Source organism: Eucalyptus grandis, chromosome 11 (genome assembly GCF_016545825.1).
Source record: "Eucalyptus grandis isolate ANBG69807.140 chromosome 11, ASM1654582v1, whole genome shotgun sequence".
In the NCBI taxonomy this organism is placed as follows: Eukaryota; Viridiplantae; Streptophyta; class Magnoliopsida; order Myrtales; family Myrtaceae; genus Eucalyptus; species Eucalyptus grandis.
The window spans coordinates 16,618,508-16,681,515 of NC_052622.1; the positions used below are offsets into that span (position 1 = coordinate 16,618,508).

Below are 63,008 nucleotides of genomic sequence, written 5' to 3' on the forward strand. Positions count from 1 at the left end.
CTTATATACTTGTGGAGTTAAATACTAATTTCTGCATGGTTTAGACATGAGTATATGCGTGCTTAAATGAACTCGTTTAATACTTGGATTAAGTTGTGTTATCATCCAAACCCTTTAAGAATATTCGCCCCTAGGAACAATATCTTTTAACAAGTGCTATGTTCATGAGTGCATGAGTCTACTTGTCAAGACCACTTAGGACACTCATTAAGAAAACATAACAATAAATATTTCGATTTTCAAACCGTTGATTGCAATTACATATATCACCAAAAGAAGAAAGAGGTTGGTGTCTCTGGGAATGTCACAATATTTTCTAATTTGACTACGAGATAAGAGAAGAATCCTCCTGGCTAGTTCTTGAGAAGCGGGAAGCATAGCTTGTGTTCCCCTTTCTCTAGGCAGACTCATGACAATGCTAGGGGGGGTACTTTATGCATTTATCTCATGATTAGTGGGGGTTTTGTTAAAGCAGCAGTGGTCCAAATTGCAAGATAAAGAAATTCAAGCATGTCGCAATTATTGGAGGCGGGGTGGGGGATGTTTGGTTAATTTAACAAAACCCCTTTCCTTAAGGACATCGATGCGATCCGTGCAAGGATTGGGCATGTTTCACATCTCCACTTCCTTCCAACTCTTAATATATTCTATCAAAGTAGCATTCCCTTGAATCATACCCAAAATTAATCATATCCTAAACAAGAGATGACGATGGGCTTATTGGGGTCACTTAGTCTTACCTATGAGAGAGGCCAGAATAGAATCACGTCTCTATCTCGTCTCTATCTCTCGCATTCTCATGTATAATATAATTATCTAACGCATTAATTTATGGTGTGTCGACCCACCAACGATGATCCAAACCCGTATGCTCCCATCATAACTCTCTCTCTCTCTCTCTTTCTCTACGTTGAGTGGATGCCTGTCGAGTACATTCAAAACCTCCGTTAGGGTTACGTAAGTGTTGAAGGTTGGACTTGAGCATCTTGTAGTGGAAAAGGCTGAAAAAATGAGCAAAACCCGCTAGAGGAGACTACCGCCCGGCCTAAATGGAACAGAGAAAATGAAGTTTGAACGATATATAGAGTTCAAATGGGCTGGTAGCGAGTCAAATTCGATGGTGACCTCTCCCCTACATCCCACCATCACAATCGCTTGTTTAGGGTGGTTTCTACTCGTTTTTCCTGATGAAAATTTGTCAAAAAACCTAATTGTAGGGTTTGCAATGACGCGTTTAAAATTACATACCGGAAGTTATGGACGATGATCGGCCCTTCATTGACGGGTGATGGCCTGAGTTATACCTAACGCATGACGTTTACAGAAAGCGGTGTTATTTTAGAAGGAGATCGCATTCTGTTATTAGATAATCTCTGTTAGGGTAACACCTCCAGTCCGCCACAAGTTTCTGTTTTCCCATAGTATGGACGGACGGATTAAAGTCAACGTTGCGCATTGACAATCCCATCGCAACCACCAATCGTTTACTAATTGCGAAATCAGCTAAAGGAAGAAAAAGGGGAGAGATAAAAGAGAATATAGAGGAGCTTTACAAGTACAAGTAGGGGGGAAAGGTCAAAATGTTGAAATTTTCTACCACCGAAACTGTAAAAAGGCTATATTCTATTATATTCCCGCACTTACCCTCACGAGGCCAGGATCAAAGTCAAATAGGGAAACGCCGACGCAGCCCAACAGTTTAAAGATGGTCGACGTCAGGCCAAGCCAAGCCAACCAAAAGCACTCCCTTTTTCTATACTAATTCAATGGGTAGGCCAAATGAGAATATAGTTGCAGTTTTTCAATGCATCGACTTTCATTAGGGTCGGGGTCGCAATCCAACCCTCGAGGTCTAGAGTCTCAATACCGGAGTCTCGGGTCGTTATGAGAGGGATGGTCATGATAGTGGTGGAGGTAGGTACAAAGTTGGATTTTCGAAAATAGATCTCGATTCTTAAAAGATCTTTCTTTGAAATTTTTAAATATTAATTATTTTTGCTAGCTATGAGAGAGCATCATGCCATTTACTCGTTTTCTAAATCAATGTCGAGAAGGGAAAAACGAGAATTGTTATAGATTTCCAATAGACTGATGCGTTGTAAGTTATATCTAATGAACACACTCTAAGCACATTAAAAAGAATTATATGAAAAAGAGTAAATGGAATGTCAAGATTTGTGTATAATGTGAATAGAGTAAATGATATGACTGAGTATACATATAAACAATTATACAAGTCACATTCTACATTTAACCAAATAGGTGATGTTCCACACTCGACGCACATGCCTTAAGATTTAGTATATGCATTTAGTACCTTAATTTTATAAATGAATTTTGATGCGTTGAAAGAAAATAAAGTTGAAAACTTTAAAAAGTAGATGTCACAAAGAGTCTTTAAACTTGAATTCAAAGTGCAATGTGATCCTCAAATTCAAAATTTATTCAATGTGACCCAAAAATTTAGCATATTATGTAATGTGATTCATGAATTTTTAATCTATACAATATCGTCTTTAAATTTTTTGTATATATTCAATTTAGTCACTAAACCGTGTAAAAATGTTTAATATTATTCCTGAACTTGAATGACTAAAAAAATGATATTGAACATTATTTTATAATCTAAAAGACTAAATTGAATATGTACAAAAACTCAAAATCGTATTGAATAAATTAAAAATTCAAAAATAATGTATTATATATGGACTAAAATTCAAAAATCACATTTAATAAATTTAAAATTTAAAAAAGATCCCATTTTATATCATAGCAAAATTGAGAGATCATTCGCGTCGTGTATCACAACTTGAAAAAAGGGCGATAAGTGCGCCATCCATCCATAAACCAAACCAAACCAAACCAAACCAAAACAAAACAAAACAAAACAAGGAGAGGAAAAAGAAGGCATCTGAGGATCAAGAACGTCCCAATCGGAGGATGCTCTCTCTCTCCTCCCACCACAAAAATCCTCTTACCGTGCTTCCCACGTGTCCTCCCATCATTCGATCTCCCCGCACGAAGTCCCCCTCCCTCCCCCTCTCTCTCTCTCTCTCCTTTTCAGGCACGATAACAATAAGGACAATGCTTAAAATAATATCTATGATCATGTCATCTCGAATTTCTTTTTTGTTTTTTTTTCTTCCTGTCGAAAAAATGGGGCTCGTTGGACCAGAAGATAGCATGGAATGGAGGGGGGGGAGTCGAGTCGTTGGAATATCTTCATCGGGACGACAAAGGGTCTCATTGGCTCCCCCACAGCAGGCGCAGCGATAGGCGCGTAACGCTAAGCTTCTTAGCTTCTAGCTTCCTTCTTTCCTTACCTTCTTTCTTCTTTGGCTTTTGGGTTTCTCGTTAAGTGATAATTAGTGCGAAAAGAAAAGGAAAGGAGGCGGCTTTGAGCTCGGGAGGGGAGGGGGAGGAAGTGGAGGGTGATGTCAATGTATGTCTAGTAATGGGCTCTTGACCAAGAACTTTCTCGGGAAACTTGATGGGACTTTTCTTGCTTTGCTTTTGCGCGCTGCCTTTATCAGTTCTTTAGGGTTTTGTTCCTTTGATGAGCCCGCCCGCAGGTCGAGGCGTGGAGGTCAAGCGAAAATCTACTCTCAAGTTTCAAGCTTTCGCGGGGGGGAGAAAAAGCCTATCTTCTCGGGGGAAATACCGAGAACGCTTCTTTTTTTTCTCCCTCTTGCTCTCTCTCTCTCTCTCTCTCTCTCTCTCTCTCTCTTATCCGGTGACAATCTGATACCGTGTTTTCTAGGATTTTCTTGGTCTCTGTGGGCGTTCTGTCCTGGATGGTCGTTTTCGTTGGAGCGGTACTCCCAAGTGGAAGGAGTTGGAGTGTGGCTTTTCTATGGTGTAAAGCCTCTGTGCTGTCTGGGGAGAGAGAGATAAATAGTTGAGAGTTTTGCCGACGGGTGGAAGTTCTTGAAAAAGATGGTCGCTGGGTAAACGGGAAAAAAAGAAAGAATTGATTGGGGGAAGGAAGGTTCGAGATTTTGAAATGAGGAACTCGGGTATCGTTTGAGTAGTTTCAAGAGTTGCAACATGAGTTGCAGCTCCAATTGCAGGGAGAGGCAAGAGGGTCGATGCGAAGAGCCAATTCTGAGGAGGTCTGTCGATGGAGAACCCAAGTCCCTCTCGGAGAATGGGTCTTTAACAGACGCTCAGTTGTCTATACACGAGAATTTGTTGGTCAACCCGAAGTTATTGTTCATCGGGTCAAAAATTGGTGAAGGAGCTCATGGGAGAGTTTTTGAAGGAAGGTCAGTGATTTTTATCTTCTCTATTGGAAGAAAAAAGGTATAATGTGGTCAGGTTGTGAATTTTGGGTGTCTTGGAGCAACTGTGAACTAGCTTTTAGTGTATATACAGGACTGGACAGCTGCTTTCCTTACTTGTCCTTTTCTACCGTAATGTAATCACTTTTGTCTGATGTCTATGAACGCATCTTATTGTAATATTCCACGGATGTGTTTGTTTTCTCACTAGGCATTGATATGCTACGGCAACCCTGCATTTGACCTGGTGCATCTATCCAAACTTTTGCAAATTCTTTGGGGTTGTAATTTACATGTTAAAGTAGAAGCTAAGATTGCTTATGCTCACCTAATCTTGCTGTATAACAGCTGCTAACAATCTATAGTTATGGAAAGGCCAAAGAACAGTTCTCTGTTGGTTGTATGCCTCAGTTTCCTTTCATCTTTTATTTGATGAGTTTGTCTTGCTGTGTAAGTTTCAGCTGCTTTCATGGCGGTGATTGCCTTTTGTAATGTAATTGATGCACAATGATCATGCACTCTCATATTAAACCGAGTGGGTTGGAGTAGTTTGTTATAGTTAGTGTCCTAGTTGAATAGGTATAGCCTAATGTCCTTCCAGGTATGGAGATCAAATTGTTGCTATAAAGGTCCTTAACGGTGGGAAGACACCAGAAGAAGGAGCTGCACTTGAAAATCGTTTTGCTCGGGAAGTCAATATGATGTCGCGAGTCAAGCATGAGAATCTAGTAAAGGTCAGTATTCTCTAGCTCCAGTGTTCTTTTGGCACTTTCAAGGGTGTCCTTAAATTGATCTTGTACTATTTTATCCAATCAAATTTTGCTTGACGATCAATGTGCTCTGTCTTTGGTTTTGTAGTTTATAGGTGCTTGTAAAGATCCTTTCATGGTAATCGTTACGGAGCTATTACCGGGGATGTCTCTGAGGAAATATCTTTTCAGCATACGGCCAAATGTATTAGACCTTAATGTTGCAATAAACTATGCTCTAGATATTGCTCGTGCCATGGAATGTCTGCATGCAAATGGTATTATTCATAGAGATCTAAAACCAGGTAAGAATTTTACTAGTGGCAGACAGCTCCGTATTGGTCTTGAATGAGCTTCTATACCCTGAATGTGAAGCAATCATCTGTTGAAGTGGCCGGATTATTTCTGTAGATTGTTCTCATTTTTTAAGGCTGAATATTCAGGTCATGCAGTCATCCGTCCTGTCTTGCATCTGATTAAAACTTCTGAGAAAGTCATTTCTACGACATTTCGCCTATGAACGTGGCCACCCTCCAATTAAGCCTGGTGTTAAGAATTGCCAGTGAAATTCGTGCAGAGAAGAGATGTAGTCATTTTTTCACCACACACCAATACTTTAGTTCTATTACATCAGATTTGTGTATAACTGTGGTTTTTGTGTCTAGATGTATGTCATGGGTACAAAAGTGAGGAGCAAAATTACAATCAGTTTTAGACTCAGCTTTTTTTTTGGTCAAAAGACTCACAGTTTAGTGACTGGATTTTTTGTGATGCATGTGCATGCCACTATTACTATTTTGATGACATTAACATCTGCCAATGACTCAAAATACTAACTTGATGCAGACAATCTGCTGCTTACCGCTAATCATAGATCAGTAAAGCTTGCGGATTTTGGTCTAGCAAGGGAAGAATCTGTGACTGAGATGATGACTGCTGAAACAGGGACCTACCGCTGGATGGCTCCTGAGGTTTGTCTTTTCTCAGAAACATAGTCAAATCTCCTTTCTGAGTTTGATATATAAATCTTTATGATGTTATGGATTCGAAACAATAGTTCAGTTGTATTTGGATGATATGTTCCAGACAATGTAACTATCTCAATGGCCTTAAAGCTCTGTCATGGTTCATTGATGTTCTGTGAGCCACTTCACTGATTAATTTGCAATCTTCATTCTTTGAACTAATACTCAGACTCGACCTCCCAGCAAGAAATCAAAGTTATAGCTGAATAAGTGAAGTAAAAGGATGTCTTTACTGAGATTGGTCATCGCTTTGGTTTGGTGCTTTTGGTTTACTCTATTTGAGACCCTGATGGCACATTGATATTATTTGTACCAAATTTGTTACCTTATGTTTATTCTTGGAGAAAACATTCATATCATGATCAATGCACGAAACAGTTAGCCTGCCTTTCGTGCTGTTTGAGTGCAGAACCATAAGGACAGAGTAGGCAGAGGTAGAGACAATAGGGTTCTTTAAAATGCTTTCTAGAATGTTGATTGACAGCATGCTGAATGAAGTAGACAGGCCATGGTAGAGAGCTTTGGTGTGATCATGTACAATGATGATTTTTCCCAGGGTCATCTTTTCTAACTTTTCTGAGATACCGTTTTCATACTGATTGATTGGGGCTCTTTGGCTGTTAATTTGTGATCAAGAATAGTAGGAAAGAAATAAAAATTCCAGTCCTTTTAGGAGCACTTTGGGCCTTAAGAAATGGCATCAGGGAGGGAGGGAGGGAGGGAGGGGTATTGATAGTTTTTAGATCTTTGAAGGTCTGACACTTGAGCATATGTTTATTGTCTAAACACATAGAAAGGCATATAATGTATTCTCAGACTCTTGAATAGCAAATCTGCAGATTTTTACTCAGAATGTAATGGTAAAAAAAAAATGGCAGAAACAAGAAGTCTTTTCCAATTTGTACATTGATCAGAATCTCTCTTAGTTTTGTAATCGGCTTCTCACCTCTTTGAATTAGAGATTATGCAATTACATTCCTCATGATGAAAGTTCCGATGTTGCATCGCTGGATCACTCAACTTTACTGTTTGATTCCTTCCTCTCCATCAGACTCTCTGTTAGATGAATACCTGTTTGGAGGATTTACCGTCAATAGCTGACTCCTTATGTTGAATCGAGTGTCTTTGCAGTTGTATAGCACTGTGACTTTGCGGCAGGGGGAGAAGAAGCATTACAACAATAAAGTTGATGTCTATAGCTTTGGAATTGTTCTATGGGAACTATTAACCAACCGAATGCCATTTGAAGGCATGTCCAATCTGCAAGCTGCTTATGCAGCCGCTTTTAAGGTTAGCTTAGCAGAGCACTTGTTTCATTTTTTCTCTGCCAATTTCTGGATTTCCTTCATCGGTACTTTACAAATCTGCATGTAAGTACTTGTTAAGCCTCTAGAAAGCTTTGGGCTTTGTTGAGGATTTTTTTGAGAGGCGTGCCACTTTTTGAGGGTATACTTTTTGTGAGGGTAATCCAATGATTTGCCTATTGGAAAGAACCAGGTCAAGTTCATTGAGTAACTGAAGTAACCGGGCTTTGAAATATTTGCCAAATTTTGCTCCCAAATGGTGAAATGTAAAATCTGACGGCTCTAGACTCTAGTCCATCAGGTTTTTTTTCCTTTATTGGCTGGGGAAGCAACTTTAGTTCTTGTTATCGATGTGTCAATCCATCCTTCGCTATCTGGTGGCATGCATGAGTCTGAGAAGGTTATTAGTAGTATCTTATGTCTTGCCTGGCATGATACGGTTCGATGCTGATTAAAGCAAATTCACGTTATTTCCTATTCTATCGCGCGTCATTTTCTTTACTTCTTTGTGCTGCGTCTGGCAGAGCTTTGGACTTTCTTTGACCGTGATGTTTTTCATATGAGTTGCAGCAAGAGAGGCCAGCTCTTCCAGAGGATATATCCCCTGATCTCGCCTTCATCATACAGTCATGCTGGGTCGAGGACCCTAACATGAGGCCCAGCTTCAGCCAGATCATTCGCATGCTCAATACTTTTCTCTTCACTCTTTTGCCACCTACACAATCCTCACAAGAACCAGATTCCAACGAGGCTGCTGCAACAACTAGTAATGGCACCATGGCACTGTCCACTGCTCGAAATAAAGGGAAGCTTGCTTTTATTCGCCAACTTTTTGCTTCTAAAAGAACTAGGAACTCGCAATGACCCTGTGGAATCTTGGGAAAGCTTCGAGTTCCAATTTTTGGAGGGTCATGGCCTTTTAGTAGTTGGTGCAGCTTTTGTGTAGAGTATTTTGAGTAGCTGAATAGTGACGAGTAGCAGCAGAGGGATGGGAGGGATGGAAAAAGAAATATATATTCAATACAAGTAGGACTGCTATTTCTTGCTCTGATATCATAAAGGAAGGAAATAGAATAGCAAGAATTCTCATCATAATGCCACTTATCCTTTCATCTAATCAAATGCCGCGACTATTCTTATCAAACGGCGGATGGGGAATGGTCATTTTGTGAATGCAAGTCATGTAGGGTTTGGTTGAGGCCTAGAGATGTGGCCAGCATTGAGCATGCTGAAGTGGGCTGGCTGATCTGTCTATATCATTCCTTCCTTTTGCTTAGATCTTATCAGCAAAATAAAGAGCATGTTTGTGTAGCCTGACTTCATTTGCTGCAAAAAAAAGGAGAAGAGAAACGACTGGTTCTTGATTCTACTCTAATGCTACTGAGGTCTATGATCCGGCAGTGTGCTAGTGTGGGCAAATGTGGGTTCCATGATTGGGAAAAGTGACTTCATAAATGGACTCTTGTAGCTATGGATCTTTAGCCAAGAGCTTGCTCAAAAGGGGGAACTGGGCAAAATCTAAATCCCATGGCATGTGAGGGCACATGGTGGTCTCTTTAGTCTTTACAATGCAGTAGAGACTTTGAGAATTAGGGCTTTTGCATCGATTCGATTCGACGATTGTGCCTGAATGTATTATTAGTCGGCTTCACTAAATTGGAATCGGGGTGCAGTCGAAAGCTGGGGTTGATTTGTCTCACTTTTCACGTAGTCCTTAAAATTAGTAAAGTTTGACTTGTGGATGGAATTACGTAAATTTCCTTTATTATTCACTTACTAATTGAAAGACATTTTAAAATTTAGGGGGAAGGTCAATAAGTACGTATTTTGCTTTCGAAAAAACCCAACATGATAATTTTCCATCCACCAGAAAGAAAGTCTGTAGATATTCGGACGGTCCAGCCTCAAACAAAATGTCCTCGTGCTCGATGACCGATTTTCAGATCGTTTCGACATGGCCGGTGAATTACTAATGTCGATTAATTTGCATTTGGCCCTATGCTCTGTTTACTTCTTGTTTTCAACTTACGGGGGTTTTCTGTAAATATTAGTGATGGTCCGAATACCAATGGGCTTTAAATTGTCTTAAACATCAAAAAACCATTTTCTAAAAAAGCAAAAATTCCTAAACTTCAGCTAATATAAAATCCCGAACAATTATTTAATACATTTATCTTCTATCAATGAGTATCATTATAGAATCGTTATATATCTGCTTATATGGACATCAGAAAACAAATTATTTTTATATGGCTTCATATAATAAAATCTGATGAATAATAAATATATCATATAGGTATAAATTAAAAATTCAAGATAAATATATTGCACTGAATATAATTTGCAATTTTTTATCTCATAAAAAAAAAAAGTGGGCGCACAGTCGGTGACTTGTGGCATTTTTCCTCTTTTTTTTTTTTTTTTTTAATACTCGGTCGTCTTCAATTAAATTCCGACCGTTCAAGAACATCGTACGGACCGAGGAAGCGTGATGCGCCACGTGGCACGAGATGTCTTGTCGCGGCTATCATGTAGCCGGGGCCCAAACGAGGGAGAGAGAAACGGTCAGAAAAGGCGGAGAATTTAATAAGGAGACATCGACAAATGCGGGTACGGGGCCTATTCTGACAGGCCCACCCATTTGTGGACACGTGTCTCTCGTAACCTTTTGCAAAGCGTCCGTCACGGTGCATTTATTGTGTCTTGGCTCTTCTCTGAACCGTTTGTGCCCTCTCTCTCTCTCTCTCTTCCGATGGGGGCCCCACCTCTTTTACCCCTTTCATTTTCACGATTTGTAAGTAGTAAAAGATTATTTACAAAAATCATCTTCTGGTTTTACTCTCATTTTAAAATTGCATTTCTTTTTTTTTTTCTTCTTCGGTATGAACATTTCTTTTTAACCACCGGCCGTGGTGGTTCAACTGGGTAGGCTTTGCAAAAAAGATGAGGAATTCGAAACCTTTGCAAAGTAAAAGTTCTGGCGGAGTTACTTAGTGATTTAAGTGTGCTGCCGGGGGTGGTGAATCCTCCCGCTTACATAACACTTTGGGGTTTATGTTTCGGTTATCGGCTGAGGGGGTTCCTCCAGCACAAAAAAAAAAAATTCTTTTAATATTCATAAAAAAAACATTTATTTTAATTGATAGTATATTTGTGAAAAATTTAACACCAAAAAAAATTATAAACTGAAATATTTATAATAAATTTATCCAAAAACTTCAAACCAATCTTCTCGTAACAAATTTATTTCAAAATAATATAAATTTTTGCATGAACTTTTTTTGGTAAATTTATCAAATATCAATTTGGGATTTTGGTTGGTCCAAAAATAAGCTTAGAATAAGTTTTTCATAGCTATAACAGTTTGAAATCTTTCATTCTAATAACTCTAATTAATATTCAAGAGAAACAGCGTATGTACCTAAAATCGACGACAAAATTTTTGATAAATCTATATTTAATGAAAATAATGGTGGTAAATTTCGTCATTTGTAATTCCAATATTAAAAGGGCCCTATCGAAATTAGTGTCTTAGATTTGATAAGACATATATCTAATTTGTAGCGCATTTTCATTTTTTCAACTGTTTTGGGGACTGACAAGCGCCCTACGCCAATCCTATCAGCGCATCAATGAGGAGGCGGGTTACGTACAGAATTCAGTTTTCCACCGACAAAATAAGTGGCCCCGAAAAAGATGGTTATTTACACCAGAAGTCTCAAATTAATGGGGTCTATTCCTAAATTAATTTTTATATCATAAAAAATTATAAATCAATATACCCATGTTGCATTTATCTTTATTTTGCATGAAGAATTAACTGAATTTGTAATGGATCTACTAATTTGAAATTTTTGTGACATAAAAATTAATTTTAAAAGTGAATGTAATAAGAATATCAATTTGAAATTTTTTACAGTGTCAACTGAAAAAGTACACTTTATTATCGGTACATATATGTCAGATTGCCTTTACTGGCTTGTTGAGCCAAGTTTTGCAAATGAGAGAAATGTTCGGATTGATTCACATAACTTTGGCATGCAACAAAAATACACTAGAAAAGAAAAAATAAGGGCATTTGCTAGCGAGTTTGTCGCCGACAGTTCTAGAGTTTTATTGAGTTCGATATTTTTGTGCTCTCAAGATAAGCGAGAATATTTGACATGACGAAATATCTCGAGAAAAAACCGATTTATAGAGGATTCATCTATTCTCAAATTATTCAAATAAGATTGATGTGGGCTGATAAAGTTGGTGTTAGCTACAAAATGTAGGGTTTTCGTCACGTGGAAATTTGGTGGGATGATTGCTGAATACCTATAGCATTTACTGCAATTAACATGGGCCAGTGCAGGTACCATAAGTCAATCGCTTAATCAACGTGCTTCAAGGATCGTGTTAGATTCTATTAATTTCTCTGACCCTTCAATTGACCAAATCTTTCCAACAAAGGAAAAAATTGACCTATTCCATCCATCCATAATCATAACCGAGACACAAATTGAATAGAGGGACAAAATCATTGATAGATTCTTTTCCATAGGGTCGGTAATAGGAAAAAAATATCTGATAAATTTGTCTCATCCACATAGGATTGTAGATCAGTCCACTTATCGTTTAACATGTACAAATATAGCCAACTCATCAATTTTGGCAGCTGAAAGATACGAAAAGAACGCTGAGCATATTAAAATTTGATTCATAGAAACTAAAAATACAAGATTAATCATGTGACATATTATAAGTTGATAGATACTTAAATGAAGCATCCATATGTACATAAACATCATCTTGAGGTAATCGACTATCATTAATGGTCTAGGTTATATATAGGATCCATTGTAGTTCATAATCTCTTTTAGCAATTCTACTTATGTGGATTAGTTATTGAAGCTGGTGTATTAACTAATGCGGCAATACACGAGGAGTTAACTGATTAAATGTTTCACCTCAATAACATGTGACATCAAAAGACAAGATGCATAACTGAGTATGAGTATGACATGGGAGAACTGTTTATCAAGACATTTCATGATTAAGAGTTTTGTTGGGCTATAATGGAACATCTATCATTTCTCAAAAATTTATAGGCATTAAGGACAGCCGCGCTCTCTTATACAATTGAAAGATAATAATTCAGTACTCCGTATGTAATCCATAATCGAATCATAGGGTGCAATATCCCCTTCATGTTAACCTAAATTGATTGATCTTATGGCTGAGATGCAATGAGGACAATATTCTCCGACCGTCTATTCAACATTGGTACGATGATGGGTCTCAGGCCACCAAACTTTGCCACTTGATGCTAGCGATGCACATTGCATCTACATGAAAATATGCAAATCTTTCAACCCCATGAAACCCTAGTTTTTGCAAATCTTTCAACCCCATGAAACCCTAGTTTTTTACCATGATTCTTCACCGCTTCTTGATGTATTTTCTTGCCACACACCAACAGTCAAACTAGATGAGTAAATGGCCCTGTACATCAACCCAACCACCAAAATTTACCACCCTCTTTCTCATGCAAAGACACGTGGCTCTCATTTCCTCTCTCCTCGCTTCAAATTTTTTCTATATAAACCCTCCAACTTCACATTCTCGTCTCACTCATCATCCGATTCCCTAAACCCTAACCATCTCTCTTCCTCTCGCTCTCCGTTCAACAACTCCTCCAAGAATGGCTGATCTCTCCAAGGTCTCTTGCTTCCTCCTCATCGCCTGCCTCGTGGCGGCTTCGTCACCGGCGGCTCGCGCGGCCATCACGTGCTCCCAGATCTCCTCCAGCATGGGCCCCTGCATCGGCTACCTGAGGGGCTCTGGCCCCCTGTCCAGCGCCTGCTGCTCCGGCGTGAAGTCCCTCAACACCGCGGCCCGGACCACCGCGGACCGCCAGGCCGCGTGCCGGTGCCTGCAGTCGGCTGCCGGCAGCATCCAGGGGATCGACTTCAACCTCGCCGCCGGCCTCCCCGGAAAGTGCGGCGTCAGCGTGCCTTACAAGATCAGCCCCACCACCGACTGCAAATCGTAAGTTCTCCGCCATTCTTCTTTTTCTCTTTCCCTCTCGCTGTTCCTCGATCATCTCTACGTTACGATGCATTCTTGCGTGAACTGAGCTTCACACAGACTGCGTACGAAACAAAAGCTCCTCTCACTTAACGTTGCTTTCTTTCTCTGTTGGTTTGTAATGCAGCGTGAAGTGAGGTCCACGAGCTCGGACGTCGCTGATGATAGCGTGGTAACGTTGAAGATGATGATAATAAGAAGGGACGTGGACTAGTCGATGTATGCATGCATGCTTTGTTGTTGTGTGATGGCCGGTCTCGTGTTGGTTTTCTGTCTACGTCCTTGTCGTTACATTATGTGCTTCGGCCAGTGAAATTATCTCTACTTGGTGTTTTTTTCTCTCCTTAATTTCCTCTGAACCGCCCCTCCAACATTGCAAAGTAACGCTCGACAACCCTAATGATCCAAGAGACAAGAGACAAAACTTTCTACCGAATCCCTAATCAGCACCTTTCACCAGAACAGTAATAATAATAGAAACATATATCGCCAAATTTGTCATATCTAGTTCCGAAAATGATAAGCGAGTGTTACCAGGCGATCCTTTCGACCTCCATTTAATTTCTTCGCTGTCGAAACCCTACAGTCTCCACAACTACATAGATCGCTTGAATATCGTCGAAATGCCGTCCTTTTGGAAAAGTACACAGGCTTTATAGCGTTGTCTCGAAGTGTACTCATTGCGACTGACATTTTCGGTACATTGAATTGGGGTTAAAAAGCGGAAGTACCTTAACTCCTCGCAAGCTTAACGTTTAACTTCTATTTATCCTTTTGCTTACTGTGTAAGAGTTCATTTCGTCATCCCTCTTAACATGTTCTTTGAACTACCCAAATGATCAAATCCAATGCGTACAAAAAGGCTAAGGAATATCTTTGATTTGTTTCACATACGTTCAAAGATCATCTACTAATCAGTTCGATTTATTGACAGACATTGCACCAAACTTAGCTCTAACGCAATTCCTTAAAAACACTCGAGGGAGTTTGCTCTATGATTCAAAATTTAGTTTTGTACGTGAAGTTAATTCATTTTCACGAATTACCGTTTCAAAAAACTCAACTTTTATATTGTCAAAGCCTACTTGGTGCCTCTTTCATATTTTTCATGCACACAGAAGATAACGTGCTCTCTCCATGTTATTACTGCAAAAAGACTTTTAACGCAAAAGCAAATTAAAATTATTAGGTACGAAAGGATATTAAAATAAACTGGAAATCAACCTCATCTTCTCCACCATATGGGTTAATTTTGATGCATATCCTGTCACCTTACCAATTATTTAAGGAGTTGATTTATATATATCGAGAATGAGTTTGAATATAAGGAGAAAATATTATTGAAATATAATTTTTGAGATCTCAATTGTAAGTGTTCCCTTTGTACAAATCCTCCGGATTAAGAAGAAGATGATAGGAGAAAGAAACGGTCAAAAGATAAAAACTTTATCAGAGGTACCTTTTTATGAGAAGTACCTTGATGGAGACTCCACTGTCGGACCTCTTGGTCACATCCTCCTCCCAACTATTGTAGCATTGTAGCAGGAGCAAAAAAAGCCAAAAAATGAGTGGAAATGTCAATCTGTCAAATAGAAAACTCGATAATTGGCATTTGTCGACCAAATGGTATCCGTAAAATTCTAGTGTGTTGTTTCATGCTTGTATGAGGTGGTGTATGCAAACATTAAGGGGCAAAGCACACCCTCCCTATAAATAATGTTGTGTAATTTTCTATAAACCCCTAAAGACTCTCCCTTCTTTCTTTCTGTCTAGTATGATTCTTTAAAACTAGAAATATTATGTTCAATCCTAGGACCATGAGCTAAACTTGTCACAAATCTAGATTTTTTTATGATATGAGTCAAAGAATGATAATGAATTTGATGGCTGATAGGCAGTCCGTATTCTGAGGTTAGGGAAGGGCTGTGTGTCGGGATAGCGTACTTGCCACAAATGCTATTTTCATTAACACATGTGGTCTGCCTTGATCTTTTCCGATTGAATTTTCTAACAAATAGGATAAAGAAAAGAAAATAAACGCAAGGGAACATGTGTATACTTTTTCCTATATAATTGACATAAAGAAACTAAAAATCTGCTTTAATCTGTCATATGAAAGTCCAACTAAAGAGTTGCAACTGTTTAGTAAGGTCTCAAGAGAATAATTATTTATCGATCGTACATGGGTCACAAAAAAAAAAAAACAACCTTTATGAATATGCATACCCTTTGGCAAACATACTAAAGCCGAATTCAATAAATGTCACCGTATTAATAACAAAACCATTTGATGTTGACGCCGTATTTTCACCCCATAATAAACCTAAACCACGTTGATAATATGACACATGATTTGCGTTCTGGCATCTTAATACTAAAACATAATCCACGATCATCTGGACCGAGATTTTCTTAGAAAGATTGAAGTAATTCTAAAAAAACTGCAGTGATTAACACTACAAAAATAAGTAAACTTTATTGTTTTTGGATATTTCAGATAATTCTATTGGAGGCACACTTATCATGTGTCTCAAATATGAAATTTTAGCTACTTATCACAAGATGCACAAATCACGAAATCAATGCTACTTCGAAACTCATTTTGTTAAATCTCCATCTTCGAAAATAAATGATTTTAAAAAAATTCCTAAAAGATAATGCTTACATCCCTTGAAATTATTAGTCAATAATAAATATTTTTATTATCGATAATAATTTATATCTAAAAATATGCATAAGCGGTGAAAATACTTTTTATTGTTCAAAATATCAGAAAACTGAGACCACAGTGATTTTCTGACATTTCGAAACGAGTGGGTCAAGGGTCTGTTTTTTGCAGCAAAATAAATGATTATTTTTTGAAAATTATTTTTAAAATTATTTATTTTTCACGAAAGAAAACCGACGGTAAAATTCTTTATGGAACACCCTCGCATTGCCATAAAATTGAGACCAAAATATCAGAAAAACTGAGACCACAGTGATTTTCTGACATTTCGACCGCCAAGGCGAGGCGACAGAGCCAAAAAGTAGAAAAAAAGAAAAAGGAAAATAAAAAGAAAAAAGGAAAAAGGAAAAAGGAAAAATAAGAAAGAAAATAAAGTGGGTGGAGGAGACGAAAATTCAACGAGCACATGGAGAAACCGCGACCCTACCTCACGCAAGCCCCAGCCATGTTCGATCCATCCATCGAAAGACATCATCCTTAGGGTTCTAATTCAAGTCACGCAACGGCCTGCTTTACTTCTGGTCGGCGCTGATTTCGCAAGACGAGTTGGGTTGAACGCCGTTTGTGTTCTTCACATGGAGCTCGTCTTTTTATGCAATCTCATCGAGTAGATACGCGGTGCCTAAGTTCGGTCGTTTTCTCCACCTGCTTTTCCCCATCTCCCGGTGGTCTTCTTCTAATGCCTTGTCAGGTCTGAGGCACTAGCGATTTCGCTTTAGGTTATAATGGAGAAAACCCTAGAAGTCACACGCGTTGTTAGGTTAGACAGCAATATATGCAGGAAGAAAACCCTAACTGGTGACTGACTTATTAGAAACCTGTTAAACAGTACCCTTGGTTTTGGGTTTTCCAAAGCAAACAAAAATTCAGTATAGTATTTTTTCTACTGAAAATTAAGATATCTAAGTTTATGAGCAATTGTGATTAATCCTACGTTGCGGAATTTGCATATTTTGAAATTTTTCTGGAATCAACGTTTAAGATGAGTGACATTGTGATAATTGGTGAAACTTTTTAATAAGTGATTACGAATGCTAAAAACCATTCTTAAATAGTTCTTTGAATTTTTCACCTTTTTTAAATTACATTGGAGGTGATCCCCCAAAGATTTTTCAATTTTGTCATTTTCTATCAAAGTAAAGGCACCGATAATCACTAAATTAGCTTCCTCGTGAAAATGACTCCATACCCAATGGAAGGTACAACGCCTAACTCCCAATTTAATTAACCAAATTGGCCATTCTCTATAAAAAAAAAAAAAAAAAACAAAGCATGGACTCATTTGCATGTACAAGATTATGTAGGACGCTTCTATCGGAGTAATTTGTCGTGAACTCTCGAACATGCTCAGGCCGCTGGGGAGGCTGAAGCATAGTAATGGCTATAGGGATGTGGATGCTTTTTCTTATCAATAGATCTGCAAATGGAAATCAAACTTAGCTCCAAGTAGCATATCTACAGGAATTTCTATCCAAGAAAAGTTGCATATACACAGAAAGAAACAACCACGTCCAGATCGGAGAGGTTCGAAGGTATTTATGAAGGCCCCCTTGCATCGAAGAAATGGCGAAAACTTCTTGGAAAAGAAAGAAAGGAAAGGCCTCGGGATGATGGCAAAACCAGCATTCAATTCTACATACCCAACCTCCAACTAATCTCCAATCTATCGCGACCCCGCCGGGGCCCCCACTTACACGTGTCGCGATCTCAGGCCCCCTCCCCCTCCTATATAATCTGGATAGTCCCTCATTGGCTCTCCACTACATATCCCCCACTGACCAGCACTCAGCACTCTTCTCCCGTCTTTGGCAAACTTATCTTGCTGTTTCTTGAGACATGGCGAGCTCCGGGCTTTCGAAGCTGGCGTGCGTGGCCCTCCTGTGCATGGTGGCGGCGGCCTCCGTGGCCGAGGCCGCCGTGACGTGCGGCCAGGTGTCGAGCGCCCTGGCCCCGTGCATCCCCTACGCCAGGAGCGGCAGGGGCCCCGTGCCGGCCGGGTGCTGCAACGGGATCAGGTCGCTGAACAACGCCGCCAGGACCACCCCGGACCGCCAGGCCGCCTGCAAGTGCCTTAAGTCTGCCTCCGGCAGCATCTCTGGCATCAACTTTGGGGTCGTGGCCGCCATCCCCGGCAAGTGCGGGGTCAACATCCCCTACAAGATCAGCCCCAGCACCAACTGCAACAGGTTAACTTACTCAACGAAGCATCCATAAGCTGTAGTATACTCATGATGAGTTCTTCGTAAACTGATGACCCTTTTCACTTTTTTACTCATGGACTGTTCGTTTTGCGTTGCAGCGTGAAGTGAAGATCGTGAAGGAAGGGATTCCGGGAAGCGAATGAATGGCTTAGAATGCGAAATAAAAGGGGGCGGGACGAGTCCGACATGAAGCTTCAGTACTTCATGTTTCTTTTTAAGGTCTTTTTTTTTTTTGTCTGTTATCGGGTCCTTTCTGTGCCGTAGACATTATCATGTCGCGGTACTTATGTTAAATAATTATTTGGCTTGAGCTTGAGGTGATCGAGTGTTGCCCTTTCCATTTCATCTCTCTTCTTTCTCCTCCTTGACTTTCAAAGCAGGAAAATCCACACGCGAAGGCAGGGTTGCGCTGCTGGACATTGAACATGGTCTATAACCTAGTACTATACCTATCTCTAGTATTCATGGATAATAAGTTAGTAAAATCTGCAATGGCTCTCGCGGACGTTACGCTACTTCACAAAAATAAACGTTCAGAATGAAGTAATTTGTTCGGCGCACGAATGCGCGCGCGACTCGAGCGAGTACTGCTTAAACTCAAACTCTGGGTTACCTTCCGACAGGCGAGTTTTCGGACGGTTCGTGCATTGCGGTTGGTTTCTTCTTCACCGCCTAGATCCACAAACAAGGCTCGCTCGTTTCGAGTCGGACAGTATTCCTCTGGCTCAAATTAAGATAAGAAAAAAGAGGCAAATCACACTCTGAACTTACATCCTTAGCACAATTCGTCCATGGATCCGAAGACATTATCATGTCGTTAAGGAAGGTTCGAGGGGCCCACCTAATGAAAGGGCTACTAGGCGTCTTGTCGATTCAATGTCTGACCGCGATGGATGTAAAATAAAGTTATTTTTCTAGAACAAATTCGGACCGTTGATGCGATTGACATTTCTTCCTTGGGTCCCCCCCTACATAGCTAGCGCTTCACCAGCTGTCATTAATGGGCGGATATGTGTCAGAGCTTCACGGAAAATCTAAGACGTAATTAGGCTAGTTGGAATGATTTCGCAGGTACTTACCCGCCTCGCCGTATATAGTTCGGCATTTAATAGGCCATGAAACTAGAACTACAGTGAAATTTAATAGTTTGATTAGCAAGATCATCAGTATGCGCTCAAGATACGATTGATTTACCGACTAAGATATGATTCGATTGATTCAATTGAACGGAGCGAGCAATTATGCGTGGAAAGTGGAGTAAAAACTCTGGCGATGGAATGTGGCGATGGGCTGATGCATCGTCCTTGTTAGCCAACAAGAAGGACAATAATTGAACTGTCTCATAAATATGACAATCGAGACAAGCCACGGCATGAAATTGGTCGACACTGGACCCGCAGGTTTAGACCTTTCTCTGTCTGGTGATCCCAGTCTCCGATCGGGAAAACTTACCACGAGGTCTCTGATAAGAATGGGGCTCGAGGAGAGGACATGGGGAATGTCATCTTGATTTTGCCCTGATTGAATCTTTCTATTAACACTATCCAATTTAATATTATCTGATAACACGTCACATCAATGCAGGGTCAATTAAGCGTGGCATAAGAAAAACTCAAATTTTTCAAATCAAAAGAAAAATTACAGAAAAAAAAATTGTAGACAACCTAATAAAATTAAGAAATTATATGCTAATACCTACGAAGTGGTCCAAAAAGTGACAACAAAATAACGACCATACAAGCGAAGCGATGGTGCGCAGCATCTGAAACAAACAACCCCCCAAAAGCATCCTGCCCGACCAAGACCTAAGGTAGCTCCCATTAAACCATGATTTATAGACAACCCAAGCCACGAAACCAGATGATGTATGCAGAAAAAGTATATAGATTAGGATCGCATATGAGGAGCTAAGCATGTCAACTTAAGCGTTATTTCGTTATAATCATGTTACCTTGCATTAGTTTCTTGTCGTGGAACAGCGACCTCATTTGAAAAAGAATCCTGCTGAAGTGCTTCCAAGAGAGACCATAGCAGACGTAAAACAGCTAATTGTTCCTTTTGTTCTGGGAGGTTAAAACAAGGCGATTACAATAATTAGTGATTCGGTGTCCTAAACATCATCTTAAATCTTCGGGTATTATACAGCTCATGCAAAAGACAAGCGCAATTTTTCCTGTCCAATTGACACAGCTCATCTTCAATACTTTTCCTATGTAATATGAGAAAGCACATAGCTTATGACCGAACCAAATACTCTGCAGTTGTCCTTTGTGCCTGCCGACTTGCTTGATGCTCCGATCGAAAACAAATCAGTGGGGAACTCTCTTTTGTTTCGATAGGTAAGGCCTGGCTACATACTTTTACCCATACAACGATTTATCTTCATACCCCTTCGGCCCTGCCCAAGCCCGGACGAAGGAAGAGGCAATCACTGGATCGACTGCCCCATCTCTACTTAGCTGAATTTTATGCCATGGATCCCAGCTATGCTTGCCAACAGCATACGCGATGCCTTAAAAAATCAGCATGCATAATCCATATTCTCTCCAATATTTTCTGCAAACAGCCACAGGTTTGCTTAGAGATGATTATAGAACAGAGCCAACAGAGATGCACGATAAAGAATAATGACATTACTAGGCGATTAGGTCATGTTAGTCTTTGATTCATGGAAGGAGAGAAGCAGAAACAGTTTTAAGAAGACCAAGGGCAAAACATTCAAGTACCTCCTTACAGTAGAGTCACGTTTCTTCTGTACCGTTAATTTCCTCATCCAAGAGCAATTTCTCAAGCTGAGCCACAAGATGATCTGAAGAGAAGCTTAGCATTTGATTTTGTCTTCTCAGGTCAGCCACTTCTTTCTTCAGATCATCATTTTCCTTTTCTAATGATGGACTCGAGAGTAGCTGGCATTTTAATTGATTGTTTTCCTTTATCAGTTCACCCATCTCCTTCTCCAATTCCACAATCTTCTCTTCCAATATCCGATTTTTCAACATCAAGTCATCTTCCTAACAAATCAAAGCAATTAAAGCCAACATAAAATGAATGTATTGACATATAAGAGAAGCAATTGAATAACCTACAGTGCCAGCCAATGATTTTCTAGGCGAGTCGTATGATGTCGATGGTGATTCAACATTCTCGTTGCACGCTTCTTGGTGAGATAGATAATCAGTGTTTGTCAGAGAGTTCACTTCATCTAGCGATGACCAAGGATTCGATGCATTAAACATCTCCGACCTTTGTACTCTATCAATCGTATCTACATTGGAGACAATTTTTGCTTTGACATCCTGTTCATCCATAATTTAGTTTCATGAGTTTCCACAAACGAGATATATTCACTTCAATTATAAGAACAAAGAGACAAGAAAATATAGTGGAAGGAATCATCACAATTAACACAACATGCAATATTACAAAATAAACCTTAAAGGAAATGGAAAAGCTAAAGCTCACAGGATCCATTGGAAGATTCGCTAAAAAATCATTTGGCCCAGATTGTGGACTTGTCTCTTGGGAGTCATCCTTTCGTGCAGGCAAAATCTCTTTGATTATTTCAGCTTCCAACTCAACCGCAGTAGGATGAAGCTCCCAGATTATCTAATGCATAATTGCCATTTAAAATTGGGAATTGATCAACACGGGTTATTCCATACAGCTACTTTTGAGGCCAATAAAGGTGGAAATAGCTGTAACTAGTAGAGCAGGTAACTTCAAGCATTAAAAATGAAAAAGAAAAAAAAAAAGGTAAAAGAAAGATAAACGATGGATTCACCTGATCATCTCTTAGTTTCTCAAATTCTGCAATTACCCATTCTCTTGGATGGGGTCTACTATTTTCCCATCGGCATGCACGGGGAAAAGTTAAGGAATCATTTTGCAGACTAGGCCGAGCCATGTCAATATGCTCATAAAACCAAATCTGCACAAATTCATAGAATTAGAGACGTCACTTGTGCAAAATCCCAAAAAGGGAGAAAGTCATGCACAACCCAAAAGATCTATTTTGGACACGTATGTCAAAATTTGAAAAGGAATAAACATTGCATCTAAAATTGAATAAACAACAAGAAGAACAAAGTTCCCCCAAGAGACGGGTCCTGTACGAATAACATGCTACTAGATATTTTTTTTAATTAACAAGATAAGCAAAATACCGAATGAGTTATAAATGATCATGAACTTGCATATTGGGTGAACTGGTGAACCGGTGGATCGGAAAGCTTAAAATGGCTTCAAAGATATCCAAAGAAAAATTACCTGAAGGAATAAAAGACAACCTCCAACATATTGCATACTTTTCTCCTTTCTTCTAGTCAGCCACATTATCAGATCCTCGAGCACAGCAGAACCCCAAGCATATTGATGTACATAATCCAAATTACTAAGGAAAGAAAGATAACGAGTATCAATCGTTCCATTCGTATTTGGAAAAAGAAAAGTCCCGAATGTAAAAAGTAAAAACGTCCTTATAAAGTCATCATCAGCTGCCCCACCAAGGGAATCAAGTCTACTCTCAATTGAAGCAACTGTGATTTTCCTCTTCCAGGAACAGCACCATAATGTTCTTCCAGATCCGAAAAGGCTCATCTTGCTGAAGTATCACTGGCTTTCCAATGACGCGAAGTCCCAAAACCAAAGCAACATCTATGGGAGTCATGGACATTTCCCCGTGAGCAAATACAAAGACACGCTTTTCGCAACTCCATTTCTCCATCAACTCAAACAATAATTTCTTGCTAAGAGTGTGATTCGGTATGAGCAATAGATTACCAAATCCCACACTCTTTATCGCGTCTCGTTGATCAGATGATAATTTCTCCACCCACTTCACAAAGGATGGTGAGGAAAACCTAGTACTGAAATTCCCAATCTGCATATTCCCGAAAACCATTGAGACATGCTTTATCCTTTTTTCCTTAACCAAATATCGAACAGTACTTATAAACATTGGTCAAAGCCGATCAGCACTAAACACCATATTCTCAACCAATAAATTCTTGCCAAGAGTCTTGACTAAAAAAAATTTCTTGCTAAGAGTGTGATTCGATATAAGCAACAAATTACCAAATCCCACATTTTTTTATTAAACCTTGTTGATCATACCATGATCTCTCCGCTCACTTCACAAAAAAAAAAAAAACAGTACTGAAATTCCTAATCTACAAATTCCCAAAAACCAATTGAGACATGCTTTATCGTTTTTTTCTTAACCGAATTTCAAACCGAACGTGTAAACATTGCTCAAAGCCAGTGAGCAGTAAACACCATATTCCCTGTCATAGCTATTGTTCAGAAAGAGAAACAATGGCAAGAAGCTCAGCCCTAAATTTTTATGAATCGAAATGGATTCTACCCAATTCAATTGCCGAGTTTGAAAGGAACGCGGATAATCAGACGGGGAAATCTTCAACCCACAGAAAAAAAAAAAAATCGCATCTTGAAACGTTAGATTGACACGATTCAAACATGGAGAAAACCGAAACAAAAGATCACTGCGAAACAGAGTATTCAGCCTCGAATCCAGAACACCGTCCAGTCCGGGAACCGAAAATGCCAGCGGAAAATGAAGAGGCGACGAGACGCGTTTACCGAATCGCGGACTTCGACGGCTGCTGCGGATGATTTCCTCCGCGACCTTCTCATCAGGGTAGGCAAGGGGGGGCTTCCGCAACGGGCAGAGGTTTGAATTCGCAGCCCTCGGCCTTCGAGACGGCCAGAGAGTGAGGCTTCCGAGAGAAGCTTCTCAAGGAAGAAGACGAGAAAGAGCGGGTCTGCAACGAGTTCGAATTCGCGTTCGCGACCCTCCTTTTGAAGAGAGAGAGAGAGAGAGAGAGGGTTACGGACGGTGAGGCTTGCGAGAGAAGCTTGCTGAGTACTGATCGCTGAAGAAGACGAGAAAGAGCGCGAAGTCGTTTCATTGGACGAAGGGACGCGAATCCGGTGCACCGCGCTGTGATGCCCGACCTCATGTGCGTCGAATACCAGCCCTTGATGCTTTCGTCGCGCTAGCCTAATCCAACGCATAGATGGATACCACGTGGATCCCCTTTTAATTTCTGCAAAAAGAAAAAAAAAATCGAGAAACTAATATGTTAATCGGTTGATGCCTGATGGACGTTTCTTTCTTGGCTTTTTAAGCTAAGATCGAGTGTGAACGAGGTCTTTTACTTCTGTCGATGTCTCCATTTGATTGCATCATCGATCAAATCATTAGCCATACCGGTCAAGATGGCTATGAAATCTGTAATTTGATGTGATGAATAATCACATCGATTACGCATTATAACTTTACAGCAGGATCAAGTATGATAGAAAATTATTATCCCGCTTTTTTTAAGCTTGCCAAAATAACTTATTTTAGCGTTTGGTAAAAGATTTTTATTTGAGAATAAAAAAAAAATTTGATTCTCGTCAGAGAATCGAAAAAAGAATCAAAATAATAAAAGTTTTCTCTTTCAAAAATTATTATCCTAAGCGCTCCGGGAGGCAAGCCCGACCCACGGCGAGGCTCGGCCTTTTTTTGCCTTGCCAAAATAACTTAGCTTTAGGAAGCATAGTTAATGCGTGGAAGGTGCTCTTTGGCATAAAGAAGAATGATACTTCTAAGGAACATCAATCTTTCTTTATTTTTCAAAATATCTCCAACTACTTATTTCACCAATGTCAAAAAAAAAAATTGTTTGTTTAACATAAACAACCTATGAGGGATAATGTTAATCTTTGACATCTTTTTTTTTATCTGTCTATGTATATTTATATCATTTCTCGATATTGTGCATCTCATCCATAACTATTTCTCTTATTTAATGATTCGATTAATTTGACATGAAGTATAATCTTTCAAATATTGAATTTATGCACGTGCGCAATTATCTGTCTGAAAATGATTTAGCACTCTATGGAGTATTTTGGATTTGACTATTTTGATTAGAGATAGGATGAAGAAGAAGCGTCCCGTATCGAGTTTTCCCTTTGACTTAACAGTGAGGATGCAATAACGAAGACATCAGCATGTTTTGTTTCATTTAGAACCAAACCCGTGCCATCGTGTGTACGGCGACTTCTTTGTTAGTCTTTTTTTTTTGCCCTTTACATCTATTGGCGAAACTGGATGGTGTAACCAGTTAGGTTTTAATATTAGCTTTCAAATAAATTTAACATTAATTTTTTCAATCTTGTCCGGCATTTTTAGTGCTATAGTAATTTAATTTCATGCGATTCAATGAATTACGTACATCCTTTCTCTAACCATCCAATCCATCGTCATACAACACTGTGTTACGAAATCCATCGTCATACAACACCGTGTCAAGACTTTGCCTCTTCTATGAAGAGAACTTAACTTGAGAGGAAGTCGTATTTCTTTTTTAAATATAAATCGTGCTAATTATTCTCAATAATGCATTGATCCACCTCTGTGAAATGCAAACATGCTACTATTTTACAGAAAGTTCTGACATCCAAATTCCATATGAAGGAATTTATTTCATTAGCCACGAGGGGAATTGATCGGGGGGGAAAATATAATAGTAAATATTCAATGATTACTTATAACGCAAACGTTATATCGAATGATCCATAAAAGCAGGAAACTGCATATTCATTTTTCCGACCAAAAAAGAAAAGAAATATTCAATTTGCTTTTTCTTTTTTCATTTTTTCTTCTTTCTGAGATGGTGCGTCGTGTAAAATTCAATCGAAAGAAGCAAAAAAATCCTGTGATGCTCGAAATTGGAAACGAGGCAGAAATCGATGATTATCGACTCACGAGTCGATCTGAAAAAAAAATTACGTCGCTCGATTTTCGAAACTCGCTGAGTCGCATCGGCGCCGGAACTCGTTCCGCCGCCGTGTTCATCCTACACAAACCGAAACTGAAACTTCACCACCTCCAAAACTAAAAGCGGGCACACACGCAGGCCACTGCCTCAGGCCCTACACTATCAAACCAAGAAAATTTACAAGGGGGGTACTTGGTCTTTTCACCTCCGCCGCCGCGGGATTCTACAGCTTAACCGACGACGACGGGGAGCTCGTTCTCCGGCGGCCGACGATCGAGGAGCGAGTGCCGGCAGTTGGGGCAGGATGAGTGCGAGAGCAGCCAGGTGTCAATGCACCTCACGTGGAACCCGTGGTTGCACTTGGGGAGCACCCGCACCTTCTCCCCGTCGACGAACTCGCCGAGGCAGATCGGGCACTCCGTCGCCGGGATCTTCGCCGCCGCCGCCGACCCGTACACCGCCACCGGGATCTGGCGCAGGTCGCGCCTCTTGAGCCCCGTGGTCGCCAGCCTCGCCGCCGCCTGCTCCGGCGTCTCCGCCCCGAACCTCCGGCTGCAGCGGAGCGCGCAGCGGACGATGGAGTTGAGCCCCAGGGCGCAGATCAGCGCGCACAGCAGGGCGGCCAGGATGATCACCATGTTGGTGTCGAAGTTGGTCTCGCTGATGTACGAATCGGTCGCCGCCGCCGTCCCGTTCTCGCCCGACGCGTCCGGCGGCGGACCGCCGAGGTCCGCGTCCAGGAACCTCCGGTTCAGATGGAGCCGATTCATGGCCGGAAACCCAGGAAAGCCGAGGGCGTCACTTCAGTGTGGGCTGGCCGAGCGACGAGTGAGCTTTCCCTCGAGTCCGATCAGAGCGAGAGGACAGCAATGTTGGGCGAGATTCCAGCTAGAAAAGGACATGGAAGGAGCATCTGCTTTGGTGTCTGCTAGATAAGGGAAAGCGAGGGCGTAATTCGCCACATCGCCAGACGGATTTTATCCGGAATTGGGACCGTTTTTGAGCTCATCCACGATTCGACCCTCTTGTTGGTGGCCACAAATGGTCCTCCATCGTCAGACGATTGGAGCGAGGCGGGACTGCAGGACGACCGGAATCGGAATCGGAATCGGTATCGGAATCGGAATCGGAATCGGAATCGCAGCTCGCCGCTCCGTTCCTGCTTCGGTCATTTGATGACCGGCCGGCGAAGCGACGGTCGGAATTTCGCTGCACGGAGAGAGAGAGGGAGGGAGAGAGAGGGGTGAAGGGTTGCAGAAAGGGAGAGGAGGTGAAGATATAAAGGAAGGAAGAGGGAAGGTGAGAGAGGAGGAGATATTATTTGGGGAGAGGATTAGAGTGATTACTGATTAGGCACCTAATCAATATTTTAAGGGGTTTTAATATTGGGTAATTACAAGTCACTACATCACATCCACCCAATCCCTAATAATGGAAGGGCAAGATGTTACAAGCAAATATATAGCCCGACTATTGACCTGTCTTGTCACAATTATCTAATTTCCTTGACAAATTACTCACGGGATGACGATCAAATTTACTGATGAAATGTATATTTTGCACGAGAGATCCACAGCCCGAGGAATCTCGTACTAAATGCCGTAGCCTCTTGTCCCATACAATACGGCGACCCAAATTAGATATTGAGCAATGAAGGTAGAAATCCTTGATGTTTAGGCACTAGCACCTACGTCACTGGTACGGCCATAGAGCAAATTATTGGCAAGCTAATGAAAACGCTGTGACGAGAAGGACTACTGGCGGAGGTGTGCAAATATCGACCGAACGTCACCTGGTTGTCCTATAAAAAAATCAGTGTCACGAGATATTACTCCGCACTTGTCACTACGAGACGAGCTTCCCTTGACGCATGCATCGAATGGTTTGCTTAGTACTCCGCGATAGGAGATATTTGTCTTACACTTGAATAGGAAGCAAAGTACTTCCATCAAATCACGACTGGCCACTGCAAAAAAAAATTTAAAGATTCCGCATCTACGTAAAAGTCCATACGCTGGGGTTTATATCTAAATCTACGCAAAAGATATGGGCGACCCCAAAACTTTTCCCCCAAGTGTCGAAGCTCGAGTAGATTTCTATATACGTTATCTTTTCAAGCCAATGAGGAAACCGCTTGAAATCCCTTTATCAGCCCGGCTGGATTGAAAGCGCAGCGGGGAGATTTCGGTGCCAACTAGTTTCTCGTTTTTCGGCTACAAAGCCAATTGCCTCCGACGTCGACGTCGGCTTTAGGAGAATCGATCCATTTTGAAATTCACGATGAACGAATGCCCGGGGAAAATAAGAAATATCTCCCCTACCCTCTTCTTTTAACTGGTGGAAAGGTGGGCACGAGCTTTTGGCGTTGGTCCTTTTCCGATAATTCGGATAGGCCGGTTGTTTTGTGAAATCATTGAGAGAGAGATTCGCACGCTAGGCTCGACGTTCGCCGGTTTCTTGAATGAAAAATTCGATCGAGACCTCATCGCCAGTCACCGAAATATCTAGTATCCAAGTGGGCTCGAAGATAATATGTCGAGCGGTGTTTGTTGTTTTCGAAGCACTCCGGCTTCGTAAGACATCACTGAAATTAAAAGCGTCACGTCGTGCCTGGAAAAATGAAAAAGATGTCCGGTATAAAAATGAACGGTCATTGTCAAACTATGTTCCTTAATTTATGGAACTTATAATTTACCTTGCATACTCATGAACTTAAAATTTATCCTATCTTAGCTTTTAGATTTACACGAGTTTCACCCGTACTCTTAATTAAAAGATTGCAGCGAATTATCACTTCTAATTATTTTTATCTATTACAATTCACTATTCACAACTCATATTTAGGCACATAAAAATTATGAAATTTTGTTAAAAATGGAAGGTCCAAATAGTGGTTTCACTATTTTCGAAGACATAAAATCAAAAAAAAAAAAAGACCTAGAACTTGGAACTTACTCATTAAAATAGATTCATCAATTTTTATAACTTGAAATTTACCATGTATATTCTAGAACTTGCAATCAAACTAACGATTCTCGAGTTCTCAATTTTACTATGAGACCATGGTTACCCCCGAGTGCAGTAGATCTGAATCCTTAATTGGTCGGCAGGGACACGCAGAAGGGGTCGCATGATTCATCTTGGGTCGCCTTGAGACACGACATTTGATGTGGCGGAGGGAGGGCGGCGCTATTCATTTGGGGGGGCCGGCAGAAGTCGGGGGGGCTTTTGCGTGGTGGAGGGAGGCGGTGGCTCCGGGGATTTATTGCCGCCGCGGTGTCGGCCACAGAAGCGCCTCAATAATGCTGCTGGGTCACGTTAGCCTTTTTGGCAGAGATACGCGTGGGGACCCCCTCCATGGGAGCGATGCCCATCCCATGCCCCCCCGAGGATGCTGAGGTTGTGAACGGCAGTGTTCGGGGATTACGTCGTTTTACTTATTCGCGAAAAAGGAAAACGATGCGCGGAGCTTTGCATCGGAGCAGTTGGCCGAGTGACTAAGGGTTTAAAAGCATCGAAGCCCATACTATCCGAGATGAGAGAGAAGCCGATGCTAGACCTTTCGAAATGAATCATAAAATTATTTCTTAACCCACGTTTGATGGATAATTGTTAAATGAGTTTAAAATGATAATAATCAAAATAATATGAATGTTAAATGGATTTACAACTTACTTATACCAAACCCATTTATATTACTTTCTTTGTACTCTTTCTTGCATTTGCTTGCTCCGCGCTCTCACTCGATTTAGATATGAGTTTTCTTAGATTGAGTTAAAATGCAAATGTTTTAATAATATGAATTGAATTGAATATAAATAAGGTCAAATTTAGGTTAGTATGTTTGTACTGCATTAGTATATGTAAAAACAGATTAAATGAGTCAATTTGAATCAAAACTTTTTTGACTTGACCCACTCGTTTGATGGGTCTATCCACTACCCGTGAATGAGATTATTATTTGCAAGTGTCCTAGGAATTAGTTGACTAGGAGGTTCATGCGATAACGTTTGAATTTCAAGCGAATGATTTGCAGTCTTGCAAGACCCAGCATCCATCCAAAGTTTATCTCTATTTTCGATGCATATCCCGTAACATCACGCACCATTATTATCAAGGGCCAAGCGGCGATCACGAATTTTGTGCACCGGTCGCATCGCACGGCAGTGCGACCATTCACGAGCGAGAGGGTTTTTTTCCCTCCATTTTCTTGTTAAAGTTTATTCGCGAAATCGATTTGGATGCATGCTGGATGAACATGTGATCCAGGCGGTCATATCGCAATCGACGCATATGACGTATCCGCAATCATTTTCATGCAACATCGACAGTGTCTTCTGGCTTTGGAGCTACTCTCGCGTAATTGAAGGCGTTTTAATACTAATGGGAGTTAGTTAAAAAGCAGTTGGTAGTTGCAACGGTTCCGACCGCGAGTGGTCATGGCATGGCTTGTTTCTACGTGGCGATTAGCGCGGGAGACGTGCCCGATTCAATGCTTCTGGTGAACTGAAATGGGGCAGTTTCTTCATCCGGAATGGTTGGGGGTTGGCAAGGCGAATCCATTCCGGATTTATTATGGACTATGGATTAGGGAAAGCATCTCCACGTGACGTCGTTTACGCTTTGGTACTTCTGTGGCGGATAGAGCGCCGACCAACGCAGCACAGCCAAGGAATTCATGGAGTAAATGTGGAAAAGTAACAAACCCAAGTCATATTGGGTAAAATTAAGGAATAATGTGATTTACATAGTCCATGAACTTCGACTCAACGTGCAATGTAATTTTGGAATTTTTAATTTATTCGATGTGGTCACTAGAATTTAGTTAATGTATAATGTCATGGCTGAAATTTTAATTTGTTTGATATGATCCCTAAATTATTGATACATGTTTAAGTTTGTCCATGCACCACATAAAAATGTTAATATTGATTACCCGGCGATGGGTCAACTATGGACCGCTCCTCTTGGGCCAAAGAAATGGACTCTTCCTGGCGACGCGATTCGGACAATGAGGCAAACCTGGCCAGACAAATTGTCTGGGCCTGACTCTGGATCCGATTGGGACATCCTTATCGGGCCTCAGCGAGTATGTGCCTTCGAACAAGCCCAGTCTCAGTATAAGCCCGACCCGACTTGGGCGGATCAACTCGTCGAAACCCAGACCCAGAAGCCGTCAAAGAAAAAGAAAGAACAGAAAACCCAACCCAACTGAGGCTGGCCGATCATTGCATACCTAAGAACGGCATAAGGGGAAGATCCATCAGCAAATTGGGGGAAAAACTCGAAGAACCCAAATCGCACTCGATTTGCCCCAATTCCTGTCACGAGAGCCATGTTGGATCCAAGCTCGCCCCGTTTTCCTACCGTTGTCCACCTGAGCCACCACGCACGATTGTTCGGCCGTCGTGGACGGATCCCCATTTTGTTTTCGCTGGTTGTCGGATAATGCACAAAAAGTTAGTGAAACAAAGTCACTATTCATGACACATAAGTGGAGAAGCTCCTCGAAAATGACACAATTGACAACAATATGGAGATAGAGTTGACAAAAGAAATACTTTTAGTTCCATCAAGTTCTTGTTAGTCCATAAAATCCATAGTATGTAAAATTATTGTCAGTAATGAAAATATTTTCTATAGACTTATTATTTCAAACGATTATTTAAAAAAAGAGAAGATATTTTTCAAATCATTGATCTTTTTTGTATTTTATTTTACATAACAAATCATTTTGGAAGATTCATGATCGCATGTGGTTGGGGGTGCTTTGCTTGGTTCTGAGTTCTTGCTCCGATTCTTTGCCTCACCATTGCCGCTTTGATTTCGAATTTTTTTATGCCTTCCTTGGATCGGGGGCACTTGTCACGTTCGCCTCGCGGGTTCTCGTCGTTCGACTTTTCGGGTGGCCCCTCAGGATCTATTAATTGCCTCCATGGACTTGGCGGAGAAGGTTTTTAAGGTATCTTATCAGCTGGAAAAGGTGGAGGACTCACCATCATATTCTGATTTGCGAACTTTGATGTCGGAGGTAACCCCGCGGCAAGAGCAAATTAGGATTCCTTTGATGACAGATTTTGGGATCGAGACGATTATTTAAGTTTAGAACGATTATAGGTCAAAAGTACGTAAAATCAGTTTTTTTTTTTTAATTTTTATGTGCAATAATGAAAAATATTTCAATATCATTGAAGTTTCCTCCTTTTTTTAATCTAAGGTAATACTATTCTATCCGATTTAGTTTCCGGGGACACCACATCTATTTTTGATTTATTGACCGCACGGAGTCTTATTTTTAGTTTTGAGGGATTTGTAACCATTGTTCCCGAATCTCAAATATGACTGTATGGTTTGATCATATTTAGAAATTTATTACATCCATAAGTTTCGTATGAGTATCTAGTCCTGAACTAAATCAGGTATTGAATGATTCCACCTATAAACTATTTCAAATCAACATGAACATGTGTTTGTTAGTCTTATAGTCGAAAAATATGTTCTGTTTTTAAGAGCTTATTTGTTTGAAGGGAGACTGTTTTCAGAGATTTGTTTTCAGAATTTTTTGGTGTTAGGATAATGGAAAACTAATTAATCTACAAAAAATATTTTCCTATGAACTGAAGATAATGAATTTGGATTAGAAAACAATTTTCCTTTTTGGCAAGAGGAAGACCACTTTCCAAAACAACCAAACAAATGAAAATTAACCATATTCCTTCAAAATGATTTCCATAGAAATGTTTTTCCTTCATCGTTGAGTTTTTAGTTTGTTTTGTGAGAAATTAATGATTTAAAAAATATTTTTCCTTAAAAGTGATTGCTTATATTGCTTGAAATAATTAGTCAATAAAAAATATTTTCAATAATTTATATTTAAGCATATTTGTAGAAGATGAAAATATATCTTGTTCGTTAATTTTTGCCAGTAATATAACAATCACCTTTTTAAAAAAAACGTATTCCAAATCATCTAGTTGCCCAAAATAGACATAGTGTATATGTGATATGTCATAACATCCCTCTATCAATTAAATATACGGTGGAAGTACAAGATATCCTAAACTATATCCATTGTAATACATTTGCCTTAAACTTTTTCCTTGACACAAAAAATAAAAAGCTTTTACCTACGTGATACATTTACCATTCATTAAATTTTTGTTGGTGAAAACTATTAAAAATCTACCTACATGCACGTTGAAAAAGGCAAACAATGTTGCCACGATGTTCACGTGGCAAAAATGATATTATTTTGGCTGAAAATTCATCTAATAGATATTTGATGAATAGTAAATGTGTCACGTAAGTAGACATTTAGGATTTTTATGTCACGAACTTTTTTAGGGTAAATATGTGATGGGGGATATAATTTGAGATTTATAATGTTAAAAAAATGGGTACAGTTTTTTTTGTGATTTTTTCTCTTAAATATATTTATTTGTTATGAATTTTTTGGGATATGCGTACTACAAATCCTAAGACCCATCACAAATGTATAATTGAGTTTTAAAATTTGTTAAAATTTTAATTAAGTCATAAAACTCATCAAATTGGTGCAATCAAGTCATTTCATTAACACTATCAATTTGTCTAATGAAAAATGATGACATATCATTTTTAAATTAATTTATTTTTCCTACATGGCTTTTTTTTTGCTTTAAATAATAGCAAAAAAAAAAAATAGCTAAATAAATTTTTAAAAATGGAAGAAAAAAAATTGCAAGGATCGTGGCTGCTAGCTCAACCCTACCACGGCCGCTCATCGACAGTCTAGTGAAGCTTGTCCAAATTTAGGCAACACCTTGACTGGGGCCATCGTGGCCCTCACTTATGGCCAAGCAAGGGCCAGCGTCACACAAATCTAGGCGAGCCTCGCCTGGGCCTTGCAAGGTCGTTGGCCCTTTCCTAGGGCCGGCAAGGCTTAGTTGGATGACATTGGCCCTTGTTTGGTGTTGGGTTAGCTCAGCTCGGCTAGGCAACATCAGCCCTCGCCTAGGGTTAGTAATGGCTAGCCACCCTTCTATCATGGATGGCGTCTAGCCATTTTTTTTTTTTAGTTTTGTGCTGTAATTTAAATAAGATTTAAAGCAAAAAGTTATTTAAAAGTGCCATGTAGGAAAATAAATTAATTTGAAAATGCCACACTAGCATTTTCCATTAAAAAAATTGACATTATTAATGAAAAAATTTAAATGCTAAGTTTTAGGATTTGATTGTATTTTTAAAAAATTAAAATTTAATTATATTTTCATAATAAGTTTTAATACTCGTAATGCACGTTTGCCTGAATATCTTTTAAGACACGTATCCGTGTGCGTGTGTATATATAACCAAGCTTTTCTTCTCCTCCATTTCGAGAGTTGGTCCCTTCTCCTATGCACTTTTGGACACCAGTGCAGTGATTTGCTGTCCTCGCAAGCTTCGCCATCCTGTGTCCCTGCCCTTAAACCTTCCTGCTTCTCCTCCCTCTCCGTCGGACACGCAGAATGAGCGTCTCGATGGAGTCCTTGCTCGTCAAAAACCCTACCTTCTCCTCCACCTCCACCTCCTCCCTGCGTCTCCGGCGAGCCGCCGCCACTCCTCGGGCCGCGGCGCGCCGCGTCGTCCCTCCGTCTCGCGCCTCTTCTCCGTCCCCGCGCCTGCAGGTTCTCCGTCGCTTCCGAAGATGGCCCTCCGAAGGGGCTCCGCTTCGGCCTCCTCTCGCTCGACCGGAGGAGTTCGTCCTTCGTCGCCTTCGCGGCTTCTCACGAGGAGTCGGTAAGCTCCCCTCCCCCCCGCGACGACGAGATTCTCGTCGCGGTTCCGTTTTCCGGTGATTGAGCGCGTTGAGTCGTTGGATTCTTGCTTTTCGTCGATCTAACTCCCGTTTCGTTATTCTTTCGATGATGGTTTCAGTTGAGCGATTTGCGCGCGCGAATTAGGATTCTTCGGAATTTCATTGTATTTCGCTGTAGGGAACCAATTTCATCTTTTGCTGAAGGCTTTTATCCAGTAATTCATCTTAGGGCTTATTGGTCTGATTTTCTGGTGGTAAATTGGATTCTATTGAGAAAGAATTTGAGAAATTTGAGCTGTAGTCGGTTCATTTTGTTCAAGTTGTTTTCCACGGCAGTACTAGTATCTACTACTGATACTTCATCGCCATCTTTGTCTCTTTTAATTAGCATTAGATTTAATAAAGCCGGGTCCTTTTCTTGTTTTAATCCAATTTCAACTTTACGAGAAGCGTTCGGAACTCGATGTGGAAAGCGAAAATGATGATCTTGAGACGAAAGCTGAAGAATCGGAAGAAGCATGGAAGCAGACTTTAGATGCTTTCAAGGAGCAAGCTCTGAAGATGCACAGCATCTCCCAGGAAGCCTATGACATATACTCGAAGAAAGCGGTGGTTATTCTGAAAGAGGCTTCGGAGCAGTTGAAAATTCAAGCGGAAAAGGCCAGATATGAGTTGGCTATTGTAGCGAAAGAACTCAGCGAGGAAGGTCAAGAATATCTGTCCGTGGCTGCGGAGAAGACGCCCGAACCTGTGAAGGAGATTGTAGAGACGTTTTCGACTCCGACTGAGGATCTGAATGATATCTCAAAAGTCCAGGACTTTTACCTTGGAATACCATACGGTAAGATTGGTCATGTGAGAATTGACTGACCGAGTACGTTTGTGATTACTTTCTAAAGAGTAGCTTTACGAGTGGCTTCTTGCAAACTTTCCATCGCTTGCATATTCTTAGCATTTATCCACGTACTTTAAAATTAGTTTCTTTGGCTCGTGTAAAAATAATCTTGTATGTGCTTTTCTTTCCTTGTAAGTTAGTTTATTACTTATTTCTTCTTCACTTCACAATTTTTAAAATGCTTTGCAGGTTTGATTCTTACTGCCGGCGGTTTTCTTTCTTTCATGCTAACGGGGAGCATCTCTGCCATTAGATTTGGTATCATCCTTGGAGGTACTCTTTTGGCTTTGAGCGTATCAAGTTTGAGATATTACAAAAGAGGAAAATCTTCTCCTATAGCATTGACAGGGCAGGCAGGTTAGTACGTCTTTCCTTTTTCCGATATAAGAGGTTTCTTGGCGCTGATATTGGCATGTCATTCACATTTCCCGATCCGCATTTATGTGATCATCTTGTTTACAGTAATAAAAACAAATTATGTCTCAATTGCCATTTTGAGGCTGATTTCCTTCGGATGATATAATTGCGGGTAGCACCTAGGTAGTGGTCTGCCAGGATTTGTGTTAAAGTAGTGTTTCTATGGGCTGATGAATTCGTTGATTGGATTCTATACCTTGCAAATCCATCTATGTGCCGTCACTTAATATAGGCCTTACTTAGCTATTCGAGCATCATCATGACGTGGCTTTGTGTGATGTGTGTTAATGCCTTGTCCGCTCTGGTTAGATGTCCATATTTCAGGTTTCTATTTTCTAAAGTTTTGTTACTAATTCAGATTGCCCAACATTTGAGCTTACATGACGGGTATTCAATATGTTGCATATGTGGAAAGTTTTTTCTTTCCTCAAGGGCATGTCTGGATAGATTTTGCTTCTTTCTTGATATTTTGTAATGGATGCATTTTGACCTTTTCTTAACCCTATACACCCAGCACTTTCATTATATACAAATTTTTGTCATGTAAATCCACATACAATATGTCTTAGTCTTTTGAAATTTAGATAATATTTTCAATTTTGGTGAGAAAACAAATTATTGCCTGTTGCTTTTTGAAGAGCTTAACCAAACAGGCTCCAAAGCTTTTTCTGCTATCAATTAGAGCTGTCACTAGAGACCCAAGGGTTAGCTTGATAAACTTAAAATTTATTAAAACTCCATGATGAAGCTTCTGTGACATGTTTGCGAAGTAGAAGCACCAAAGACATGCAGTGCCACATGGTGGTTTTCCTTCTTGAGAATTTAGTAATTTAAACCAGACCAGAACCAAGAAGCAGTTAGGACAGCGATTTGTAGTTACATTGGTTTGTTGATTTTCACATCTCAAAATATAGGATTAGTGAATAAATAATTAAGTCCACTGCCAATGCAAATTTTTTTATCTTTCAGCATTAGGTTTTTGACATTAATTTCCATATGTCAATCATCCAAATACATGAGTAAATCATTTTTTATACTGCAGTGCACCTAGTAAAAGTTCACATGCACACATTATGCTCACAATGGATCAAAAAAGGTGGCTGGAGTACTTGGTTAGCACAACTAGTATCCACTATGCGTGCCAATCTCGTGACCGTCATTTTGTACTCGACTTTCCAGAAACACTTGGTCCATGAAGAAAGTAAAAAACTAGCTCCTGTATTCATGAGGTGGTGAGAGTAGCTTTGGCTTAGATAGCAGAGCACTTTCCCTGCAATTTAGTGGTCAGGGATTGGACCGTGCTTTATGCTTGACTTCAACATCTTTTCCCCACAGCTCAATTGGTCAATTTAGGTGAACTGGGCTGATGTTAACTGCAGATTTAACCAATCTAAATCCTGTTTGCTTGTGTTCTTATCCAATATGAGTCAACTCTGAAAAGTGGACCAGACAGAAGATGGTTCCCTTTCCAACCAGTTGAATCTAACTGGGCTTATATGATTCGGCTTCCAAAAAATTTCTTTCTGTTGGCTTCCCTTTACCCATTTGATGGTCAATACCTATGATACTTGGGTGTTCATGGTGGAATTGAGGGGGCCTCTGTTGGTTGGAGCTGAGAGGGGCTCTGCCACTATCAAGCAATGATTTATTTGTCAAGTACCTTCTTGTTTCTTTGTTAATCCATTTCATGGCAACTTACAGAATGATTCTCTTGGGTAAAAATGAGCATCAATCAGGATCTTCCGACTGGGCCAAGTGAAAAGAAACATGTCATCCTTAATTTAAACATGTGTAAAGATGCAAATACATTGGCCGTTTACTGTTATCATCGTGCAATGAATGTTGTCCTTTAGAATAGATTCCGGCATGCATAAGCTTTTTTTTTCTTTTTATTTATTATCCTCCTTGCTCTGAGTACGTTATGCCAGTTGTTTTGGGTCTCATGTGGAGATACATTTGTCCATCTGCAGCCATTGCAGGAATATTATTTCTAAGAGAGACACGCTTCCTCTCTCAGGTAGACGGGTGTTCCTTGCTCATCATGGGACAATCTTCATTATTTCTCTACCTTCTTACGTGCTCAATTGATTATTGTCAAGATTTCTGACGATCTTTTTTCCTCTTTTGCAGAGGCTGTCCCCTTTTAGTTTTTTGACGACTGCCATCAGGTTAGTGTGAATATTAAATAACTTGTCATTTTCTATTTCGTTAAATTTGTTGTGGGTTCATTTTCTACTTCGCTAATCTTATGGTAAGACTTCAGTCCTTTTGAGCTATGTGATGACTCCTAGTAAATGGATGTAAGCATTGGGTTCATTGTCTTCTGTTTTTGGAATTTCGCCTTGCTTGCTCCGTAGGTAAAATACTCCCACATTGCTTTGCTCGACTGGTAGATTACAATGTTGAAACTGTACCTGGGAATATTTGTCCTTTCCCCCTAGAAATGGAGACATTGGTGAAGTTATTTGACAAAATCATGGACTGGTGAGTTTCTTGTCTGGTTGACTTTTTAGAGGATGCGAAAACATTGCAAGTATTAAGCAATACAAGAAGGGGAATAGTAGAAAATGTGCAACTCTAGTACTGAATATGTAGTATCTTTATTTTTACTGAACTTTTGGATATATGTACAGCAACCTATTTGTTTTTCCCACTTTGGTGCATCTTTCTGCAGTGTTTCATACAGCTACTGTTCTTCTGATTGATCAATTATTTTCTTTTGCAGTGGAGGGATGCTAGTGTTTTATCTGTATAAGATGAAGCAGAAAAGAGATCAGGTGAAAGGTCCTTCCTACGAAGAGGGGACCGAAACTCAATGAAACAGTTACTGTGAGTATCATTGATCGTATTCTTATTACAGTGTCTGCCAGATGAAAAGTTGTGGTTGTGTGAGACAAACCGAGGTTCTGCGGCTGGCTGGCCAGTGGCCTAACTTAGCTATAAATCTGACTGTGCACTTCTCTAAATTCTTCATGTAGAAAGTCTCACAAAACTGCAGTAGCTAGGATATACAAGAGGTGCAGCAAGCAGAAGCAGAGAGCGCTACATGCTATTGGAGATCGGAGTCCACCAGTTGTGGCGTGTTCTTGCGCGCGTCACCTTAATATAAATCTCGTGGTGTCAAATCAATTAGGAGGTTTTTTCAATCTTTGGGGACTGAGTGTTCGGGGTGAGAATAATGAGGCAGAGTTCTGTCTTTGTTGTAGGCTCAGGTACTGGGGTTTATTTTTCCCCTGTATATTAAACTAAATGCCGAGAATTTGTTTGAAGATGTCTGCCGTGAATCAATGCTTTGGATTGTCGATTGTCATATAAGGAATTTGTGCCTTGAAAGGTTTGATCTTTCTTCTTGATCAGTCGAAAATAATACGGCTTACTGAATGCATACTATGATAGCATTGTCGATGTGTTCTACGTAAGTTCATGTGGTGCGACGAAGTAACACAGGTGGCCGGTGGGTAGTTGGCGAGTTCAGCGACTTTGTGGTTCAGTTTGCATTGTTGATTAGTTTCTTACTCAGAAAGTTTGGTTACACGACATAATTTATAGATCCAAATGGCATTTTACCTGAGGCCTATGATGCATGCGGTCTGAACCTGTCCAGAGAAGCAAGTGAATCCTCCAAGAGAGCGATAGATGTGCAACTTTGATAGATGTCCAACGAGCTTCTGCTCGTTAATCTGGTAAAATTCTTTTCGTTGTCACTTGCTTTGCTGAGAACTCTCTCTTTCGGTTCGACGATGAGTTTGAGCCCTAACCTATTCTGATGTGCGCTAATAAATGGAAATGCATGCGTGTGCAATTTCGATGATCAGATTCTAGCGAAGCAATTCGGATCTTAGGGATCACGTTAAACGAAAAGCAAAATAAAGCTCGCCGAATGATTGATTACCGATTAACTTTTTACACTCAGTTGATGACTTTAGGGTAATGTATTTCAAAACTCGACTACTAATGTGAAAAGTTACTAAGCAACAGGGATTAATAATTACTGATGAGCAAGTAGTTATTTTAACAATTTAATTACAGCATCGACTGCTTATTATAATTATTGTTATGTTGAAATTTACCATTTCATACGAATGGTTAGAGTTACGTAGGAAGATACAGGGTTTTGATAGGTTGCAAATTACGTTTCAGTTCTCATAACGAAAACTTACTAACCACCGATGAAAAAAAACAGGTGGCAATAGCAATAAAAAATTACTGTGTTGACTCTTACCGAAACAATTATAAAGCGCACAAGCGGTCCTTGTTCCGTTAAATGGTCATGTTCATATTTTTGGCACGAGTAAATCAGAAAACATCTTATAGTCTGTTGCCGGTAACAGGGAACCTTTCCCTCCCATAAACTACCAGAAAAATCTATCTTGTTTAATTTAAAGCCGATTTGGCATCCAAAATCGGGTTTACACGCAAAAGAGGAACACTCGAAGTGAGGGGCAGGACCAACTTGTAGACCAGGACGTGAAAAAATTCTGATCTCACGTTGAGTAGCAGTCGAAACCAATGCCTTCTCCTGGGGTTATAGATGGGAGTTGTTGGGGGTGTAGCAAACGTGTTTACCATATATAGTTCTTAGAAGCATGCATATTGTATCTTTATATTTCATTTGTAAGATAACTATTGAGGAAGCTATTGACAGCTAAATTATGCAGCAGCAATTTCAGTTCCGGGTAACCGTCACATTGTCATGTCATTAATCACAGAACACCAATCTGTGTGCATTCAAACCCACTTATGAGGGGGTCAGTGGGTTAGCACGTACTTGAAAAGCAAGAACAAAAAAAGATGGAAAGCAAAAAGGTAAACAAGTAACTGCTATGCCCATTTAAGTCTCGAATGATTCTTTTTCTTTATACAAAGTGGGAAAATGTATTGAAAAGGCACAGATACATGTAAACCAAAGAAGACAGCAAATACGTTCGGTTGCTATGAAAAGCAAAGGCCAGCAAGTGACACTGCCCGTGTCGAAGGATTTATAAACCAGTGATGTCAGAGAATAACCATGTACGTGGTAAAGCCATTAGCTTATATAAAAATCTGTATTACGTGATGGAGTCCCTCCACACACGTCTCCCTTCAGATATCGGTATGAGAGCCATGACTCGGCACCTCTGCCTGACCATCCAGTGGCATGTACTGTGCCATGATTGATCGTATCTCGGAGTCCATGTAACTCTGCGACACAATTTCAATGAGGAAATCACTACAATGACAGTTCCAATAAACATGGTTTTGACTCGCCTACCAAGAGATACACTGAATGGCCATTCATATCACATAGTATGGAGCTCCTTTTTCTTCTTCTGATGTTCTTGACTTTCGTAACTTCAAGTTGCTCCATAAGAGTTAGTTCAGGGACAATGCTTATTGTCTACAACTGTCACACTCCCTTTCTCTAGATGGTTTAAGCAATACTCAGTTTACTCGAATCATAAACCGATAGGTGTTCACAGTCCTATTGGCTTTCTGCGACCCTTCATGATAAACTGAAACAATCGATCTCCCCAATACAAACGAGCAAATGAAAACCTTACCCGGATTCTATATTTGTACACCATGTATGCTCCAACTCCAGCAGCGGTCAAGCCGAAAATGACAATCCAGAAAAATACTCCAAAAGACTTTGTGACAGGGTGTGTACCTGCATTAAGGAAAAGAAAACATTGAAAATGTCTCACGGCAAAACTATGCCATATGAATATGAAGTCCTCAAAGCAAATATAAAGTTGAAAAATACTCATAGACAAGCAACTTGACATGCTTAGGTTTAATTAACCTAACCAGGTTCTAACTTATGATTTGCTGCTTTTCCTCCTCACTTTGTCTTTGTCTATTGTGAAGCTCAAAATTGGTGTTAAGATAGTTTGCAGCTTTAATTTTGGAACGGATGGTTGCAGTTTTTAGGTAGAATAGGTTTCAATCTTGATTCTTGAGTCTCCATTCACCTATTTATAATTACTCAGTCTTCTTTCACTCGTTAATACATTTTCTTTCTGTATAGGATGTAGGGATTATTACAAATTCTTTTACCCAGACACATCAGATTCACATGCTTAAGGCTTTTGTACATCATATCAATCCATTAGGAAGAGTGTCAATTTACAATGAATAAATTGCATCCTCTATTTATCTAAGTAGAACAAATAGATGTGCACTTAAAGTTAAAACTTAGAACTTGTCCTTTTTTAAAGCAAAGGAAGAAAGTTATCATGAAACCCATTGGCAAGTGCAGCATTCAAAGGTCTGTGGGTCATGGTATAATGTTATTGTTCAGAAAGTCAATTATCAATTAATATGTGTAGCAGATTAAGATCACTCACTTATGCAGGTATCATATTCCTGCATGTACAGTAATCCACCACTGCAGGTGCACTCAAAGCTGCCCCATGTGTCCTTGCATTTGCATTCTGGGCACTGGCAGACTTTCTTTTCTTTGCATTCATCCACATCTAAGCAGAACCATCAACAAACTCAAAATCTCAGCAGAAGTTGACCAAGCACTCCATACATGTTTAATCATCCATGTACAGTGAGAGCAAAACAAGAAATAGAAGCATGCATACAAATCCTGTTCACACATGAAAAGTCATTACTCTTTTCCCCCACCCACCAACAAGCCCACAATTGATTGGCTAAAAAACTAACACTAGGATCAAATGCATCAGAGCAAAACATGGTGACACAACCCTACCATAATCAAAAAGGTGAAACTACCATCTCCAACCTTATTATCAAATACAGCAACTACAATATCTGGGAATGTATTCTCTATGTTTATCAACTGATTCTATGAATGGGTTGATCTATGTAGAGCTCAGTGTTACATCCATGGCAAAATATTTTCAGATGGAAACTGAGATGGCCAGACAGAAACTGCTTTCTCGGAAAGAAACTTTCTACTTTACAAGATTAGAGGTTCTAGAGCTGATATTAAGAAAGGTTAATTTCGATACCTTCACAGGAGTTTACACCATCTCCGGTGAAGCCAGGAGGACATTTGCAACCGGTGCTGCTGTCATCCTGGGAGAACAATCACATACATTTGGACAGAACAGACCAACTTAAATGCTTAAAGCAAAGAGTGCATGAGCTTACAACACAAGCAGAGAATGTCCTGCCACCACGTGTTTCGTTCCAGCAGCCGCCATTGTTGATTTCACATTGTGGAGCTCCAGAAGCTGTCAAGTTCTTGAATGAGAAAGGTACATACCCAAAAGAGCGTTCTTATTATCTCAAGTTCGAAAAGAGCCAAAGGTGAGTTACTAGAGGGTTTTCAGAAGATGATAGGATGGAAATAAGTTACTGGAAAAAAAATTATTTTGGTGAAGTTCAGATTAATTGGTCAAAACAGTACTAACTGAAAATTAAGAGATTGTATGCTTTACCATACTTCAAGTTTTGCTTAATGTTACATTTAACGCATTCTCCAGTTCCATTTGATTTGACAGAACCAGTTGAATTTGCACTCTATGAAAAATATTTACCTTCACAGTGTGTATAGCCATCGCCAACAAATTTCACACCTTGCACAAGAGGGCATTCACAAACTCTTCCCCGAAATGTATCCTGAAATAGAAGAAACCAATGCAGAGCATCAAGAGTTGATGCCAAGGACCCTAACTATATCGTAAAGATTTTGGGAACATACCTGGCATGCAGTAATGTTAGCAACTTCGTCCTGCCAGCAACCCCCATTGTTTTCCAGACATTCATTTGTTTCAATATCTGCAGATAGATACATAATTTTCTGATATATATAAGGTTCTATCTATAGAGTCAAATTGACATTCTCGAGCCAATGTGAACAACTTCCATGAAAACAATGGCCCATTCAGAAGAGTTTGCAACTGCAAGCTATTTTAAGAGATTTATCTTCAGTAGTGCGCTGTTCTCTATACTTCTAAGGGTAAAGGAGGAGTTGGATTTCATCTTATCAAACCTTCAGAGAACATCAGGTTGTCACTTGTATAATGCCAACAGGCCTGGCATCTGATTTAGTCATCCTATCTCTTTGAGCATTCCCTTTTACATTAAAAAGGTAATGCATGGTTCTCTACTACTGGGCTACTCTCTCACATAAGAGTTACGGCCAAATTACATGGACAAGCAAACTAACCTTTGTTAGAACAACACTAAGGACCGTAAAAATTCAGGTGCCGACTTGCATTTTTCTTTTGCCAGTTTTCAAATCGACTATGCCTCTATATATACACATAATAGATAGATTACGAATCAATTTTGCCAGTTAAGCACTAGAGCAGAAGGGCAACAGGTTATTGAACTTGCCTATGAGACTGAGAAAATTTGAACACAATGATGATGTACAAAGGAAGTATGTGAAGGCGAAAAGCAAAATAATTATAATAAATGGGATCAGAGAAAAAGGATCACAGATGAGGACCTGAACTTAAGCAAATATCTGGTTCAGTGGTTTCTTGGAAACCTGCACATACGGCTTTTAGAACCACTTCTCTATCCAATTTACCTACAACCATCGAAATAAGGGATCAGCCAAACAAGACTAGTCAGAATGTCATTAACTTTTGAAGTCATGGCATGCTGAGACCTCTGTACTGTCGATTGTTAATGATTAATGTAGGCAAAATGGAAACATCTCCACGAGACCCTTTGCCAATCTGAAACCAATTTGAAGAAAACATCACCAATTAAAAAAGCACAACAAAGACTGAGCAATGGAGAGAATAATAGAGTAAATCAGAAACATTCAGTTAGGAGCCTAACCTGTGCGTCCTGTTCAGCTTTGAGGACTGGGTTGTCCTTGTCGGCATCTGGGTCACCTATGCATTGGTTTATCTTCTCGAGATCAACACCTGCAGAGTGTATTAAATAATTTAAATATTATGGCCACAGCATTGTCCAAAAGCCTCAAATCATTAGATGGCCAAGCACGGCAAAGATTAACAGATGGCAACCATCATAGTACATGGCCAATTAAACAATCTAAACCATCATGTCTTCCATGATACAGAAGAAATAATTAAATTAGTGTCATGTCTTTGTTCAAGTTATATTACCAAGGAGGGATTTTTCAGGCCGACAGTCTATTGGGGATCTTTGCAATTATAATTGTGATTATTCCCCTCTAGAAGCAATTCTGCAGGATGACAACCTAATGGCATTTTAGTAATAAACTTTGTAGGAGGGATTTTTCAGGCCGACAGTCTATTGGGGATCTTTGCAATTATAATTGTGATTATTCCCCTCTAGAAGCAATTCTGCAGGATGACAACCTAATGGCATTTTAGTAATAAACTTTGTTGTTCCTCCCCTCTAGATTACATATGAGCACATTGCAGACATAGCTAAGAACAACATAAGGGCAACAAGAACCCAAATTTGTGACCCACAAAGCAGGAAAAGAACACAAGTGCAGTTGCGCTCTTTTTTGCACACACGTATGCACAATAGCCACGTGCACACTCAGTCCTTAGGATGACATTTTTAGTCTGGTTGTCAGTGTTCCAGAAGAAAGAAAAAAGTCATTTGGAATGACTAAAAATAACAATTCCTCACGAGAAAGTCGTTCAAAGCTGGACTTTTTCTTGTGAAAAAGTATGTCGTTAAGCAGATAATATTAGGTATAGTTAATGGAGTTCATGCATGACTTGAATCTCCAGGCCTGATACGCATCACTACACATTTTCGTGCCTCCTGATCCAGAAACTGCTGAGAAGACAAACTGAAGTCTAAAGAGTTTCAAGAGTGAATGAACCTTACCAAGTGATTGGATGACTTTTTCTGCGCACTCTTTGTTGAACTTCTTCTCTTTCATTGGGCACCGAATTGCAAAGTCACTTACAAAATCCCACCAGAGCCATGGCTTGTTGCTCTCATTAGCCACTTTAAAAAAGCAAATTTCACGTAAATTCTGAAGTACAACGTCCCTTCCATTATAACCTTTACTGAAATCCTGCTCGGGATCAGGAGCACAGTACCTCCCGCTGTTAATACACTGTGACCTGCACTCCTCGGTCGAAAGAAATTGTTTGGGGCAGAACCACGTTATATAGTGTGGTGTGAACTGAGCGTACCCTTTGTGCTCAAGTATTTGTGCAGCCCCCTTAAAGTTCTTAACAAACTCAATCTGAGTGTCACATTTTGGCCCACACTCATCATTGCTATTTGTCCAGAATTCATACTCAACCCGCTCATCTGGATAAGGAAGAGCTTCAGTCCAGTCAAGGGTAACAATAACCATCTCCCCAGCAGACAAAGCTTTCTTTATGTTATCTCCTAATGATTCTGTGATAAATGCAGCGGGAATAGTGATGTTCTGAAGATAATCAGAATCACCATGGTTTTCTCCTGGGGCATCCATGGTGATCAAGTCCTCATCTTTCTTGTCGTCTGCAACAAGAATCGCAGCAGCGCCGCCATTCTGCGCATTCCATGCCTTCGTTGTGAAGAAACAACCTGCATTGACAGCAAATTAACCGCGGGCCAGTAAAGGCAAATGTGAACTAGAAGTACCTTACCTAACTCATAGTTCCTGGCTGTTATTCAAGGATATGACTATTCTTGCAGATAGAATAATTGTTCGGTTTCTGCAGCAGCCAAACATGGATGATGCCACAACACACTTTTTTTAGTGCCGGAGCCAAACTGTCGATCAATTTTTCAAGGTCGATATAGGCTATCTCTGGGAATGAATTTTTAAGTCAAAGATGAGGTGAGAGCGGTCCTCATAATCTCGAGTCTCAACCATTAAATGATATATTAACCACCATCAGACACAGGTTACCTAGTACTAGACCGACAATCCTAATTAACTGGAAAACAAAGAGCTAGTCGCTAAATTAAGCAGCACAAAGCAAGCCATTGATATTGACACAAAAACAAGAACCCGCCAACCAAAAGCGAATCAACTTCACTTCTCAAAACAGTAACTCAGAAACACGCAGACATGTCCTTACCTCCTCGATCAGCAAGTAATATAGTGGGCGATCCCCTAGGAGCGGTCGCCAACGAAGCATTGAAACCTTCGAAGCTCTTGCAGGCATCCCGATTGTCGTCCGGATAAACAACGGTCCCTAGCAGCGACCCTCCATATAGAGGGACGCCGAAATTCCCCATCGAACTCTCGTAACTTCCCTTCAACGATTTCGGCGTAGACACCTTCAAGCTGCTCTTCTCCACCACAAACCTTCCCACGCAAGACCCGCATAGGACGCACCAAGCCCAGATCAGAAGCTTCGATCTTTCCCACGCTCTCCCCATTCTTGCCCCCCGACCGATCGAACTGGCGTCTGCCTATGAGATGGAGAAGACCCCAAGTCATTGTTTCAGCTGGGGAACAGTCCAGGCACATGCGACAACTTGGGTCGATGTTTACAAAGTACGAAACACGACGTTCGAAGATTCCAAAACGAGGTCCCTTTCCACCCGCCTGCAGATGTTCCATTCTCTGTCTCGTGTCTGGACGACAAAGGTAAGCAAGAGAATTCATGGAGGTCATCATCAGGTGGACTTGCAGCGCACGGGGAGTTTCGCTCCGAAGAAGAAAAAGAATTTGAACAGATTCATCGTACATGGACTGGCGCGGGACGGGGACGGCACCGGGTGCCGTTCCAAACGCTACTTACTAATTCGAAACTCAATGCAATGCGCGACTGAAAGAATTCAAGATCAATGATCACGAACATATGAGGATCTATAATGGTGATGGTCATTGAAAGATGTTCAGTCATCCTGAATTTTCGTTCTTGACATTCTTATACTATTACAATCAAGTTGTAACAGAGCAAGGCAACCAAGATAATTCCGCAAACTGTTGCAAATCCTAGTAAGTAAATGTTTGTGCATGTTAACTAAATCACCTGAGGAATGTCAACGAGACGAACCACATTTTGACAGCTATACATATCTAACGTGGATATTGAGTTTCCCAATCTTTTTACCTATTCAGGTTTAGTTGGAACGTGAACGGATTGCGTATCCTATTATATCCATCTTGCTACCATTTCTATGTATCGAAGTGGAACCACTCTCTTTTTATTATCTTAAAGTGAATCAACAAATCATTCAATTAACTGTTTTCCATCGAATTTATTTATAAAATTTTTAAAAAGAGTGCTTTTTAAGAATTTTCCCTAAATTCAAATAAATTAATATTTGTAATTCCAACACACCATAATCACTATTCTCTCTCAAAATGGGAGGTCATTTCTTTAGATTTTTCAATCATTTGCGTACAAACTCTGCTCTGAGTGAGGCCCATTTTCATAAGTTAAAAGCTTGTGATCTTGTAGAGTGATCCATAAACCTTCAAATAGTTAGGCCTTTAGCAAAGCGTGGAATAAAAATAAGTGGTCTTGAATTTCTAAAGAAAAACAGAACTATTTTTTAGAAGAATGTTAAAAAGTGCCTTGAAGACACAATCTCCTTTGAAATGCTTTGGAAACATAAAATTCTATATTTAAGTAATTGGCCTTCTTGGACCGTATACTTTTCAATTTCCAAAGTGAATCTAAATTTTGGACCAATGTTTTCTACCATTTCATGATGTGGGCTGGTCTCTAAAGTTCAATCTGTTTTGCAGCTAGCCCTTAGGGTTCAAAGTTCTCTCCTCCCCCCCACACACAAAAAAAAAGGGTTTGAAAAAAAGGAAGGAGAGAGATAAGATCTAGCCAGGAGTGACATTAAGGGCGCATTTGATTAGAAATGATTTTTTTGCTTCTATTTCGAACACGCTTGGTGGAATTCTTAAATTTTTTATTTATTTTAATTTTTAATACTTTTATTATATTTTTTCTTTTTTTTTTTTCTCTTTCTCTTCTTCTTCCTCCATCTTGGTAGCCGATTGTCGGCCATGATGGCCGGTGACCAGCTGGGCGAGGTCTGATGAGCTCACCGGCGAGGCTCGGGCCGACGAGCCACCTCGTGGCTCAGCGTTGCCGCGGGCCGGTGAAGCTCCAGCAAGGTCGCCGACCCTCTTCAAGCAGGTTGTCGGCCATGGCCAAGGCCGGCAAATGGCCAAAAGGAAAAAGAAGAAGAGAAAAGAGAAAAACAAGAGGAGAAAATAAAAGAAAATTAGAATTGATTCTAGGAATTGTTTTCAGGATAGAATCAACTTTTTTGCTTCTTGATTCTATTCCAAATCTACTCGAAAATAAAATAAAAAAATTGATTTTGTTTTCAAGAATAAAAAATTTACTGAATGGATTTCTGTTTTTTCTTTTTTATTCCCGAGAATAAAAGAATAGAATTAGTTGTCCCGAGAGTGTTACCAAGTAGGCCTAATCATTCAGCCATCGGATGATTCTCTTTTCATGTCACTGAGTCTAGGAAATTCTTAAGATATTATTTTCTCACCCTTGCCCCAAATTAAAAAGGAAAAAAAGAAAAAGAGGCATTCCTCTCCGTGTGCCTTGCGATTGGATTCCAGACAAATTACGATGCTTGCTAGGCATTGGCCTCTCTCCAATAATCAAACTGATGCCGACGGGGTTAATTAATTATTAGAATCGACCTCTAAAAACTCTCAGCTATAGAAAACATGGAAGTTTCCTACGAACTTCCAGTGATGCACTATTTATAATCATAACCATTGATCATGTGGAACTCAACTCAAGTGATCAACATCTCAAATCAAGACAAATATGTCTCGTTTGCCCGATGTATTCGGCTTTTGTCCTGTCCACATCGAATCCACCGACTACTACCAAAGAAAAAAGAAGTTCCTTGGGACAATCGTCTCGCCTCAACTTCAGCCTGCGAGTTTAAAGAGCAGTAATTGTTTAAAGAAAGAACTGGAAATGGATAAAGTTTCCCCCGACATCGAAAATGTTTTCTATGTCATCTATAGATTTGTCTAGGGACCCTAGTTGAAAGGAAGCGCACCGAAGGAAACGATCAGGAAAAGGCACCCGAAATCTGGCTAGTGGGCGGAGGACAAATCACTAGAAAAAATAGCAAAAGTTGGCTCAAGCTTTATGATAAGAACTTGCCTTTGCCTTGTCCGCTTTAGTCCCTGTTGATATTGCATGGTGACGGTAATCACCATTGAGTCTCTTTAATGCGTCGTCGACTTTCATTTTTGTGTTAGTGGAAGCTCTTCCTTACGTGTCGTGCGCTATTACATGGAACGCAACATGACCTGTTTTTAGGGGGAGAAATACCGCGTGATGATGATAACGTAAAGAATCATAGGACCTTGCCAAATTCAAGCATAAAGTTAATCGAGATGCATATCATTCCAACGTCGCGATTGACCGGGTTACGTCATGTTAACCTTTTCAATGAAAGCATTGTCCCGTGATGCGTGCGTATGGATTTCACATGCGAATCCCAATTAGGAAGCATATTTTCCCACGGCCCAAAAGCTCCCACTTCCGTAAGGACTACATAAGTGGGCGATAAAGAAGTTCGGCAAGTTTGGCAGATGCAGGAACAAGCTAGGCTCGCTTTATCCTGGCGTTTTAGGCAGCATCCTCCTGAATCGTAGTCCATCTCGGATCGAAAGATGAGGGTGATCGCGTACTCCGACACGGTGTTGGTGCCGCTGAGCCTCTTCGTCATGGTAGGCTACCACGCCTTCCTCTGGCACCACATCAAGCACCGGCCCTCCACCACCACCATCGGCCACGACTCGCAGAAGCGCAAGGCATGGTTTCTTGCCCTCAAAGAGGTAACAAGACCAGTCCTCGTCTCCCGGTTGTGCCGGATATTGGACCCTATCATGCTTCCGTAGGCTTTAGAAGTGGCAATTTTGATTCAAGTGTTCTGCTTCTCGGTCGGCAGGGCGACGACAAGGCGAGCATGTTGGCTATCCAAAGCACGCGAAACACCCTGATGGTGACCATCCTGACGGCAACCGTAGCCGTCCTGATCAACTTGGCGCTTGCGGCTCTCACCAACAACGCCTACAGCGCGGACCACCTCTTCAGCAGCGCCTTCTTCGGTTCCAAATCCCCCAAGATCTTCGCCCTCAAGTACGGCTCGGCGTCCTTCTTCTCGAGCTTCAGCTTCCTGTGCAGCTCGATGGCGGTCGGCTACTTGATCGACGCGAATTTCCTGATAAACGCAGCCAACAGCGACGGTATGTTCTCTACTTCCCCGTACACGCTGGCGGTTTACGAGAGAGGGTTCCTGCTGGCCCTTTTTGGGAACCGGCTGCTCTGCGTGACGTTTCCCTTGTTGTTGTGGATGTTCGGGCCGGTCCCGGTCGCGCTCTCCTCCGGGGCGTTGGTGTGGGGGCTTTACGAGCTCGATTTCGCCGGAAGATCTCTACATCACACTGGGAAAACCCGAGCATGAGCGACTCGGAATTGTACAGGTTGCGATGGATCCGATGCTTTTTCTAGACGAGAAGGACATTGCAATTCAAATGCTTCATCAAGTTTGGATTGAAGTCATTTAAGGCTTTAGGCAGGGCTTGATATGTCTAGTACCGTGTGTTATTTTCATTATACTATTCTGTCGGAACTTCAACTTCTAAAAGTGGTCATTTTTCATGATGACATTTCTTGGTCAACGATCTTTTGCGTAGACGGTACCGAGCTTCTCTTTTAAGCCACCAATGCAATCGGGCTTGTGAATTGAGAAGCCCAAAACTTCTAGCAAGATATGAACATCTTATATGTGGAAGAATCGCAAATGAAACGATATGTCGGGGGAAATTTTCCCACCATGTTTCTAATTGATAGATTACAAGTAATAAATTTTCTTCGTCAAAGTATCGCTCTCAAATATAAGATCAAAATTCAAGATAGAAGTGAATACGATAGTCGATGTTGATTGAAAAAAACATGCTTCAATCATCTGGTAGAGTGTTTGGTTTTATATACATTATTTGGATGTCTAGCGCTAGCTCGCAATTGACTAATCCCTCATGAGTGTGGCAGTCCCCCTCTCAAAACCACACCCGGTCATCATAGAGGCGCACTAATTTGCAGCTCTCGAGGGTGGCCAAAGAGACAAATGATGGGTTTGAAGTCGAGACCTGTCACTTCTTCGGGCGATAGCCCCACACGCCTATCCAATCGCACCAACCTATTTGGCTCAAGAATCAACATGTGAGAGTGATTTGCATGAACGAACTAATGTAATCCTTAAAAGTAGGGACAATAACGAGACAAATTCGGGAATATCGGCCTTGTCCAAACCCAAAGCCAATTTGCAAATAAATCCCAAACTCGTTCCAAACTCGAGTCGTGTTCTTTGAATAGAGTCTCCGTTCCCATCTTATTCCCGGTTAGGTACACGAGAACTCGAAACTGGGGAGAACCCTTTCGAACTCGTCCCCTGGCTATCCCTACCAAGAACATAAACAAATGTAGTGATTCTCATGTTCACAGCTTCGGTTGATTCGATATTCTCTTTTGCCCTCGAGCTCAACGCTCGATTTAATTATATGTTCTGACGATGGATCGTACTTCATATGAAAAAGCGTGGGACTGAAGGCATATATTATATTTCACATGAGAAATGCAGGAATATTCCTTGAAACCCATGAGTACAATAAGGTCAAAACGAAGAAGAAAGTGCAGATGCAAGGATCCGGGTCTTCTCGAGTGGTCCAGAGCTTCAGCTGAAGGGTCTTTGTCTGTTCTTGTCCTTTCAGAAGTCCAAAAGCAGAAGCGGTCGATTACAGGCCCAGCGACAGATGCTGAATGTGGATCGACTTACCGTAGATTCGTCCACGTTCATGGTGATCATGCGCACTTATAACTCGCAGTCATGTCGACCCAGACGCGAACGCAAATCATCGAATCCGCTCCCTTGGCTTCATTGATGCGTTCCACCCTGGTCAACAGTGAATCGTGGTGTTTGTTGGAGAAATTTTTTATAATGTTTTAAAGATGATAAAATAAATCAAAGGCTACTAACGTGATTAGTGATTGAATAATTAAGTGAAAAACGCACAAGCTGCTATATAGATGATGTAACATATAGAGGATATTGTCAATGATTATATTTAAAAGAATCATAAGACTCAAACTTTAAGGATGAATTTGTTTAAACTTAAATTGAGATTGTGAAGTTTGCTTCAGTTTGAATACATTCGGAATAATATAAATACAGAACGTGACAAGTTCAAAACAAAATAAGTTAAGAACGAGACAACTGGACAGAACATGACATAAGCCCAAAAAGTATAATGGCTGGTAAACTGGTTTCAATTTTACATCTAGATAGATTTGATCGGCAATTGGATCTTGAAAACAATAACTTTTCAAATGGAAAAACACTCTACTTATGAAAATCAAGATTCTATCTTTGTCACTCAATAGCCACCAAATCGTCTTCCAACGGATAGATTGGAAGACGATCATTTGGAGACTGCCCAGTGGCTAGTTTGGAAGTAGAGGAGTATATAAGGAGATCAACGGATCAAGAAGCATGTAAGAGACAAGACCTGGAATCTATAATTCTAAAGTCCAAGCGAACTTTAATCTGATCCTTACTCTCTTATTATTATTGTTCAAGTCTACTACACACTTGCAAGTTGCTCTTAAAGTTCATTCTATTGCATGTCAGATTTTGAAGCTTGTTCCAAAACCTGGATCTTAGGCAAACCTTGATCTTGATTTATTCTATTTCGCATTAATTTATTAAGATTTTATTTTATCATATATTCACCCATGGGCCAGCAACATCAGTGTCAATATCCACGATAGGGTTACACGAGCTGAGTGCGTGAGGGAGGATTCGAACTCGACGGGATCGAAGCAGCACCATGCACAAAAATTGCCCCCCGAGGCAAGTGGAGAGTTAAAAATTACTGGCCGACCCCAGATGAACTGAACCTCTTTGCGTCAATTGAAGCAAAAGATTGTTACAGGGCAAACTGTAAGAAGCATCACCGACACTTTGACAGCTGTCTCTTGATATCTAATATATTCAATGTTACTTTTTGACCTTGAGGTTCTTTCGAACGTGTTTTACTTCTTCTTGGAAAGAATAAGCAAAATTCCATTCCTTGCCCCTCCTCTTCAATCCAAAGTACTAGTTGTTTCAGTAGAATTTAACCTGTCGAAGGTCACCGGTCACCCAAGTTGAGTTTGACATTGCTCTTTATCAATTTGACTAACAAGAGACGTGCAGAATATACTTCGATTGAAAATTATCCCCACTATCAATAATCGTACCAGCAGCATCAGCTTTTTGTGAAAGATCTAACTACTATAAAGCACATTAGACCTAGTGGGGTGCAGGAAACCACGCACCTTCCACTTGTCAGACTATCATCGGTCATCGGCACAAGGAAGATGATGTATGTACTATACCGTGGTGAGCAAGCCAGTTGACCTATTACTTAGTTCATGTGTAGTTTCCTATTACTCATTTATAATTCGATGCACAGAAATAATCCGCAAGCTAATACAACACCACACAAGCAAATCGACTCTGGTGCAGATTCATAGTATCGGCTGTGTGGCTCATCAGTAGCAAAAAGGTCGATAAGCTTTCAGCAGGAGTTGGAGTAATTGTACAGTACGATAATTACATTGCTTATCAAGCAAAATGAGTTAAAAGAGTTAACGCACTTTTGCCCTACTCGATTGACCCTACTGGACATGCTAAAAAGCCCCCATCTTATAGCTTTTGACATGAAAGGCGAAAGCCAAATCACAAGTTGAAAAGTCGCGACCATTTTAAACATGCAGCTTAGACGTATATATCTGAGCTAGCAATCAACATCACTGCTATACATAGATCGAAACATTTACGTCATAGCGATGGGTAGAGGCGGCGATTCAACAGAAGATCATCTCCAAAACTATTGTATAAATCGTGTCCAAACAGCATTTAGTTCATATGAGCGATTGTCTGTAAATAAATTCCCAATTATAAATCAATTTTTGAGAATACGGCTGGCGTGTCCGGCAAAATCGGAACAAACCCAAGAGATATATAGTACTTGTTGAGCCATAATCGAGAAGGACAAATACTTGAATCTAAAGGTACTCAAAAATGCAAATTGATCACATAGGATCTCTTTTCTATGCTACAATCAAATATATCGGACCATCATGATATGAAAATTGTAGGCAAGAGTTATATAAAGTCCATGCATTTACCACAGTAAATCGACCAAAATCCAAGAACTCCACGAATTACCAATCAAAGGACAAGAATCCACGAGCCATGACCAGACTAGTCGGAGAACATCTGCTAGCTCCTTATGTTGATTACTTATCCCATGAAGCTGATCAATGTGAAAAGAAGCGAAGGATTCTCCCGTTAATTTGCACTGAAAGGGAATATTTATGGATCTCTTTAGAATTAGTAGACTAGTTTTTACACCATTGAAGAATCTCAGTGACCATCGATCTCCATCTCAACCAGAAAACATCATATAGATCGGAGCACTTATTTGTCTGAACAGTTAAAATGGATGAGGTCCACCAGTTCCATTAGTGCAGATGGAAACTCAGGAGTACCTACACTGGGTCGAGGCGAAGATGACCCTATATATCAATAAGATCCAAAGGGCATGAAATCGTCAAGCTGATCCACCTCTCTCGGCCAGTATTCAGGGAGAAAATTACAATCGCTCGGCGGTGGCGGTGGCGGTGGCGGCAGCGGTTGGGAGCGGAATAGGGCGTGATCGCCGCCCGGCACCGTCTCTTGCCTGGGTTCCTCCTTTATCAACCCGAAGCTCAACGAGGAGAAGAAGGCGTTGTTCTGCGAGCTCGCGGCGTTGCCGCTGAAGCTGACGAGCTTCTTGGAGTCCTCATCCTCATGATCGACGATGATCTGAGGGGAGTTCAGCAGGTTCTTGCAGGTGTGGCGGCCATAGTAGGTGCTCTGATACATGGGAGGGTCCTTGGATATCATCTGGACTTGCTTGGTCGCCGGGCACTTCTGTTCCACCTTGTGAGTGCACCTATAATAGCTCCTGCATTCCAAGAATCGAAAACAAAGAAAAGAAAATCAAGATTAAGCAGGAAGCTTCACGGAATATGCCCTAAATAAAGATCAAGAAACGCCCACTTGCACACACACACATATTATATGTGTATACTTTCGTTAGCTACCGCGACAATCAATTAGAGGTAATTTCTGAACTCTCCTCCACACTCAGATCGGAGGTCGCGACCTAACGCTCCTCTAGAGAGAAGTAGCTATTTCCTTACCTCGGGAAATCGGTGTTGAGGATGGACTTCTGGCCGTACTTTCTCCAAGCATGGCCATCGTCGACGAGCGTGGGGCTAATTTTTGACCATGTATCTGAAGGCCTCCTGCAACAACGACAAATCCAACAACCAAAAAGGAAGAAAGGGACAAAAGAAGATCAAATCTCATCCATGGTAACTCCCTAAAATTAACTGAGCGACGCGGGGATCTGTCAGCAACATATCAACTACCTCCTCTTGTAGCGTCCTCTGCCGTCTTTGCGCTTGCTGCTCTCCTCGGACGAGCCGTCGGACCTGGCGGCGGGGTCGTTCTGGCCGTCCGAGACTTGCGAGCCGTCGTCGGATTCGGAGTGGCTCAGCACGGAGAGGGCCTTGGTGAAGGAAGCGACGAGCTCCTGGGCGTCGTCCTCGGCCGACGACGGAGACCCGCCGCGGGAAATGGACTTCTGGAGCCGCTTGGCCAGATCTTGGCCCCGGACCAGCTCCTTCATCGCCTTCACTTTCCGATGTCCGAACGATGAAGCTTCCATATTTTACTGTTTCTTGCTTTCTTTCTTTTTGCTGCGGGTATAATTTACTGGGCGTTCTTCGCTTAAAGATGATGGTGAGCGTGGTAGACAGAGAGATGGAGATCGAGTGTGGAGGAAGGGAGAGTGGAGGCGGGCGGGCTGGGACGGGAGGGATTACGTCCGTAGTGCGGAAAATAAATAGAAGGAAGCTCCGCGGAAAGAGGCAATGTCGCACGTTCATGGAAGGAGCGGAGAAAATAAATTGGCAAGGCTAACCTACACGCGTCGCTGGGGTACCCCAATCTCCCACGCGCCCACTCTCTCTCTCTCTTTACCCGTGCATATGTACAACTTGTGAGTTTTTCTTTTTTGGCTTTCCCATGTTCTTGTGATCCAATCCTTCGGCCTTAAGTGTCAAGGACGCGAATGGTTCCTGAGATAATTTTCTAGCTTGAAATGAATTTTTCTATATCTATTTCTTAAATGAGTTTTTAAATATCTGATCATGTTTGATGATAATACGAAATTTCTGTTCTCGGATTAGAAATTCATTTTATAATAAGATAAAATTTTCGACCCCCTCCTCCCTAATCTTTGCTATTCCTCTCTGTTGGGTCCACCCACTCCCAAAGCACATCGTTCTCGTCCATCTCACCGCATAGCTGGACAGTTCTGAAGTGGCAAGTCTTGGCTTTGAACGAAGGCTCCATCACCATGATGCTACTGCTCTTGCTATGGTTGTGGAGAGGATCATGCTAAGGCTGGTATTGTTGTGGATGTAATGGAGGTCGTGCATGATATTGGCGGCGATCTGCATCCTCGACATCTAGATCCTGAGGATCGTGAATTTGGGCGTTTTAGGGTTTAGAGGAGAGCTTAGGGAAGGAGGTGGAGGCATAATAGCCGTTGCTAGAAGAGGTGAAGGCAAAGGGGGCGAAGAAGGCAAGGGCCAATCTAGGGTTTTGGAAGGAAGAGAGTCTCGAGGAGGAGGAGGGAGGTGGTCTTCTCTTCTTATGGGAAAACGCATGCAAGAGAGAGAGCGTTTTCATTTCTGTTTCTATTCGAGAAATAAAAAAAGTAAAAGATTTTCACTCCTTACTTTTATTCCAAACCTATTTCTAAGCATAAATTTGTCTAGAAAATAAAAAAACAATGCAATTGCGTTATTGGATGGGTTTTTGTTCCAACCATGTTCTCGGGACAAAATAGAAACATGGAAAAAGAAAATGATTATCATGCATGCCTCAAGAGTCCATTCATTTAAAGGGAAATTGTTTTTTGACTGTTTAGTATTTCGATAACGGAAAACTAATTGATTTACGGATAACATTTTCCATGAATTGAGAATAACATACTTGAATTGAGGAGAAAAACTATTCCCTTTTTTGATAAGAAGAAAATTACTTTCCCAAATAGACAAAATAAACGAAAACTAACTATTTTCCTTGAAAGTGATTTTTATGAAAAATATTTTCTTCTATCTATCATTGAAATTTTTAGTAATATAAACGCGCCCTAAATCGTGTATCCAAATCCTCTACTATGAATTGTGCTAAAGATGGTCAGTGTCGCTTTGAACATTGCGACATATGTTCGTTTTGTTTAGTGATGGACCTAGTTTACAGCTATTGTCCACCGAGACTTTGGTCACCAGCTGGCCCCTCCTCAAGTCACCAACTTCCTTGTGCCTACTAGGTGGAGACGAAGGGGTCGATCCATGCCAAAGGATCTTCATCCTCGAGTAATCTACACTTTCAGCACAGCAATAGCAGCCAAAAGCGGGCAAGACGACTACACTTGTTCCATTTTCAAACCCGATTCGTTTTGATCAAAGTGGAGCCAAACCTGGACTCTCCTCTGTTCCTCGTCGAAAAATCAAACCTTAACTTGAACAGTGAAGAAGTATAGCATGGTAACCGGTTTGCACAATATAAAGCCATACAACGCATTAAATAGTGACCCATTAAGAAAGGGCCAGTTAATTTCTGTCGGATCAAAATTATGCAAATTTATATTTGGACAAGTGCTAGACCAGTCTAATTCAAGTCACGCTTATCCTTATTAATATCTATCAAATCAAGAACATACGAATCCCGTGTTTCATGTGGATGGGAATCGGCAAAATCTCAAATCGGTCCAAAATTTTTAAAAATAAAATTGTTAACAAAACTCAAACATCATCGTACAGCTCGAAACCGGAGATGCCGCTATAATTTATGGTGCGCAGATAAGATCGGATCTGAGCGACGAGTCCGACGCACGCGCTCCAGCCCGCGCCTGGTCGTCAGCCATCAGACTCCCCACTGCGCCCTCTTCCTCCCGCTGAGCGCGCGCTGACGTAAGCCCGCCGGCGTCATCGCCGCGCGTCAGCACCGACTTCACGGAGCCCCGGGCTCATCGTCCACTTGCGGAGCCCTGGGGCGTGCGGAATGACGGGAATGGCCCTCCGCGCAGCGCCTCTCCCGTGCTCGCGAGGCCTCGCCTCGAGGGGTAGGGGCGTCATTTCGCTAGGAAGAAAAGGACAAGAACAGAGTAGGTAGTGGGGGCAACCCCCCCTGGTCGCTGTCTGTCTAACGCCACTGCATTATCGCTCGAGGTCCGAGGGACTAAACAAACCGAAAAAAAAAAAAAAAAAAAAAGTGTAATTAGGAGTTTAAAAAAAAAAACATATATATAAATATATATATAACCTTCCACCAATAGCCGCTTTTGTAATTTCATGGCCAGGTTCTTTTTGGAGACCACTTCGCACCGATCTACGTGTCATCATCTGAGAAAACGCCGTTTTCTTTGAAAAATTTCCTACCTCAACATATTAAATTCTTCGTACGTATCCAAAAAATTCAAACTAACACAGAACTCAAACCCCTTGAACTCTAAGTAAGATACTGAAATAAGTTTGTAATGATGGACAATTTAGTCTTTTTCTTTTTTTTTTTTTTTTTTTTTTATTGTGGGGGTTGGCTTGAAGTTATGTGAACTGGGTTTGTAAAAAGAAAGCTATGTGAGTGGTCATTGGGCTTAATTCCTTAAGACAAAAAATCCTCGACCTTATCTCCAACTCCAATTCTTATCCTATTGTTTTGTTTTCCGAAAAAAAATCACAACCCTTCTCTTTAGTCACAAATCAACTCAGGTTAACCATCCGTTCCATCTAAATTATCAACATTCAAAAGTTGCGTTGTTTCATTTGAAAGTGAGAATGTTAATGAAGACACGAGTTTTAATAATGAATCTCTAAATGGTTGTAATATATATAATTTTGGACGAACCGATGGTGATTTTTAAGGGGGTTAATGAGAGTGGAATTTAATTGTGTTTTTTATGTATAAAAAAAAATTAGGATAAAATTAGAATTGGATCTAAGGTCCGAACTTTCTAGGAAAGTAAGACATGGGGATTGGTCCAACTTAGATATGAATTTCTCCAATATGATCTTCCCAGTAGTTCATATAATGAGGCATTTGTTACTATTTTCCCTATGATTTGACTGACTAGACATAACAACGACATGACGGGGTGGGCCTTTATGTGGGATTGAATTTTGTCGGTGATAAATGAGATGCGTGCCAACAGAAAATTGTTCAAAAAAACTTAAACTTATTACTTTTTTCATCAATTTAATTTTAAACTTTTCAATTTTACTAATTAAGTCTTAAAATTTTTTACATTTTACAAATTAAGCTCATCCAACTAATGTTAACTAGAAATTATTGATGTGAACGCTAGTAGTGCCATATTGGACAGCTGGCTTTGATGTCGATAATTTCTTTAAATTTTTAAAAAATGAATTTTTCATTATTTTTATTATATATTGCTTTTCTTTCTTTCTTTTTCTTTTTCATCAAGTCCGTGAGGGCAAGCCAACCTTTGTTGACCATAAGTGAAGGCTATGAAGCCCTTGCTAGTTGTGGATGAGGGTCTCGGCCCTCGCCTAGTGGCCAGCCTTCGCCTATGAATGGCAAGGCTTGGCCAGTGACCCTTGTCGGGCATGGAAGAGGAAAAAAAAAAGAGAAAAGGAAAGAAAGAAAAAATGAAAAGAGAAAGGAGAAAATAAAAATTCCAATTTAAAAAAAAATTATATTAATTTTTCACATCAGCACCGGCCATCCATTGGTATTGACTATGCCACATAAAATGGCCAACGTTCACATTAGCAATTTCTAACTAAAATTAACCGAATCGACTTAATTGAGAGAATATAAAATTGTTTATAACTAAATTAACAAAAGCGAAATAAATTTAAGATTTTTGAACAATTTTACCAACGTGCCTATCTAACTACACAAAACACCCATAAAATCGCAGAAGAAAAATCCAAACTTCATTTCGGTATCAGCACAAATTTTACCCTCATATATACACAGGAGAAGCACGTTCAAGTTCGTTTCCATGAGATCTAGAGCCACCTTCGCTTAGCAATATCCGTCGAGAGCTATTTCTCCCGCGGACGGGAAGCGAATGACCAGTAGACGGGCCCTCGTGTAGCTCGGTGACAGCGAGGGCTCGCACCATTTGGTCAAAAGCCAATCAATATAAAATGGTGGTTGGATACGTCCTGCTTTGACTCCACGGACAGGCATCACCAGATAATGGGAAAACGAGTCCTCCAATCCATATCCCAACCCACCTGTCGTTACATTGGAAAGCTACAGTGCAAATTCCCAGTTCAAAGTTCAAACCTCTTGAAAAAAGAGTCGTTCTTATCGAATCCCTTTCGTGCGTTCGTTAGACGAAGGACCGCACCGTTCACACTGGGGTTGACAATCCCACGTTAATCACTTGCACTATACCTTAAATTGCGCAGGACCCTTCTTGGAAAAATTTTAAACGTAAGGGGACTCTTCCACGGACGTGTACGTTCGTTTGACCACGTGGGTATTATGGAGGGGCCTTACCTGCCCCAAGACCTGCGGCTGACCATTGACCCATCACCATGTTCGATGGAGTGAATAGTCAAAGACCCGAGACTTTGTTTATGATTCGATGAACCGTGTTGCCCAAACACGGACTCACGAGAAACACATTGATCCCACAAAAATATATCTCTGTTGGAGTAGGGTTTGTCTACAATTTTAATGGGAGGTTAGGTAACGTATGGTTCTTCGTAATTCCTTGAATTTATAGAGTTCTCTTTTGGGCGTGATTGCTTTGTCCATCCTAAATTGAGAAAAGCTGTATCCTCAAGTGGGAGGAGCTTGGTCGAAAATGAGGAGATTTATGCAAATCGGGTTTGTCAACTTTTATCATGTATCAAATACTGTTATGTAAATAAGGAAAGTTGATCTCGGGAACAAGTTGGATGATATGGGAAATGGTTTCGGAGAAAATATATGTGAATTGTAGAGAGGAGATGAAACCAAGTGCTAATGAGTACAACATCAGCTCAGCTCTAAGTTTTAGGCTCGTACCAAGTTTCAGAAAAAAAAAAAGTCTTTTTTATTGTCCTGTATCCATCCCAAGGCAATCCCAAATGACTTTAGTACATCATGTGATGAGTGAGAGAGAGTCTATGAACACGGCCTCGCATAAGTCCAAGATTTCATAAGTACTATAGTTTCCTAGCTGCCACCGGAAGAAGAGTAGTCAACACAACGATCTTTCCAAGTTTATGGTCATCCTCACCTAAAGACTCCTTCAAGTCTCGGACCACAGTATTTGCAATTTTAGGGGGGTTAGTTTCTTACATGTCCCTCTATTTTATTTTATTTTTTGTAATTTTACAGTGAATTAGCTCTCTGGTGAGGTAGACACTCTTCGTTGTGGGAATTGCTTACCAAATGAAGTTGTCCACCAAGAATTACAAGAGCTACCGGATTGAGCACCTGATCGATCAGCAAATTTAGCAAGATGTTGATAATTAAGATAGATAAGCAAAAGTTAACAACGGATTGATACTAAAAGCATATGGTTAAGAAAATATTTGCATGCCTCGCTCTAGTTAGGGAGACGGACGCTCTACTACATAATCCAATTGCGGCCATTGAGTCAGCAATTAGTTACACACCCCTATCCTCTTTTACCGTAATAGAATATCGAGCGAACACTCACAAAATTTACTCGCAATTGAGCTTTTCATTTGTATGTCTCGCTAGACTAGATAGTCGGCACATATGTTGCCATTATACCTATTCATAGATTGGTCATTCGTCCTTGT

General features: G+C 40.6%; 9 protein-coding genes across 11 annotated transcripts; 5 read left to right on the forward strand and 4 right to left on the reverse strand.

Moving 5' to 3' along the window:
* Positions 1 to 3,176: 3,176 nt before the first annotated feature.
* On the forward strand, positions 3,177 to 8,672 carry LOC104425106 (serine/threonine-protein kinase STY13). Its single transcript, XM_010037694.3, has 6 exons — positions 3,177 to 4,265; positions 4,882 to 5,014; positions 5,139 to 5,334; positions 5,876 to 6,000; positions 7,186 to 7,344; positions 7,929 to 8,672. Exons 1-6 carry the CDS (start codon positions 4,048 to 4,050, stop codon positions 8,220 to 8,222), a joined length of 1,125 nt encoding a protein of 374 aa, XP_010035996.2. The 5' UTR covers positions 3,177 to 4,047; the 3' UTR covers positions 8,223 to 8,672.
* Positions 8,673 to 12,966: 4,294 nt separating this feature from the next.
* Positions 12,967 to 13,768, forward strand: LOC104425107 (non-specific lipid-transfer protein 1). The gene is made up of 2 exons (XM_010037695.3): positions 12,967 to 13,388; positions 13,555 to 13,768. Exons 1-2 carry the CDS (start codon positions 13,042 to 13,044, stop codon positions 13,562 to 13,564), a joined length of 357 nt encoding a protein of 118 aa, XP_010035997.1. The 5' UTR covers positions 12,967 to 13,041; the 3' UTR covers positions 13,565 to 13,768.
* Positions 13,769 to 17,905: 4,137 nt separating this feature from the next.
* LOC104425108 (non-specific lipid-transfer protein 1) lies at positions 17,906 to 18,701 on the forward strand. Its single transcript, XM_010037696.3, has 2 exons — positions 17,906 to 18,341; positions 18,455 to 18,701. Exons 1-2 carry the CDS (start codon positions 17,992 to 17,994, stop codon positions 18,462 to 18,464), a joined length of 360 nt encoding a protein of 119 aa, XP_010035998.1. The 5' UTR covers positions 17,906 to 17,991; the 3' UTR covers positions 18,465 to 18,701.
* A 1,692-nt stretch (positions 18,702 to 20,393) lies between these two features.
* Positions 20,394 to 24,339, reverse strand: LOC104425110 (protein MAIN-LIKE 2). 2 transcript variants are annotated; one of them, XM_010037697.3, is made up of 7 exons: positions 23,955 to 24,339; positions 22,623 to 23,235; positions 22,138 to 22,284; positions 21,819 to 21,962; positions 21,443 to 21,652; positions 21,083 to 21,367; positions 20,394 to 20,912 (listed from the first exon to the last, which is right to left on the reverse strand). In XM_010037697.3, the coding sequence occupies exons 2-6, from the start codon at positions 22,950 to 22,952 to the stop codon at positions 21,098 to 21,100; spliced, it is 1,101 nt and encodes a 366-aa protein (XP_010035999.2). In that variant the 5' UTR covers positions 22,953 to 23,235; positions 23,955 to 24,339; the 3' UTR covers positions 20,394 to 20,912; positions 21,083 to 21,097. The 2 variants fall into 2 exon arrangements, with proteins under 2 accessions (XP_010035999.2, XP_010036000.2); XM_010037698.3 differs by lacking the exon at positions 21,819 to 21,962.
* A 1,728-nt stretch (positions 24,340 to 26,067) lies between these two features.
* Positions 26,068 to 27,455, reverse strand: LOC104425111 (RING-H2 finger protein ATL74). Its single transcript, XM_010037699.3, has one exon. It carries the CDS (start codon positions 26,914 to 26,916, stop codon positions 26,377 to 26,379), a length of 540 nt encoding a protein of 179 aa, XP_010036001.1. The 5' UTR covers positions 26,917 to 27,455; the 3' UTR covers positions 26,068 to 26,376.
* A 3,633-nt stretch (positions 27,456 to 31,088) lies between these two features.
* On the forward strand, positions 31,089 to 39,579 carry LOC104425112 (protein FATTY ACID EXPORT 3, chloroplastic). The gene is made up of 8 exons (XM_010037700.3): positions 31,089 to 31,239; positions 34,638 to 34,903; positions 35,373 to 35,763; positions 36,007 to 36,174; positions 38,205 to 38,251; positions 38,365 to 38,402; positions 38,960 to 39,063; positions 39,213 to 39,579. Exons 1-7 carry the CDS (start codon positions 31,089 to 31,091, stop codon positions 39,051 to 39,053), a joined length of 1,155 nt encoding a protein of 384 aa, XP_010036002.2. The 3' UTR covers positions 39,054 to 39,063; positions 39,213 to 39,579.
* A 1,462-nt stretch (positions 39,580 to 41,041) lies between these two features.
* On the reverse strand, positions 41,042 to 47,828 carry LOC104425113 (vacuolar-sorting receptor 1). 2 transcript variants are annotated; one of them, XM_039305790.1, is made up of 12 exons: positions 47,175 to 47,828; positions 45,979 to 46,674; positions 44,983 to 45,071; positions 44,807 to 44,876; positions 44,642 to 44,725; positions 43,889 to 43,965; positions 43,725 to 43,806; positions 43,336 to 43,433; positions 43,194 to 43,260; positions 42,561 to 42,689; positions 41,775 to 41,881; positions 41,042 to 41,415 (listed from the first exon to the last, which is right to left on the reverse strand). In XM_039305790.1, the coding sequence occupies exons 1-12, from the start codon at positions 47,476 to 47,478 to the stop codon at positions 41,317 to 41,319; spliced, it is 1,902 nt and encodes a 633-aa protein (XP_039161724.1). In that variant the 5' UTR covers positions 47,479 to 47,828; the 3' UTR covers positions 41,042 to 41,316. The 2 variants fall into 2 exon arrangements, with proteins under 2 accessions (XP_039161724.1, XP_010036004.2); XM_010037702.3 differs by having other exon boundaries at positions 43,336 to 43,418; positions 47,175 to 47,827.
* A 2,707-nt stretch (positions 47,829 to 50,535) lies between these two features.
* Positions 50,536 to 51,733, forward strand: LOC104425114. The gene is made up of 2 exons (XM_010037703.2): positions 50,536 to 50,887; positions 51,001 to 51,733. Exons 1-2 carry the CDS (start codon positions 50,723 to 50,725, stop codon positions 51,514 to 51,516), a joined length of 681 nt encoding a protein of 226 aa, XP_010036005.2. The 5' UTR covers positions 50,536 to 50,722; the 3' UTR covers positions 51,517 to 51,733.
* A 3,275-nt stretch (positions 51,734 to 55,008) lies between these two features.
* LOC104425117 (WRKY DNA-binding transcription factor 70) lies at positions 55,009 to 57,022 on the reverse strand. The gene is made up of 3 exons (XM_010037704.3): positions 56,574 to 57,022; positions 56,343 to 56,447; positions 55,009 to 56,104 (listed from the first exon to the last, which is right to left on the reverse strand). Exons 1-3 carry the CDS (start codon positions 56,870 to 56,872, stop codon positions 55,681 to 55,683), a joined length of 828 nt encoding a protein of 275 aa, XP_010036006.1. The 5' UTR covers positions 56,873 to 57,022; the 3' UTR covers positions 55,009 to 55,680.
* Positions 57,023 to 63,008: the final 5,986 nt, after the last annotated feature.

Bases quoted from the DNA above. Each gene is read 5' to 3' on its own strand.
- LOC104425106 (XM_010037694.3), top strand. From the start codon at position 4,048: ATGAGTTGCAGCTCCAATTGCAGGGAGAGGCAAGAGGGTCGATGCGAA. The intron at 5,015-5,138 runs GTCAGTATTCTC...TTGGTTTTGTAG, and splicing joins AGCATGAGAATCTAGTAAAG to TTTATAGGTGCTTGTAAAGA. The intron at 6,001-7,185 runs GTTTGTCTTTTC...GTGTCTTTGCAG, and splicing joins ACCGCTGGATGGCTCCTGAG to TTGTATAGCACTGTGACTTT.
- LOC104425107 (XM_010037695.3), top strand. From the start codon at position 13,042: ATGGCTGATCTCTCCAAGGTCTCTTGCTTCCTCCTCATCGCCTGCCTC.
- LOC104425108 (XM_010037696.3), top strand. From the start codon at position 17,992: ATGGCGAGCTCCGGGCTTTCGAAGCTGGCGTGCGTGGCCCTCCTGTGC.
- LOC104425110 (XM_010037697.3), bottom strand. From the start codon at position 22,952: ATGAGCCTTTTCGGATCTGGAAGAACATTATGGTGCTGTTCCTGGAAG. The intron at 21,653-21,818 runs GTGAGCTTTAGC...ATGGATGAACAG, and splicing joins CGAATCTTCCAATGGATCCT to GATGTCAAAGCAAAAATTGT. The intron at 21,368-21,442 runs GTAGGTTATTCA...TTGATTTGTTAG, and splicing joins GAAAATCATTGGCTGGCACT to GAAGATGACTTGATGTTGAA.
- LOC104425111 (XM_010037699.3), bottom strand. From the start codon at position 26,916: ATGAATCGGCTCCATCTGAACCGGAGGTTCCTGGACGCGGACCTCGGC.
- LOC104425112 (XM_010037700.3), top strand. From the start codon at position 31,089: ATGGGTCAACTATGGACCGCTCCTCTTGGGCCAAAGAAATGGACTCTT. The intron at 31,240-34,637 runs GTGCCTTCGAAC...ACGCAGAATGAG, and splicing joins TATCGGGCCTCAGCGAGTAT to CGTCTCGATGGAGTCCTTGC. The intron at 34,904-35,372 runs GTAAGCTCCCCT...CTTTACGAGAAG, and splicing joins CGGCTTCTCACGAGGAGTCG to CGTTCGGAACTCGATGTGGA.
- LOC104425113 (XM_039305790.1), bottom strand. From the start codon at position 47,478: ATGGGGAGAGCGTGGGAAAGATCGAAGCTTCTGATCTGGGCTTGGTGC. The intron at 43,434-43,724 runs GTAAATATTTTT...TACCTTTCTCAT, and splicing joins TGGCTATACACACTGTGAAG to TCAAGAACTTGACAGCTTCT. The intron at 42,690-43,193 runs GTATCGAAATTA...GGTTCTGCTTAG, and splicing joins TGGTGTAAACTCCTGTGAAG to ATGTGGATGAATGCAAAGAA.
- LOC104425114 (XM_010037703.2), top strand. From the start codon at position 50,723: ATGAGGGTGATCGCGTACTCCGACACGGTGTTGGTGCCGCTGAGCCTC. The intron at 50,888-51,000 runs GTAACAAGACCA...CTCGGTCGGCAG, and splicing joins GGTTTCTTGCCCTCAAAGAG to GGCGACGACAAGGCGAGCAT.
- LOC104425117 (XM_010037704.3), bottom strand. From the start codon at position 56,872: ATGGAAGCTTCATCGTTCGGACATCGGAAAGTGAAGGCGATGAAGGAG. The intron at 56,448-56,573 runs GTAGTTGATATG...TCGTTGTTGCAG, and splicing joins AGAGGACGCTACAAGAGGAG to GAGGCCTTCAGATACATGGT. The intron at 56,105-56,342 runs GTAAGGAAATAG...CTTGGAATGCAG, and splicing joins CTCAACACCGATTTCCCGAG to GAGCTATTATAGGTGCACTC.